Source organism: Anas acuta, chromosome 2 (genome assembly GCF_963932015.1).
Source record: "Anas acuta chromosome 2, bAnaAcu1.1, whole genome shotgun sequence".
Taxonomy (NCBI): Eukaryota; Metazoa; Chordata; class Aves; order Anseriformes; family Anatidae; genus Anas; species Anas acuta.
The window spans coordinates 43,716,371-43,788,459 of NC_088980.1; the positions used below are offsets into that span (position 1 = coordinate 43,716,371).

Here is a 72,089-nt window from a genome sequence, read left to right on the forward strand (position 1 = left end):
TACATTTAGAGCGAATGTACCATTCTGGTAGGCGCTACATTAGTTTAGGGTGTCACTGCCTGTTTTGATTTGAAGGAATAATACACAGATTTGCTTGCTGAATGCAGTCCTTGGACAAGTCAGAGCCGTTCCCCTGTCATCCTAGCAGCAGTAGGACAGGGCTGTTACAATTCATTGCAGAGCTCACCCCGTGGTACCTCACACATCCTGGCTTAGAGGCTGGGAGACTGGGGTCTAGTGCCTCAAAAAACAACTATTGAGGAGTATTGAACTGCATTTGTCTGAGAAAACAACCACCAACACCATTATGTTTTAGGAAACCGATTTACACAACAGGGAACAGCGCTTCAAAACAGAAGGTGGGGCTGGTATTATTTGCCCCCAGCACCGACACGACGTCCACACCAGCATCACGCTGTCGGAGCAGGCAGCAGCGTGGTCCTTGCTAAATGCTCTGCCGTGGTCTGGCCCCGTGGGGGACACAGGCTGAGAGCTTTTGTTTTGCACTGTTCCTTTTTAATTTGGACAGCTTTTAGCTCCGGAAAAATTAGGTTTGCCTCAAAGGAAACAGATCTCGGATATGCACAAAATGCTTAAGTGCACCCTTTTCTTTCGGAGTACTTAAATAATGCAGCCTCCACTTAGATATAGGCACAATTTTCATAAATAATTGGATACTAACCCCTCAATTTCAGAAACTCTTTGTTGGAAAACACTCACATCTACACGGTAATGAGCTGGCTTTCATCTCGGAAATCTATGGCCCATTACAAGATTGCCTGCTCATTGTTTAGAGGAATTACCAGCAAAACCAAGTGACAAATCACCAGCCTCAGTCTTTCCGCCTCTATTCACCAGCTCCCCGCGTGGCCAGCACCTACCCCAAAAGAGCATTTGGGAAGAGCATTTGTGCACCCTCGCCTCTTGCTCCGTTCTCCCTGCAGCGCTGAGGTGTGGTGGAAGGGCAGGAATTCACCCCGATGCGTGGAGAGCCATCGAGCCCTCATGGGATGAGCAGAAGCTCTCATGCCTGCATTGCTCCTGGGGTGCCTCCTCTCTTGCTCCTCCTGGCTCGAGGGCTTTGCACTGAGAATCCTGGAGGGGAAGCGTAAAGGTTCAGCGATGCATCCAGAAGCATCCCTCCCCTCCCATCTTGTCGCCCGGTGCTGCCGAGCATCTTCCTTGCTGGTGGAGGATGGAGCTGCTCCCCCCTTCTCCTGCTGTGCTCAGCCGCTGGGCTTTAACGGTCCAGGGTGAAAAGAAATCATAATTTCTCCCTTTCTCCCACCCTTTCTCAAAAGATGCTGTTTGTAAACATTGATCACTATAACTGAGGTGCTGGTCAAGTGTTTGATAAGGTGCAGAGAAGACACTGTCCAATACAAGATACAACCACAGTGAGTATTCGACCAAAGCGAAAACGGGGCTGGGCACGGGGTGCTAACCTACACTTTCTCTCTGTTTAAACAGGGGACTTCGAGGCACTTGGCTGGCTTAGCAGCTTTGATGCCTCTCCAATTGCCCTCAGGCTACGAATCTCAGATGATGAGATTTTCCTGTGGCATTTGACTTTCTGGCTGAAACCCAGAAAGCTCAGAGGAGCCAAGAGAATGGAGGTGAAAGTAACCCATTCAAATTGATAATAAACTCGCTGTGCGTTCCTAGTAAAACTTGTGTAGAGCAAAAAAAAAAGAAGGGGATTTTCCTATTTGCATTTCCTCCATATCCTTGTGACCACCACCGGCCTTTGCTCCGATGTGTACTGCTCTCAAGTCTCAAGAAAAGCAAACCACTCTTCAGCCTGCAAGAATTTCTCAACCCTGATGACTGAGAAGAGGCCCCTGCTCCTCATCTCTCTGCCTTCATAAAGCTGCAGACTAATATTAATGTTGGTTTCTCCCTTCTGCCCGCAGCCAAATATCACAGGTACCTTCGGCTCTTGCCCACCGAACCTTTTATGGCCAAATCGTAGCTGGGGACAGGGAGAGCTAACACGACAGCTTAATAACCCAGGGTAACTGGAGATCAAAAGCTGCAGGAACGCGGGATTTTCTGCAGTGCTGTGGTGTGGCAGAAGAACAAGGGAGAGAAACTGAAAACAGATGAATGTGGAGGAGCCAATACTGCATTTAGCTGGGGCTTCGGATACATCGCGTTGTGCTTTCTGATACTGAACTCCATTGGATTTGACGTGCCAAACAGGCTGAAAATCACAAGGTATGTGAAAACACAGACTCTGGCGCTTTACAAACCTGTAGCCAAAATGCCAGCCCTCCAGCCCAGGTGAAGATGCAGCCACTGCGAGGTGGTGCACTGGCTTCTGCCTCCAAAATCCACTCTGCACACCCACTGTGCGGGGACAGGCTTTAAACAATGCGTGCGCAGCACTGCACGTGTGAACTTGAGCATCTCTGGCAAACCCCTGCTGCAAGTGGTTGGCTTGTTTCTTCAGGCTCCCACACAAACGCTGCTACAATGGCATTTGGTGCCTCTCCCAAGGGAAGGCTCTGCATCAGCCCTCGGTGGATGGGAAGGATTCACCCGGAGCAGGACAGGACCTCGGAGGTCGGGATGCAGGCTCACCCGGCAGTGACTTGCCAATTAAAATACACTGAGATCAGAAATAAAGCAAAATTGGCCAGGGTTTGATAGCACTCCTCCTTAGTCAAAAAAAAAAGAAAAAAAAAAAGAAAGAAAAAAAAAAAAAAGAACCAAAACTTCTCCAAATTCTATCTGCTGTCTGTTATGCTTCTTTCACAAGTATATACCCCCCCATCCCCATACGCTGCAGAGGCGTGAGACGTACATTTCTCAAAGCAGGCAGGAAGACAATAAGAATTAACAGAATTATTCAGTTCTGGTGAAGCCAGATAAAAACCACGATCAGAGTAAGAATTCAAAATTATATTCCTAATGAAACATAGGTACACCATTTCTTCCTAAAAAATAAAAACAGAACAAAAACAAAACAAACAAACAAAAACAGAAAATAAAACCAAGATGAAGAAATCAGGAAAAACACGAAAACAAAAGGAAACACACCCCCAAACATACCAAACAAAGAGGAAAACCCATCTCAAAGCAACTCTCGAGTACGCAGGAGCTTTCCTTTACTTTGCAGAGACTGCAGTGCAACCTCTGTTAGTGCAAACCAGCTGCACAAAGCCACCCCCTATTTTGTTAGCAAATCAGCAAAAAAAACATGAATTGAAGCGCAAATACTGTGGAGATTTACCATTAAAGCTGCAAACTTGACAGAGAATCACATATGGTCAGTCATACCACAAACACGAAGCTGCAGTCCTAAATCCAGCTGGTCTCCTTTATCACAACAGGATGCGTCTGTCTAGCAGTAGTCACTGAAAGAACGAAGTAATCTAGTGTCTGGAAGATAACAAGTTGGAAGGAGTCATGTTTGAGGATTTCAGCTGAATTAATAGCCATAGATTTTATTGCCCTCTGCCTCTAGCTTTGCTTTCAGTTCTTATTCAGATTCGCTCTCGTTTAATGAGCAGAATACAATCAGGAAAACTAAGCATAATAGTTCAATTAAGCATTTTTTGGGGGGGAGAAAAGCATGTATTCGGGATTTTTACTGTACAACGTTCACGTCTCCGAGGGGGGATGGGACTATTACGGCACTAATCTGTTTAACAGAAACAAGCACAAGTATTCTGAAAATGAGAACTGCACAGCGTTTCATTTTAATCCCTACCTAAAGACAGAGCTGACAAAACATACTCACATGTGCAAATGGGTTGCTCGGGAATGAAGCTAAGCTCAGGTTATTTGCACAAATAAGGCTTTTTTTTAAATATATTTTTTTATTTTTTATTTTCCCCCAGCAGAGATGACAATAAAAGTACTCCTGTCATCATCACAGCCTCCTGCAATGTTAACATTGAATTTCTTCTCCGTGTGTGCATGTGTGCAGGCAGCTTTTGTTAACGTTTGTCTACCAAATTATAATAGGTGTCTTTCCTTGTGCACTGGCTTGTATGATAGAGGTTTAAAAGACAAAACCAAGCCCCGTCTTTAATATAGTGTTATCAGAGGCATCTCCCTCGGGGAGGTGTTACGGCCATCCAGCAGACACCGAGATGAGATATGCGCTTCTTTGGAGAGATATTGCCACAAAGCCTTTCAGACAGAATGGATGCTCCGCTAATAGATGCGCATAATTACTAATCCACAACGTGCCTTGATGGGGAATTTTGACAGGCAGTTGTGAGAGGTATCACAAATACATGCAGTAGCGCTGCTGAGTTTGCAACTCGTTCGCTCGGAATCCTCCAAGCTGAACTTTTAGCAGGTCTGCAATTTTTTGGGGTTGGTACACTCGCAGATGCGTTGAGACCCCAGCCCATGCCTTCCCTCCCCTCCCAAAAAAGCAGGGCATGGTGATGAGAAATGCACGTCCAGGCTTCCCTCACCCATACACAAGGGGCACAAGCTCCACGCCACAGAAGGATGGAGATGCTTCTGGGGAGGGGAACTTGTCCGTGCTGTAAAAGCTGTTAACATCGGTGGGGTACTGCAGAAATCGAGTTGCCTTCATGGAAGCCCAAAATTTATGAGGAGAGAGGGTGTTGATACAGAAATACATCTACTGGGGCCAGCAACCCTACCTCAGAGTTAAAGTATAGGGGACTCTGTTGGTATCGGAGCTGCAAACACGCATATGAGCTGGGTATGATGGAGAAGACAAACTCATGGGTGAGTAAGGGGCTGTATTTCCCCATTCCTTTCCTCTTCAGCCTTGCACAGCTGAGGGCAAGGTTTCTGATTGCTGCTCCTGCCCTGCAGAGGGATGCTGGCCCCAGTCACTGCTCAGCTGTTTTTGGGGAATGGTCTAGGTGTGCTGCAAGGAGGTAACCCCTCACCCTCCCTTACACACACCCAGTTTTGCTGTGAAATGCAATATCGAAAGGAAACGCTGCGATGGCACATCTTGCTCTGAGAGATCACAGAGTACAAGCTCCACTGGCATATTGCTCTGAGAATTTTAAAGAAGGGTACATCTGGCTTTTGTCACCACCCTTCTGCGCTTCCATCGTAACAGGAGGTGACCGTCCCTGCTCAAATCCCTCATTTGTTTCAGCAAAGCATCTGCCTGGCCCCAAAATGCTTTGAACAAGCATCTCAGGAGCTTCTGTCTCAACCGAGAGTGAAAAAGCTCAGCAAACTGTGTAAGTGTGGGTGACACTTCGACGTGCAAGGGCTTTAAAGAGGAGAGGGAGCCACGGGGATCTGAGAGCAGCAAGCAGTGCTCTCAGCGCCGCAGTTCATTAGGAGAAAGGCCACCGAGTATCTGCGGTGTATCAGGAGCCCTTGTCGTGCACTGCAAACAGATTTGGAAAGGTTTTCTAAACAAATCCTAAGGAGGTTATTAAATTTGCCATTCTGTGTACAGAAGGCATGAAAAAATTATTATAAATGGGGCAAGCAAATAGAAGTCTGACTGCAAATAATCAAACTACATAAATAATACAAGAATGATGACTAGATTGCTGTTTTTTGAGTGGATTCGAGGCAGATGTGAAACAGGTGGTAATTATTTGCTACAGAGTAACTGCAATTTACTTGAATTAACTGCATAATACATTTTGGCCACAAATCATTGTATTAATGTAATGTTTTCTGAACTTCTCTGAAAAAAAAAAATAGCAGCAGATCAAGTTGCATTTTTACCATGGCACTTGCATTTTGTTTTTGTCCTCAGTAAGACACAAACATTCAAGCAAGACCTCTGAGGCCCGGCAACTTGCCAAGGCAGCAGAGACCAGGAGCTCTGGGAAGAAAATGAGCATTGGCTCCACACAAGAGCTTCCTCTTTCCAGCTGGTTTCACCCCAAATACCACCACAGCGTGCTGGGATGCTTCCAGATACTTACTGGAGGTTGCAAGCAGGTCTCAGAGGGGCTTTAAGCTTTGTGTGGGCACACTTTCCACTGAAATACGTCTCACAAGCAACCTGTGAAGGTGTGTGAGGAACACAAGGAGATGGGTTGTATGACCAAAGATGAAGGGAGAGCTAGGAAAGCCAGACACAACCCACCAGAGCCAAGCTGGGGTGGAAGGAAGGTCCTCACCTCGTGCTCAGCCCCAGGACCTGGCTGCAGATGCAGGTAACCCCTACTTGGCACAGGAAAGAGGATGAAGGGCGATGATTGACTATTGAATTAGAGGTGGGCACACAACTCCTGCTTTTTTTTTTTTAGTTATTTATAAAATCTTCATCTGGAAACCCCTGCTTTGGAGAGCGGAGCCACACAATGGGCTCACGCTGCTGCGGCTTGGTTCTCCAGTCTCAGGCATACCTACTCCATCTCTCCTAGTTGCAGGCATGTAAACTAATTACAGCGATGTTCCAGTGGAAGCTTCCTGCTTGATTTGGCATGCCGTTCTTTCAGAGCACAATGATGAAAAATCTTAATTTGCTTCAGAGGAGCCTGTTAGCTGTATTAATAAATTACAATGCCGAAAATAAGAATAGCAGCGCCTGAAATTCCATGAGCATAGAGAAAAAAAAAAAAAAGCACTGAACAAAATGCATTAAAGCTGCTGTGCAGAGCACGTATCTGCTATATTTAGCTTTTTACCCTATAGGATGATAATCCTAAAGTGGAACGGCAAACCTGCTGAATCATACATCTTAAAAATGTAGTCGTCCTCAAGCAAAACACACCAGCCACAGGAAACCAAATCTTTTGCCTTTTGCCCTGCCTTAAAACACTTACCGGACTGGAAGAGATTAAGGAATACACAAAAACTTCCCGAATGCGCAGTTCAGAGGAGCAGGGAGTTAGATCAGAGTTGACGTACTGAGAAGCAGGTACTTGGACTGTTTTGTGGAAGGAGCACTCTCTGTTTTGATAACCCAAAGCACTGAGACAGTTTCAGGATACAAGTACAAGGATAAAGGATCCCGTACCACGTACCTCGTTCAGGAACAAGGGCAAGAGAGCTGGCTTCAGGAATGCCATTCACACACGAAGGACTCGGTCCGGCAAGCCCCTCATCCACTGCTGACACCGATAAAATCGTAGGGGAGAAAAAATGCAGACCCTCACCAGAATTTGCAAAAGGCTTGCGTACAAAGCTTGGCAAAAGCACAGGCAATGTGCACGAGCAGCGCAAGCCTCTAAAACTGCTGACAACAAATGCCACATTTTTGACAACGTATTTTAAAAACGGGAGGCATGTTTTGTCAGGCTGAGAATTCCTTTTAGAGCAACTGAAAGGTACCAAGTTCCTACCTTGCTTGAATGAGCAGTGCCACGGGTTGATATGGCAATTTTCACCAATAATAACTTTTGAAAAATAATATCCTTTTTTTCTCTCAACAAGCTTTACAAATCAATACAGAAAAAAGAACACACTTGAATTAAGCAGATGCTTATGACATTCCTCCTGGCAATTTAATGTGATTTATTGAGTTATACTGCAGTCTTCGTTTTTTTAACCAGATTAAGGTTGAAAAGGAGCCGGCAACTAAAACATTTTTTCCATTTTTATTTATATTATATTTAGTTATGTTATATTTTTAGTTAAATAAACTTGTGGAAGAGTACAGAAGCTACAAGACCTAATGGCCCGGATATGTAATTAATCAGATTTGAAAAGCAAGTACCATTTATCTCCATAAAACAAATAGAATCTATTCTATTAAGAAAACCCATTCAAATCACAAATCTGACTGCTGTTAGTGAGAATATTTTGCTTGGCAAGGGGCCTAAAGGCTCTAAAATTATATATTCTATTTTTATTTCCTCCTTGGATTGGATTAGTTACTAAGGCAACTGAAGAGTTCAGTTCTGCTGGTTAACAGTTATCCTGGATTTCATAAAATCAGTTACTATATAGGGCCTAAGTGCCCAGAAAGAAAAAACAGCACAGTGGTTTTTTGGAGGCTCTTTGCTTATAAGCAGTTTCCTACACCCAACTGTATCTCCTGACATTTTAAAGGCATGTAATTATATCTGGGTCGCAAGTTTGTTCAAGTTTGATTTCTGGGTTCTATTTTTATAAAAAGAGGGATGCAACCTCTCCAAACCGGCGTCCTCCTCGACAAGAGAATTTGATCACTTTTCATTTCCTGAAGATGACACAGCTCCAATTCACTAGTGGCACCAGCGCAACGCGTGCTCTCCGGTGTGCTGAACAGAAATAGGGCACTGTTTAATGGAAAAGTTAAGAAGTGACAGGAAAGATAAAGAAGATTCCCCAAAATAGCTCTCACTCCTGAAAACGCTCAAAAATTTTGGCATAAAGGAAAAAGATCTGTAACACCCCTTAAGTCTCATCTAACGGTCATATTTTTAGCTGATCTATTGCTATCACTTTTAATTACAAATTTTCATATGGCTATACTTTTGTCACCACGGAGGAAAAAAAATAAAGTATTTCGAGCCTCTGAGGAGCGTAAAGTGTTCTGTTTACTGTTGCAAGAAGCCCTCTAAAACCTCCACTGTGCAACCTGACAAGGTATGTGCCAAGCCCACCTTCACCTTACGCAGCACAAAACTGGGAGCAGATGGGCAGCATGATGGTTGATTCCTTTGGTTTGGGTGGTTCTTGCTAACAGAACTTCAGCTCAACCAGTTGGGTCAGCTCAACCCAACCTCCTCCTCTCCTTCAGCAAACCTTGTTTGAAGAAGATGTTATTTTAGACGAGAAGAACATATATTTGAGTGACCAGCTGCCGTGTCAAGCATCTTTCCTGCTCAGATGCAACTAGGTCAGGTAAAGCTCCTTCCTTTCCAGGCTACAAGGAAAACACCGTTAAAGCTGGCAAATCATTTGGATGCACCAAATATCTAACTTTGCTTCACTGAGCTCTGGGGCAAGGAGAAGCCAAGCTGAAGCACAGGGTTGCACAGCTTTCACCAGGCAAACATGCAGGTTAGCAGAGGGATGGAGAGATGCTGGACTGTGCATCAGTCCCAGCGCTGCCCATGTCACCCATTTCTTCTAGACAACGTAATTTAAGCTCCTACCCATAAATAGATGTTACTGGATGATGACAGAGGTAATTGGAAAGGCTTAAAGCAGCTACTCCATAAATCATTTGTATTTGCTGGGTTCCACCTGTGCCCTCGCTGTACTCTCCCCTCTTCTGCAGGCTTTGACAGGCAGTGCACAAAGTGGGTCACTTTCTGCTCCCTTGAATATTTTATCACTAAAACGGGAACAGCGAAAGGTCGGCGTTCAAAGGGATTCCTAGTCCACATCTCTGCGTGGCTTCAACAGCCCAGGTGATCTCGGGAGCAGGCCTGTTGAGAGGCACACAGGACCTCTGGCAGAATCGCTGCCCCAGTATCACCGTGTTTCCTCCCATGCGGCTCCTTGCTGTCTCAGGGCTAATGTCCACACAAAAAACCCTATTGCTAGAGGCTAAAGCTGACCCCCAGCATGGAGCACACTATTCCCGAAACTAGTTCAGGGCTTTCAGCCCCTTCTTTCAACTACGGTCAATTCTTTAAGCAGTGCTCTTCTAACAACTTTTCAATAAAACAACGTTTGAAGAGCCATTAGTGATGCTTAAAGAAAGCCTACAGCAGTACGAGACCGCAAGGCAAGAGCCTACCTTCCCGTCAGCTGCACAGAGCAGCAGGTTTGTGCTCAAACCTGCTCTCTTGAGAGCCTACAACCTCTGCAAGAGCAAAGACGGTTACCTGAAATCCAAAAAAAAATGAGCTATTTCAAAATCAAAGGGAAGGCAAAAAAATTCATCCTTGTGATGCCACCCACCTCTGCTCCCCTGCCAATTGCAGGGAGAGTGACATTTCCATCGCTTCCGTGCTCCCATTTAAGCTGGGAAGGCCCAAAGCAGCCGGGGCTTTATCCGCGAAAGCCAATGCTACAAATGCCATCGGGTACAAATTTAAAATAAAAAATGCTTTGTACCCAATTTTAAATGTTAAGAACTGGAAGAAGTACTGGGGAAGATAGGGAAGGAGGGGGAGCAGCATCTGAGCACCTCCTTAACTGGTATAGTCATTTTAAGTACTGATGCTGAGCAGTGGTACGAACGAAAGGCACTGGAAAATATGGGCATTTAAAAATCAATGGGGAAATGCCGAGATGCTGACCTGCAGCTCCCGTAATGAAAAGTCAGCATTACCAGTGGACATGTTAGACTGTGAAACCTCAGAAGCAAGTCAGCAGCCTAACACAAAGCAGAGCACAAAGCTAGCCCTTCACGTGCTTTTTTGCAGCTTCTCTTGCTTCACCAAAGCCTTGTCCTAACACAGCAATCTATCAATCTGGATAGCAAACTATTCAGAGCATAACAGCCACGGTTAACAGGACTACGGTGACAAGCACTGCTGTGCTCAAAAAATAACATCAGAACCAATGTTTCAACACTAGAATCACCACTTCACAAATTAGCTAACCGTTATCTCTTAAAACTCCACAAGCACACTAAGGAAAAAGTCCTTCAGAGATGTTCACCCTTCTTACTGGGTTCAGTCCTTCCAAATTTCTGAGCAAGGCTGACTAAGGTGGTCTTTACTTTTGGCATATGTGTGGCCCCCCTGGCTTTAGCAAGGCTGCTCATGCTTGGGTCTCCTTGATCCACTGCTGAGCACCCACAGATCTCAAAAATGCTTTTTTTGAAGAAGAAAATGAAGCAAGGAGACCACACGTTTCTGTGTGGCAGCTTTGCTCTTGCAGCGCTAGCTCTAGCTGCCCACAAACAGTATGCCTCGCACCGTGCCACGAAGGCATTCAAATCGCCTTCTTTGATTTTCAAGTTAATCCATTCCCAAAACTATTACCCCATGCGAGCCAGGCTGCTGATTTAAACAGGAGCACTTGCAGGTTTGCAAAATCAGGTCACAGGGAAAAAAAAATAAATCCTTTGTTTTACAATGCCTGGAGAATGTACTTGTGGGAAAGACGGGGTTTCTTTTCGAGGGAAGGAAATACGCGGTGAAACTCAAGGAAAGGAAAATGAATCCTTACTTCTGAACTGAAACAAACTGCTGTCTTAGTGGCACAAGTAAATTAAAGGTGAAGGCTTTGTCAGTGGCTGTGCGCTGTGGAAGACAGCTAGAGTAAAAATGTAAGATTTCTGGGACAGGAGGAGTCACAAGAGATGAACGTTGCATGATTTAATTATCCAACTGGAGGGAGAAATTAAGCTTTTGACTCGGAGCTGCATATAAAGAGAGCAATTAGACTTCTCTTTAAGAAAATTAGCATACGGTTTAAGGAGGGAGTAATAGTTTAAAATGCTACTATGAAATTGTTACTTATGCGCCATGGTAATAGGCAGACACTGCAGCATGCTATGCAGATTGAACTGGATGTTCCCTGGGCTTGTAACAGCATCCCCTCCGCAAAGGGAAGCGGCCTTGTGCTGCCGTGCAGGAGCAGGAGACCTGCCCCCAGTCATTTTTCCAGGCGGACACAGCCTCTGCATTTCACACGCTAGTCGCCGTGTCAAAACCCAAAGTGCTGCTACGTAGCTTGGGTATGTTTTATTCATAGATTATTAATCCCCTCGAAATCTGTGTGTGCTGCGGAACTGTTCTTGAAATCGGCTCTGCATATACATGCACACGCTTAACTCGGGTTCAAGTTTTTTGACAGATTGCCATGTAATAATGTACAGTGAACGCGGAAGAGTAATCTGCTCTTCCTCTTGTAAATGAATATACACACATGCCTTTGCTCTCCAGGTGCCACTGGCACTGCATTAAATAATTCCAGTGAAAAAATGCCAAGTTTCCAAAAAAAACACCCTCAACCAAACTTCAGATTTTCGAACAGGGCAAATCAGTACGAGTCCTTTGACCAAAACAAAACCCTGCCAATCTGTTCTAGGAAAAAAGTCCTAAAGCATTAGGAAAATATTTAGTAATAGATTTAAAACTTAACCTAAGTGACTTTCAGGATCGGATATAAGCCTATTCTCTGTACTGTGCACCAACTTTCTATCAACTCCATCCTCCTATTGGAACGCTACCAAAATTACTGAGCTCTCATCAGCGCAGAGCAGAGCACTTTTGACCCAGTGTACGGTTTTGTTATGGTATCCTTATTTGAACAAGTAACAATTCTGAGGAAGTCAATGTTTGCTCTGCTATTATTTCTATCTAGCAGCACTTTCCAGAGCGAAGAAATTGCTCTATCATGCGTGTAGGAGCACTTGGCTTGCACATCAAGTGTCCCTAGAGGGTTAAAAAAAAAAAAAAAAAGCACTTTTTGAAACCCTATCAACATGCACACAAATTGCACACCAAAGAACTGGCTAGTATAAATTTGAATGCATTTAACACCCAAGCGAGGAGCAAGATGGTAACTCTGAGGTAACAATCTTTCCCTTTTGTGTAACTGGCTGTCCAACAAGACGTTTGAAAGAGTAATCATTTTCCATTCATGATCTTTTACCATCCACTTTTATCATCAGATATTTAACTTCTCTCTTCTAAACTAATGCAAGAAAAAGAAGAAATCAGTGCAGGTCTTAGTGCACCGATGTAAGTACACGTTAGTTTAGTTTCATTTTCCACTGAACAGACTCACAGGGCTCTTTTTGAAGCCCTGGGATCTCAATGGTAAAAACCTAATGTGATTTGACCTCTTTTATACAGAAAATGGGTTGATGGAAAGAAGATAACGTCTGCAGCTTTACAGAACTCTTACATTCACTGAGCTTCTATTACTAACCGTAATGGAGGGGAAAACATTAAGTGTAGATACATACGTGAAGGATATCGTCGGATTAATCACCAGTTAGTTAACTCTTCATCTTGCAGAGTCTCGCTATAATTCAGCACAAAACCGGCCAAAATGAACACCTGGAGTGGTGAACACCTGGTTTGTGACAGCCACCCCAGGGTCAGGCAGACATTTATCCTGCTGCATGGTTTGGGTACCCTCGTCTCTTGTGCTGTAGGGATCATTCTGAGAAATTAATTAGTATTAGCAAACACGGGTTGTAAATACTTAAAGCAGTATTTTTATAATACATTGACAAGTCTTTTCTTGAGTATTACACTACTGGATACCAACCAAGGCATTACAAGGGGACATTTAGAGCGTGTGTCTTGTGCCAGCATGGCACGAAATACACACTAGCCCCCGATAGCAGCACTCTGCAGGAGCTGCTTCTTGATACTGCAACAAGCAGTGCTAGCTTGCGTGCCCGTCTCCCTGCCAATCCTCTAAGTTCCCGTAAGCACTGGTCATAAGCAAGGAACAGTGTGCCTGAATTACTGCTGGCAAAGAGCTGAAACGTATTAATGCAGATCTAATAAAGGCTAGTTTTGGAGGCTTATAAAAACCTATATATTCTTTTGAATAATTAGCGCTGGCAGTAAGCCCTTTAATCCCATAAAGCCCCATTATGTCAATAACAGACCTCACACAACAGGCAAATGGTACGGTGTCAGTACAGCAGCCCACGTTAGGGTGAACGAGCTGTCAAAAACAGGTTGGGGCTGAAATTAACCCCCGGACAAACGATTTACAGCAAGCCAGGTTCCTCCCTCATAGCATCCACAGGCACGTTGCTGACAACAGGGCGAGCACCACGAGCAGAGCATCTTTCAAGCCTCGTGCCACCCGAAGTTAGTCACTATTGCAATGCCTGGTGGAATAGAGCCTCTGCTGTTGTAACAACCATGACGATTACACAGGGAAAGGATGGTGGTCCTTGGAGTTAGTTTCCAACCAAAACGTCCTCAGGCAAGAAGTCTCTTATGTTACAGGGGCTGCCCTCAGTGGGTAACAGGAGTTGTAGCAGCTCTGGTTCTTTATCAGAGCTCTGGTAAGAGAAAAATGAAAGCTAGGAGAACACAAAACACCTACCCCAACACCCTGTGTTTCAGAGGGACGTGCTACCCCCATTAAAATCTGTGCTCGGAAATGAACATAAGGCAAACCCCTGCCATCTCCCAAAATTAATCAACTACCACAGGCATGCAGGGAAACACAAAGCAGGTTGAAAAATAAAAGGATGCTGCTACTGTGCTTTGAAATTTTGTCATCTGCTGACCCTAGAATCAACCCTCTGGCCGGGTCAATGAGACCAGCAGGCTTTGGTCGCAGTGCTGCAGCCACCCTCCGTTGTGCTTCCCAGCATCTCCCCTCCCAACCCATTTCACGAGCCTCTCCCTAATTGCAGGGGATTCAGCCATGCAGAGTTAAGATTCTGGTTTGCTTCACGGAAGCCAGAGCAAGATACAGAAAAAAAAAAAAAGGCACAAAAATGCAAGTTATTAAGAAATTCAGTGTTTTTAACACCACCCTCCCAGCTCCAGGCATCGGCAGCAGTCGATTCCACGCAGACGATAAAGCCGTTCATCACTGGAGGACCCGTGCGGGTTCGATAGCTGATGTAAAGCAGATGATTGCTTCCATCGATTCAGACAAAATGCCCCAGCAGAGCTGCGTGCTGTCGTGGCCAGAGTGCATGCATGATTTTCTGATGGTTTAATAAATAAACCATTGATTACAAAATGGAGCCTGATAAATCCTGACGGGGCAGATTTGCAGCTGTACCTCTCCTCTGACTCCTATAATTAACAGCTCAGTGCTGTGCTACAGCGAAGCAAGGACCGGCTCATACGGCAGCAATAGCGCGTTAGCAACATTTATGAAAATGCGCAAAATTACTGCACCCAGCATAAATGACAAGGTCACTCCTTGTTTTGGCTACAATTTTCTCATCTGGGGCTGTCTTACTACAAAAGAGACCATTTCTGACACCAGGGCTTCAGCCTCCTGATGACACCGTGGCCAGGAGATCAGCCCTCAGGTCAAGCACTCACCAGAAGGTGTGAGAGATGGGGATGACCAGCTGGGCTTCGGACACATGAGGGCTGCTAAGGGAACAATCCCACTCCTCGTCACAGGTTCAAAAGAAAAGACACCTTGAGAAACAGGACCGTGGCAAACCTGGAAGAGAGATCTGGGCAACTACAGCCTCGCATGGTGCCTTTCTGCTAAGCAACAGAACTACAGCCCTCCTGCGCACAGTTCCTCAAATGGCCTATTTTTTTTTTTTTCCTTGAAGTGCTGAATTTAGAAGATCTCAACCAGCGCATGAGCCTTGCTGATGCAAGAGAGAGAAAGCACAAGCTGAATCAAATGGCGTTCACCCGTCCATGCAGATGCCGCTGCTGTAACCGTGATGCACAGAGGCAGAACCCAGCCACGACTCATGGGTCTTCAGTCCCAGTCCCCACCACCGCCAGCTCCTGCAGAAAGAATTATGCTTTCTGTGATCAATGTATACGTTCTCCCAACAATATACTTTGCTATTAAGCCAGGCTACTACATGTCAAATTACCAGAGGAATTGCTTTACTATTTACTACCCTACTAGACTCTCCAGTCAAAGGAAGGTCCCAAATATGACGGCAACTTGCTCAAGACTCATACTTCACTTTACAGTACTTTAACAAGGTTGCAACTTCCTGATGCAACATTCTTTTACAGTTTTAAGGATTTGATTTTTTGCTTTGAAACAAATATATTGCAGAGGAGACTTACAGAGAGAGGAGAGGAAGAAAGGATTTGTCTTGAAATTTTTATTCAACTCCCTCCAGCCTGACTGGAGACAGAAATACACATGATGATTTAAAAAAAAAATGCTCTATTTTATCATGATAAATTCGTGTAATTTAAAAAGGTGACTTTGTACATCTCAATTCAAATGGAAAATGAGCTCTTTGGAAACAGAATGTGCAGATCTACAAAATATGTTAAATAGCATAGGGGATATTACTGAGAAATGTCCGTCGGAGAGTACTCATCTGAGTTAATCCTGTTTCCCAAATGAAATAAAGTGCAACAATAAATAATGGCTAGTGTGTAATTCCATGTAAAGTCAGGACCAATCTTTTCTTTCATCAAACTTGGTACAGTGTATGTGCCATGCAATTTTAATACCCTTAAATAATGTAGGAGAAATAGTGCAGACTAAGACTGACAGGAAATAGTCTAAGTTCCCAATTTTAGGAAACAGCCTATAAATGAAATTTCAGGAAGATATAACTTCTTGATTAAAGGCAAATTTTTGCTGTCATACCCCCAAAGAAGCATTAAATCTTATTACTTTAATTTATTAGATTTATTGCTATAATTTAGGAGAGAACCACAAAGACAACCAAAGAATCAGAGGACCTCACTGTGCTACACTGTCCAGCCACTGCAGAACAACAGCCTAGGAGACGTTCAAGTAAAAAACAAAACAAAACAAAAAAACCCAGCTCCTTTCATAAGCATACATCAGCTTCTGATTTTTGACAGGCAGCATCAGCAAATGCATTTCTGACTCCTTCCATTTTCTTGCTGGATGGTTCTTAAGCGTCTCCCTCTCCTCCCCACCCGTCACTCCTGACCCTAATTTCCTGCACGCCAGATTTCTGTCCTGCTGGTGAATCTGATGTGCCCGATAGACCGGGCATGCAGGATGCTGATTAGCTCCATCGGCTTTAAAGTTTCCCTAGCCCATTTTTCAGGTAATCTTGTCTGAATGCCTATCTAGCACTCACACATGTGGCAGAGACGCAGCAGCTCACCTCGTACTCCAGGAAGACCTGCAATGAATCAGTAAAGCTCTCGGTCCAGATGTCAAAAAGCAGAGGCGTAAAAACCTTGCTGAAGCTGCAGCTTGAAGCCAAACCTGCTGTATGCTTGTATGCCTCCCTGCAAGCTCACGGGAGTGAAGGTTTGCTGCCCTGATGAAAGCTGTGCAAGGCAGGAGCAAATCCACGGAGGGAAAGTCACAGCGCATGAGCTTACGCCGGCAAATAGTAATGCAAATAAGTAACTCTACTCACACGAGCAGCCTCCATAAATCCAGAATCATATTTGTGTTCAAATACTTCCTCCCACAGCTGCAAAGTGCGTGGGGAGGCTGAGAAAGAGTCATCTGCAAGCACAAGAATTCATACGACTTCAAGTCATCCTTATTAGAAACAAATGGTACGTATACACCACAGGAACAGACAAGCAACCAACGCTGTCTCTGTTCCTTCGGTAAATGAATCAAGAAAACGAGCTGCTCCAGAACAGGCCAAAAAGGAATATATTTTTTCAACCCAAAAGGGCCGAAAAGGTGCTGCTCCGAGCCTCCTCCTACCCCTCCCTACCTCACCTCTGCCAAAGCTGGCTCCGGTCTGCTCCTCACCTTCATCACCATGCTGCTCCAACAGCATCCTCAACATCTGCAGTATGGCACACTCAATATTACAGATGGGGGACTCACTGCGGAAGATACCTAGCTGAAAATCACATTTTATAGCTTGTGTTATGCTGACTAAATAATTTAGTAGTCCCTTCTGGTTTTAAAATCTTTCAGGGAGGGAAACCTACCTACTACTCTACCAAGTCCAGTACAAGTAGTAAATCCTTCTACCAAAAGAAAAGTGAACATGGCCTTGAATTTTTTCCTGTTAGACCAAACAAAGCCCCATGTAAGCCAGTGGGTGAAAAGTTTATGTTGTTATGAAAGAGATTGGATGAGTTACAGTAAAACCTTTGAGCCTGGAACTTCTGAACAGTTTGTACCAAACTCTAAAAGACTATAGAAAATAACATATCTTGCCATGAAGTGACAGTATATTTGAAGAAGAAATCATGCACAAGAAGAAACAGATTATAGTGTGAGTCCCATTTAACTCTACCAAAAGCTACAAACACTACTATGTTTCAGAAACTGAACCCTAAACAAGAAAATTGCATCTATTATGCTACATCCCTGGAAAAAAAAGAAAAAAAATAGCTGCTGCAGCATCAGCCCAAAGGGGATGAGGATCTTTAAAATGGTATAGCTGCACTTAAAACTGTTGAGATGGCTTACACAGCAACTTGATATCAATGAAGTCATGAATTTGATGGGTTCCAAATCCATGATGTGCTTAGGAAGGATTACTCACGTGGAGAAAGTTAGGCACTTATTTTTGCATTATTTATTACATGCAAAACCAGTGCTCTATATATTATTATCCCCTCAATCCATGTCTGTGTGTGACACCCTTCCTGAGCAGCAGGCACCTTTTGATGTGAGCCCATTCACGGCTGAACCTTGGCTACATATTTCACAGCAGCACCACACAGAAGCTCTGAAGCCCCCTTGGACTTTCCTGTCAAAACAGAAGCAGCACAATGCAGGTTCCCTGTGCAGAAACACAGCATCTTTAATACTGGCAGCCATTTGGTTGCATGAGCCCTGGTGCAGCTTCGGCCCACAGTGGTGCCAGTGTGAGCAGAGAAGGTGGGCCTCATGGAAGTGGTGCTCTGCTTGCCATGCTGCTGGTGCTTTTCCCACTCATTGTCACACATAGATCAGTTCCCTCCGGCTGAGGGAAGGTCACTGTCCTAGCACAGCTTCCAAGGCACTTGTGTTGTGATAAAGTTTCCTCTGCTCCACTGCCTCCATCCTTAAACAATAAGACAGATCTTGAGTGCAATCACATAACACATGCAAGACAGCCAAGCATGGGTTCATGAAAGGCAAGTGCTGCCTGACCAACCTCATCTCCTTCTATGACTGGGTGACCCACATGGTGGATGAGGGAAAGGCTGCTGACAGTCTACCTAGACTTCAGCAAAGCCTTTGACATGGTCTCCCACAGTATTCTCCTGGAGAAGTTGGCAGCCCATGGCTTGGACAGGCACACTCTGTGCTGGGTTAACAACTGGCTGGACGGCTGGGCCCAGAGAGTGGTGGTGAATGAAGTGAAATCCAGCTGGCGATTGGTCACCAGTGTTATTTGGGCCCATCCTTTTTAATATCTTTACTGATGATTTGGACGACGGAATTGAGTGCATGCTCAGTAAGTCTGCAGACAACACCAAGCTGAGGAGAAGTGTCGACCTGCCACAGGGTAGGATGGCCCTGCAGAGGGACCTGGACAGGTTGGGTCGATGGGCAGAAGCCAATGGGATGAAATTCAACATGGCTCTGTGTTGGGTGCTGCACTCTGGCCTCAACAATGCCATGCTGTGCTACAGACTTGGGGCAGGGTGGCTCAAAAGCTGTGCAGAGGAAGTGATCTGGAGGTGCTGGCTGATGCTCGCCTTAACATGACCCAGCAGTGTGCCCAGGTGGCCCAGAAGGCCAACGGCATCCTGGCTTGTGTCAGGAATATTGTAGCCAGCAGGACCAGGGAGGTGATTGTGCCCCTCTACTCAGCTCTGGTGAGGCCGCACCTCGAGTGCTGTGTTCAGCTTTGGGCCCCTCACTACAAGAAGGGCATCGAGGCCCTGGAGCGTGTCCAGAGAAGGGCTATGAAGCTGGTGAAGGGCCTGGAGCAAAAGTGCTGTGAGGAGCGGCTGAGGGAACTGGGGTTGTTTAGTCTGGAGAAGAGGAGGCTCAGGAAGACCTTAGCACTCACTACAGCTACCTGAATGGAAGGTGTGGGGAGCTGGGGGTCGGTCTCTTCTCGCAGATAACTAGCAATAGGATCAGAGGGACTGGCCTCAAGTTGTTCCAGGGGAGGTTCAGGTTAGAAATCAGGAGACATTTCTTCTCAGAAAGAGCAGTCAGGCATTGGAATGGGTTACCCAGGAAGGTGGTGGAGTCACCGTCCCTGGGGGTGTTTAAGGAAAGGATGGACTTGGTACATGGGACACGGTACTTTGGAACATGGTTTAGCAGGTAATATAAACAGTAGGGGTACGGCTGGATCAGGTGATCTTGAAGGTCTTTTCCAACCTTAATGATTCTGTAATTCTATGACAAGGCAGTAGGAAAGATCTGGTCTTAGGGGAAGAAACAGCAGTGTTTCTCCTTTTAAAAACAAACCAAGGATAGAAAAATCAATAGAGCATAGAGCAACTGAGCTATTTTTTTTTTTCCTACAATGAATACTAATGCACACACCTTTTAGAAATCTTTCCCCCATTTTCAATAAGGTACCACACTTCTTCTTCCTCTGCACATGTAGCTCCTCCTGTCCACCTTGCTCTAATGTTCTGAATTTCTCAGCAATTCCAAACCTAATTAAAAGTCTACTTAGCAGAAAGATGCTTCCCTCCTTTACTGCCAAATCTCTCCACCTCGTTACTAGCCTCAGACACAAAGCTTGCAATACCTAGGGAAGCAGTGACAGATTTAAGGCCTAGCCCCTGATGCCCATGCAGTGTTTCAGACTAGCACTTTGGGACCAATATAACTAACTGGGAGGTTCACAGTTTTCCAAATGAACACAGGGTAACGGTTTCTCTTTTTTGTCTGAACTTAGCAGAAGGTGTCCAACTTCTGGAGAAAAGTAATCTAAGCACTTCCCGCCAGCAACAGCAGAGCTTTCTAAAAAGCTTTTCTCGAAGCAATATACAGCACAGAGCTGAACAACCCCTTTTTTTGGTCCTCACTTGAGGTGACCTGCATAACTTGAAACACAGCTTTATTACCTAATAAAACCTCCCATCACACTAACTCAGCCTGTGCGGCCATGCACAGAGATAAAATGTGTGCACATGGGCGCACACATGCATCCATATCGCATATTCCTGGGTTTCACCATCTGGCATTGTTCTGGGGATTAATAAATGCAAAGTTAGGTTTAAAATACCACAAACGTGCCCAGGGAAGGAGAACTCTCACTGAAGATTTTAACAACCTACACGAAGGCGCTACAAGAAAAACAAAGTCAGCTAAGGCTGCAAGTGAACTTTAGCAAAATAAAACGCACATTGATCAAGTCAGTGGATGCAAAAAGTTACAATGATATGCGTTTTATGTAGCATAAGTAAGTCACAGAACAGTACGATTGATTAAAGGTTCCTCAGGTCTAGAGGAATGGAAATATGATAAATGCTAATGCGACAGAAATGTCAAAATAGATGAGGAATTACACATGCCAGTGACTGAGCGAAAACTAGCTGAGATTAAGTCTGAGACAAAGATGAAACGCCAGATTGCCTAAAGCTAATTATCTGGACAATTAATGGAATGCCTGCGACTCATTCTGATTATTAAGAGCACAGCCTATTTGAGAAAGGACAAAGCTATTTGCAGAAGTCCACACTGATTTCCTCGGAAGAGGATGCTGGCAATGAAGCGGAAGAAATTCTTACCCTGGAGATCACTAAGCCAGCTGCTAAAGCACAGTACGGCCGTGTCACCTGGTACCAAAAACCACACCGATCCCTTCCTTGGGCTGTCACTGGTGTAAAAATTCAACACACGTCTCATTTCCCAAGTTGATAATTTGACAGCGATCCTAGATAAGGAAAAAATACACGTCTTCAACACATGCAAAGCGAGATATATAAAAGTAGTTCTACCTCAGCCTGCCAGGAATTAAAATTAACTTCTTCCCGTTTCTCCTTAATTTTATCATTTATCAGTTTTAAGGAGATTCCTACATTCTTCTATATCTACCCACTCAAGAGCTAAATGTGGTTCCCAGATACATTTTTTTTGATGTGATGACACTTAAAACTATCTACAGGCCAGCCAGATGCAAATATCTGCTCATTCATCAGTTAATAAGTTAACAGGAGGAAATGGTAAAGATGTTTAATAAAAATATTTCACTTGCTTCTTTTCAAGAAGAAAAAGAAAAAAGGCTAATCCCAAATACATAGATGCTAAAGATGCTTTCTGTGTAGAGTTATCGGAACCTTTTGCTACATTTCTGGTACAGGACCATGTTAATATCTGGAATGAGAAATCCCCAGCATGTTTCCCTTTTAAGCACCGCATTTGTGACAGTAGAAAGCATGGGGTCCACATCCTTTTGAAAACAGTGTTACATTTTCACATTTTTTCCCCCTCCAGCGACTTCCCTGGAAATACATACCCGTCCACCACTGCCATGAAGCCTCACATCCATCAGCTACAAGCTGCTTGGGCAGCAGAGTGAGATGGATGTAGCCCACCCCAGTGTTTCTCCAAAGAGTTTCCCCCTTTGAACACCAGAGGGGAATCAGAGCACCCATCTAGGCTGAGCAAAGACCCATAGTGCAAACATCTGAGCACAAGCTCCACGGGACCTAGAAGGGCCAGCAGCAGGCAGAGCAAGCGGCTCCCACCAGCCAGGAAAACTCCCAGGGGCCAAATTTATTCATCCAGGCTCTGTCACAGACCGATGCAGTTATTCTGCTTTCAGCACTTGGCTAACACCTTTGCGCCGTATGTATATTCATTTTGTAGGTTTCTGCATCATTTAACAGCTCAATATGTAGGAATTTCCAGAGTTGTCTTGATCCTCAAATGTGGATGCACTTCAGCGCAGGGATCAAACAGCCGAGCTGTTCCTGCTGCTTATTTAAATTCAGCATTGTTCCCTTAAAAAGCAAGCATCTACAAGACAGCACTTTCTGCAGAGAGCATCGCAAGCTGCCACGCTTCTCGGAATAGACCTTTTGCTGGGCTGGTGTCAGTTTAACACACCGTGCCTAGATTAAAACTGTTTTTACAAACACCATTCCAGAGCAGACACCGGATTTTAGCCGAGAAGGCAGCCAGTTTTACAGGAGGGAAACCAAACAATTGCATGAGGCGACAGCCCGTGTCTTCAAAACATATTTTATCCATCCTTAGATGGCAGAGGTAGGAAGACATACTAAAGAAGCTGTGCTTCCTATTTTATTCTCCACAGAAAGAGGGCTGGGAAAGGGCGAAGAGCAATGTTTGAAGCTGCAGAGCCACTGCACCACCTCAGCAGCAACGTGTTTGGTGAGCACACAAAACTTGGTGGTGAATCTGCACTGGGCACCAGCCCAAGCTCCAAAGTGAAGCTGTGTTAGCAAAGCCCCAGTAAGCTTTAAAAGTATGAGGAATAGGTCGCACATTAAGCCCCAACTCCCACGTGCAGCAGCGACAGCAGCCACGAGAGGGGTCACAAGCAGGACGGATGTCTGTCCCGCTGCTCCTCCTGCAGTTCTTGGACCATGCTCAATTACCACCCGCAGGTAGGGTTATAAGCAGAAAGCATTTGGAATCCATAGGCTTAAAATGTATTTTTTTTTTTTCCACCAGGATGAAAAGCGCCCCCAGAGCCTTTGTTTAATGTTCATATTCCTCACAAAATCTTGCTTACAGTTAAGGGTTTTCCAGGCCCTTAAGGAAAGCACGTTAATATTTCAAACTTCAGAAAGGCCAAATCTCTCCTTTTGGCCTTTTAAACTGATTTTCCATTTCTAAGATGGTGATTAACACCCTGCTGAGAGACACAAGCACACAGTCAAGAACTCTCGGCTTATCAGGCCACCCTGGTATTTGAAAAACACTCTTTTCAGCTTACATTTCGGTTTGCCAAAATACAGAAATCAGCTGTTTCCCAGGGGAGAGTTGACAGACACGCAGAATTTCAGCACACAGATACGATGGAGGCTGGGAAAAATACACAAACACAACGAAGGCACCGGTCTGTGCCGCGCACTGAAGTCAGGGCAAGGAGGTGGTGAGAAGAAGTGCACGGCAGTGCTTCGAGGGGAAAATAGCTGATAGGTCCATCTCAGCTGCCAGAGTAACCTTTTCTGATCTTTGCTTGCAAAAGATGATTTAGGGCTCTAAAAGACTTTTATTTCCCCTCAAAAGCGGCGTGTCAGAATAATGCACACTTCCGCTGACCCCATGGGAGGCACGGGAATTGTGCCAATCCATCACGCCGATGCCACCATCCACCGCTGTCTTCCACGTCCGTGCTTTTAAAGGTTAAGAAGCCCTTGGTTTTGTGAAAGGATATTTTTCCCCTTATCTCAGTCTTAAAAACAGCTGGAAATTCATACAGCTTCTATCTATATTCAGAGAGGTAAGGGGGGGGCGAGCATTATTGCTGGACTCCAAGTTTCTTTCCAGACTTGACAAAAAACAAGCTACTGCTGAACACAAGCAAATGCTGTCCTGTGTTTTGATCCCCTTTTCACTAAAAAGAGGTTAAGTGGCTACTGAAAGATGCATTGTAGCTTTCCCCACTACAATCCATCCATCTCGAGCGCAGGCATGACAGATCTTGCAGGAACTGCAGCTTTGGTAAAGCAACAATTCTGTATTTAAATTATTTGTTTGGACGAGGCTTTCAGACAAAGTCCTGCGTGGCAGCCGCTCCAAGCGTGCAGCACGAGCCAGAGCACTCGCTCCATCCTCCCCTTTCACATTTTCTAAACCCAGCAGCACTCTGACTACTCTTCTCACGTCTCAGGCAGGTTTTTCTGTGACAGAGAATAACCTGTATTCTCCCAAACCTTGCGGATCTTAATCTGAGGAAGAGGCAATACAGAAGGGGAAATTCCACTTTTACCAAAAATTCTGCCAGAGTAGGTTTTGTAGAACAGTTTTAGACAAGGTACCTTTTAAACCTCCAAATAGAGGGAGAGAGAGGTTAGAAAATACGTGCATGCATATATTTGATTTAAATGATAAAATCCTACCCATGAAAATAAATAAGTTGCACACACAAGAGGTGGCCCAAATTATACCCCTGTTGTCCCATTAATCATATTTATTGCAAAAGTCTAATAATGTTATCTTCGGTCCCAGCTTCAGCAGCCTATAATTTAACATAAGCACCTTTTCTTGGCATGCGAATTGGGTACTAACACTGTCTCCTCCAACCTCTTTTGTGCTTTTAAATTAGAAAACCTAAATGTCGCTTTTCTTCAGCTACGAAATACAGTCAAGGTCACCGTAAAATAAAAGAGCAATTAACTTCACAACCAAACTGTTGTACAGGAGCGAAATATAGTACTTCAAAAAGTGGGTAAAACCTAAAAATATTCCTAAAAACGGTACCTCTCACTCAGGCTAAAATGACAAAGCACAGCTCCAGAAATTCCTGTCAAATCACGGAAAATATTCCACCTCCCCACCAATTTGTTCGCTGTGCTTTCATCGCTGGGAGTCAGAAGGGCCTGTGCGATAGCAGTGATGGTGGAAAAGCTGGCTGCCTTCCCCCTGCCTCCAACCCTGTCCCCAGGTGAGCCCTAAGCAGTTAATAAACATTAGCACAGAATTTCTCGTTTTGTCTCCTCTATTAATGAAATGACAGAAGTTGTATGAAATCTCTGCGTAAAATTTTGCAGGAGACAGCAGCGACAATGGATCAGGACGGAGTTGCCCTATCTGAAAAGACAAAGAGAAAAGCTAGCATTAAGGGTTTGGAGTTGATAAGTATTTTAAAATATGAAATTATCTCAGCTCGAACCCTTCTCTAAAATCAGCCAAGATTTTGAAACTCGGTAAAATTAAATGCGTTATCAACACACAACTGACTGTGCAACCCAGCACAGATGAATTATCTCATTATTGCCATAGAAATCAGATGAGGCGTGCATAGTAAGTGACATATTAAATGCAATTATAAAACCCTACTGAAGTGATGTTAGTGACCTGACACATGACAAAAAAAAAAAACACAACGAGGCAATGCAGAATTAAGGCTAGAAGATGTGCTGATATTATTTCTATGCAGTGTACATCAGATAGAAAAATACTGCTTAGACAAAAGTACAAACCCCACAATCAAAAGAGATTAAAAATGTAAGAAATTAACAGATAGGGAAGGAAATATCTTCAAGAGGAGCAGCGCTACCTGCTGATGCTGTAATTTGCAATTGCCCTGATATGTTGAAGGGGCCGGCAGAGCCACCTCCCCACTTCACTCGCCTCCATCCCCTAGCATATAGGAAGAATCACACTCACAGCAGTAATTTTCTCCTATGAAACAACAAAGAATTGGAAACCAACACAGCCCAGAGACCCTGGGAAGCCTCCATCCCCTTCACTTGTCCATCATTTGTGAACTTCCCAGTGCTGGATGGCCCAGGCTGCCACAGGAGGTTCTCTCTATTTTCTGTTGCAAAGTGTTTCCTTCAAACCTAACCTACATTTGCCGTGCTGCGATGCACTGCTCTTTATCCTGCTCACAACAGACAGATTACAGGTTATTCCCTTCTCTTGAGCAGACTTTCATACCTTTCAAGGTCACACAGCCCAGCAAAGAGACCTGGTGACAGCTCGGATTGTTTCAACTTGTCCTACATCCTATTTTCTAAATTCCTCATCGTGCCTGTTGTTAACCTCTCCCACCTCCTTGCATCCTTCTTCAAGTCTTGTGAGCCAAAGCAGGCACGCAAATATTCTCCACGAGTCCTTATTGGTATCAGCCAACTCAAAAGGACTAATTCATGCATCCTATGTGCAATGACTCCTTGCAACAGTCCCTGTTGACTTGCATCTAGTTTGTGCCACTTTCAGGCTACAGAAGACACGCCTTAGAGCTGTCTCCTGCTTGGGCAGCACATTGCCCTGGATAAATACCATCCTCACTTATCCCACGGAGCTGCATCCCACCTGCTGCAGGCTGGTGTCTCCATTTACTTGAGGCCCTTCCTTTCCAGTGAGAGTGGCAGTGAACCACACAAATCATCCTGCAAAGGGTAACAAACTACGAAGACAGAGCAAGTTAGTGAACTAGACCACCACGTGCAGCCATGCAGGACATTACACTAGTGCATCTGCTTCAGGGGTGACACTGTTTAGGAGCCACTTGTTAGGCACCAATGGGCCACTCGTGGGCCCACACCTGAACTCCCAGCATTATTGCAGTTTTATCCCATTTCTGTTACTGTTACACATTTGATCCCAACACACAACTGGGAGTTTTTAACCCTCTGTTTATCATCAGCCTCCAGCTCGACCCTCAGCAGGTTCATCCAGCACACAGCTGGGAGCCAAATGCGAATCCTGGCCCTCAAGCCCGATGTGAAGCCTGTGTGGGAATGCATTGTGCCTCACAACAAAGAGCTTGCTCCCTGCCCCACAGCTCGGCACTGCCCGGGAGCCAGAAAGCAAGACCCCTGCACAATTTGATCTCTGCTGGAGACGGATGCTGTGTGCAGCACACAGGGGTGGCTCTTCCTGAAACCCAGCCTCAACAGTTGGCAAAAATGGTCCTTTTATTTTTTCCCCCTTCTGACTTGCATCTGACTTTCACAGTAAATGTGGAAAGCAAACCCTTGTTCTGGTCTGAACCCAGAATAAAACAGTTGCCTGCTCTCATACCTGCACACAGGTTAGTTGTGAAACACCACTGATAAATTAGATTGAGTTGAAATCTTAGAAAATGCAATCTGAAATTTGTTTAGTTTGATAAAGTCCAGTCAATCAACATACACTTTCACCTGATTCAAACCCAGTTTTTAAATACTTCGGGAATATTTTGGTTAGAGCAGCATATCATGAGGAAGAAAAGCTGCCAGCACTTACACAAGGCAGAGGTCTGAAATGAGATGGGGCATTGCTATGGCACATCTACTGTTGTCCTGCCCTGCTGTATCTGTTCAGGGGGAAATGAGGGGAAAAAACCCTTTTACTCCTATTTCACATCGCTAGCAAAGGAAAAACATGAGCACACGCTTTCTACGTGCCCTTGTCAGAGGATCCTGGGCTTATTGTTCACTTATTGGAATGAGTCAGCTTGAAATGCTTTCCTTCCTTTTAACGCAACTTTCAACTGTCATAAGCACCCTTGTGAGTGGCAGCGGTAGGTGTTAGATGTGGAAACAACCCTGCCAGAAAGAGAGCAGTGATTTTCCGAGCACATTGCTTCATTCCGCAATGAAATAAGTTCTGCTGTTCACAAAGAATTACTCTATCAATTGCTTTATTCAACAAGACAGACCAATATAACTTCTGTTTTTCCTTCCTTCATACAGTTCATTTCATTCCTCCTGGAGGTTAGGACACTTAGGAAGTAAATTACAAGCTGTCTGGTTTGCATTTCCAGCACAGGGGAGCATAACATTGTTATAACTCTAGGTATGTTACTGGGACACTTCTTCCCTTTAATACATTCATTTTAATGTAAAGTTAATTAGTTGGCGGCACTAATGAACAGAAATAGCCAATACAGATATCTGCATTTAAGGGTAGATTAATGTGAAAATGACAAAGCAAAAAGATTGGAGCATGCTCAATTCTACTTGCGGGCAGGGTCTAAGCCCTTCGGTTTTAACTTCTGAAGGTTACAAAGTTTAACTGGATTCATTGGGTGGTTTACTTCCATTATACAGCAGGGTATTTTTGAGCCATTACTCACTGTCCCTTGTGCTGCCCAAGATACAAGCCAATGAAATAAAGATGAGCATTTGTTATTGGCTGGAATCAATTATTTTTTCTGGGAGAAAAGGCTGATTTAGAAAAAGTTAATTTCAGATAAGTGAGAATGAAGTAACAGATAAGAATTTGAGAGGCTTCAACCTTGCAACAAGTTAAAACTTTCCTCTGAAAAGTTTAAATACAGTCTTTATTTTGAATTCTTTTGCCATGTAAAAGAGTGCAAGAAGAAAAAAGATTTTCAATGTCCAGGTTGTTTGTCCTTTTCCAAAGGAAGGAACACACCAACAAATGAATTCTTCCTATTCTGCATACCACACATTTGAATCTCTCCGCACTGAGTATCAGCCATCAGAGCTGCTGCACACTGGCAAAAGCTACTTGCAGCTTATTCATTGATGGGAGGGGAGAACCACCAAAGCGTGCTCATAAAGAAGCCCTGACACAGTGGGGGTATAGCACACCTGCCTGCTTGTCCACACAAACCCCAAATGTCCCTTTCTCAGAGTTCACATGGGGTCTGCCAGGAGCAAGCAGGGCCAGCTCCTGCAGCCACACCACCGTGCCAGTACTTACACCACCACAGTTACCCCAGGGAAACTATCAGCCAGCAGCCAGCATCAGACCTGCACCAGCTCTTCTTCCCCAGGAGCATTCCTACATCAGCTTCTGCTTCACCTGCCTTACATTGTTCCACATAGATGCTTTCCTGTAAGAAAAGATGCTCTAGATGCTCCTTAAGCGACATTTCGAGCTGTTTTTAGCAGAGCCTGCTGATTTCTCAGGTTCACAACCCCCTTGCACTGTGTGATTCCTGCGTGCAAAGGCAGGAAGCGATGCTCAGTTTCACACATCGCACGGCTCCAGCCCTCAAACACACAGGCAGTCTGTTGCTTCCTGTGAGACCCCCACACTCACTCACATCCTTTTACTTCAGCTTCACTCTTGGGTACAGCTCCACCACCAAACCCTGACTGCGGCAAGGATGGGGACGAACCCCACGCTGCCTCACACCATGAGGAGCTGGGGGACATAGCAAAGCTTATGGGTGGCCACAGGGATGAGCTGAGCCCTCACCTCTGCAGCTACAGAGATGCTAATACCAATATCTCAGCACACCATCACAAGGGATATAACAGGAAAAGAGCTGGGTGCAGAGGGGCACTTCATCTCCAGCTGCATTTCGGTTTTGGAGAGCGATGGTGGAGCGGGATACCGCTCGCAATATCCCTGCTGGATTTAAGATAGCGACTTTATTATAATTTAAAAATCTTTTAATTAACAAATCCTTCTGCAAGCCACCGTCGGCGGTTGTTTCCATGGCTTCTGCTATCGGATATTGCAGAGCACAAAGCGCCACCGCAGCGGGAGGGGGAGGCCAGCGCATTGTTCTGCGGGAGATGGGGACCGTGGGGACCACCCCAGGGCAGAGCTAAGGCTGCTTTCATGGCCCTGTGCCCTCGGCAGGGAGCATCTCCCAGGAAAGGGATGTCCACTGCCAGTCCTACACGCTGCTGTCCTGGCCCCACAGCAGCAGGACCCCAGCTGAACCCTGGCTTTCTCCTCGAGAGAGGTTTGGAGTGAGGATGAGCCGTAAGGAGCAGAGCACAAGTAGCAGTGCTTGAGATGATGGCGGGTCATTACTCTTCTTTCACAGCAACCAGAATTTATAGCTTGAGACAGGCTGCAAGAGGGGCTGCTGATTGCTCTAATCGTCATCCCCAGCATCTTGGCCTGAGCAGTACTTCCAACAACCGCTTCCCATCCAGAGACGGGGGACAACGTGGGGCTCACAAAACCTGCAAAGGACCAAATTCTGGGAGCCACCTCTGCCAGCACCCCCCTCTCACCTCCCTCGGGTGCAAGGCCACGTCTGCATCTCCCATGCAGAGGACGGGCGTGTTCAGCTCTGCACCGCAGCTCAGGAGCATCCCTGCAGCTCCTTCACACCACAACGGGCACGGGCTTTAATTCGTTGATCTCCAAAGTTTAATCAAACAATCTGCAATGGGTTGACTTTCAGATGGGAGCTAAAAGCGATTCCTTAATTAGATTTAAGAACTGCAACACTTGAAGTTAAATCATGCTTAGAAACATGGAAATTGAAAAATGATAACTAATGGGATTTACAGATGATTTCCTTTAAAAGCCAAAAATTATTATTGTACACGTGTACCCCAAGGACCTTTCTGTAGCTGTTAAAAATATCCCTCTTCACAGCAGACAATGAGAATATATCCACTTATACGGAAAGATGAACAACAAAGCTTCTGCCCAGACATTTTTAATAAGATAAAGATTCCCGGTTGTAGAGCAGAGCCTGCAGTCCCTTCCGCCTCCTCCTCCATTTAACACTGAAGTTCTTTTGCCACTGAAATGTCACGGCCAGGCAACACAGGGGCCACACGCCTTGGCTCTGACCTTTGTGACATTGATGAGGTCAGCTCTAAGAAGGGACATCAAATCTGATCGCAGTTAGTGATGGGTAAGTAAAGCACAACCATATTTCCAAATACCCGTCCTGTCTTACAGTAGTGTAAGGCTATTTCAATCCAAATTTAGTGCAGTTTAAAAGGTTTAGGAGCTTAACACAAATTACAGAAGAGCCAGGTATCAATCTTGACTAATCTTCACATTGTTGTGGATTTCCTGAACGATGCTAATGATTCACAGAAATTACCATTTGCTGTTTTAACACGCCAAAGGGGTAAAAATGATAATTTCAGGGCTTTTCTGAAAAGCCCAAGCACTTCTTTCCACATCTTTTATCATCTTTTCTGACACAGTCAGAACCAAAAGCAACTGAAAATACCCTACCAATTTCAACAAGGGCAGATAGACTCCAAATCTACTTTATGAAAGATCAATTTCCTCAATTAGTGTATAAAAAACAAACCCTTGCTCCAGTGCAAACACACTTATCCCTCCATGCGGTGTCGTGTGCTCACATTTTGCATGGGCTCAGTTCACAAGCTCTGTGTGCTTCATCTCTTCACTCAAAGGTCAATCACAGCAACATCTTATTCTTTTCCCATTTCTGGTTTATGGAAGGCCACTGCTACTGCAAGGGCTAAAATACATGGCCAAACCAAAGCAAAGTGTCAGCATCTATACCAGTGCTCCAAACACACCGCTTGCTCTGTGCCTTGCTTAACCTCAGAGACCTTCCTTTTGCAAGCCTCACATGGAAGCTGCTATGGATGTGATGAAAGCAGGACACAAATCCCACACTATGTATTCTATCCAACATCAATAATTTGAGTTACGTACTATATCTAAAGTTACTGCATCTCACAGGGGACCCTACAGTGTCCTGAAGGCAAGTATTTTAAGTTTTCCTGCAATTATTCATTGATAACATTTACCATATTTTGTCTTGCTCAATAGAAGAATTAGCAATAAACCTAAAATGAGACAGAATTGTATTCTGAATCTACAGGTCAAAATACAAACAATGAGCATGTTTTATGACATGGAGATAGCATGGTACAAGATAATAGATACACTGGGACAAGACAGAAGGGACAGAAATAGCTGCTGCTTTTCACATAGATCGTGTTAAGAACTGGTAGAGAAGATGCTAAGTTGTCATCACACTTTTACCTAGCAAGGTGCAATTCTTGCACTTTGCTAGAAACTGGAAGCCATCAATGCGCAGCAACTTCTTTTATGGACCAGGATGATTGCTGCTCTTGTAGGGGATGGGTACCCCCTGCACCTTACACCTCTGGCAACCTCAGCAGGCAAGCCAAGGACTGCCATTTCAAGAAGCCCTCATTCCTTGAGTTTCTTTAGAGCATGACAGACTAGGAGGAGCCAGCACAGCCACCCTGCACCTGTGGCAGAGGAAGATACCCAAACCTCCACGCTGCTTTCCAGCGGGTACCTTCTTCCGGTGCTAACTGTATTTCCAAGAGGAAGCCAGAAGTTTGACACTGCAGCACCAGAACAAGTGTTGCTGTAGTCTGCCAGGCAGGAAAGGTCAAGTATTTCACCAGCTCAACGTCCCTGGTCAACCACTAGAGGAAAAACCACCTGCTCAGGAGCCACAAAGCCCTGGAACAGCTTTCCTTTTACACATGAGCGTGCTGAGACATTAGGAAAACCTCTTGCTTGATTAGGTAAGACAGTATGAAGGCTCTGGAGAAGAGATTACTTGGAAGTTACAATACAGATAATAATTAGAGGTTGTGTTCTGATGCACAATGCCATTTACAAACTGATCTTATGCCAAGGTAATTTTGGTCTCAGGAAGAATGCCTTTGTAGCTATCTAGCTATAAAAAAGCTAACCAATTCGCTCCCTTTAAAACCGAACCTGCTCCTTGTCAGGGACTCTGGGTGCATTCTCTTCAGTCATAGGCAGTCCTCCATCAATATTTCATTTACCCCAAATTATGAATGCTTTCAAATCATGAACTGCATTAGAAGCTTTCTAGCTTTTTCTGGCAGCCTCCATTACAAAATGTAAACTCGGGAGTTTATTCTGCAATGGATTATAAATTACATTCCGTGACATGATGGAAACATCTTGGCCTTGCAGTATTCTGAGATCATCTTTGTACAAGTCTTATTCCTTGTTTTAACTAATTTGTTGGACATGGATCAGAATTGTCAGCAGTCTGTCTTCAGCATTATGATTGATAATAGTAATGTACTTTTCTAAAATAAGTTATTGTTCACGTTTCCAAGTGTATTTTTAAAAAAAATTTAAGGTACTAGCTTGTGACCAACAGTCATGGTCTTATAGATTAAGAAGTCTTGTGTCCAAGGCCAATCTGACATTTAACTGCCAAAGAAGCCCTAAGAAGAACATGGTAGCAGTGCCTCTATGAAAGCAGAGAAACTTAAGTATCCTCTGAGCTACACCACAAGCAGATATAAACTAGGGCTCCTCAAGAAGCCCCTTCACAGCTCTTCATATCTCATCTCCCCCTCACAAGAGGCAGTAGGATACCACTTGAGCTTAAACTCAGGTCTTCCTAAATATGGGGGACATTTTGCAAGTTGTGGCAGAACATCAGTGCGAGGGATGGAAAACCTACATGTTTATGGGGCCAGATCCCTTTTGAGCCCATTTTTTAGACTGGTAGTGTAGACACAAAGCATCGGCTAAGCCGCCTGCAGTGCCAAGCCATGAACAGGAGCACAGTCATAATATTTATTACCTTATCAACTCTTCATGACCAACATTGAAAATAGCTCATTTTAAGCGAGATCTATTACTGGATAAGGCTAGCCAGATGGCGTGGTCTTTTAGGTCTCATGACATCAGACTGCAGTCTTTGTATGGTCACGGCGAGGGCAATAATTACCTTTTGTGCTCCCTAATTTCCGAAATTGCTCTCCAGCTTCAGACACCCATCGTGCATGATTCATACCATCGGCAGGAAGTAACGGGGCTGTGCAGCAGGAGGAAGGGTGATGCAAAGTCTCAGAGTAAGAGGAATGGGGGCCACGGGGGATGGCTCGACCACGAGGCTCTGGCACATCAAAGGCGAGCCATGCTTTTATACATGCACACAGGAAAAGGAAGTTCCAGCTCTCACCAGCAAACACCTACAATTATTGATCGTTTCAGCTGTTTAATTAAGAAGAATGTATTTTGGAGCAGATTTTAATTAACAGTTTTGCAAACCTATGGCTTTACTTCTATCGTCCAAAAGAACAGCACGGAACAACCTTTCTGGAAGGCTGCAGACCCAGGATGAACATGTGTGGAAAACCTGACACTTTTCCTCAAAAAAAGAACATAGAAAATGTATGAAGTACAGTTCTACTTTCTTCTCCCACTGAGCAGCAACCAACCACTCAAATCACTAAAGAAAATGATCTGCAATTTTCTTCCAGATAAAGAATGTAGTGGTTTTTTGATACACATGCACCTAACTGTGGCTTTCCATGAGTATAATTAATATCTCTAATGCAGCTAACAAAAGAAAATCTGTTTTAAAGTATAAATTTGGAAAAAAGGGATCTGAGGCTGAGCAAGCGGAGAGAAGAACAAAACAGAAAAAGCAGCTCCAACACTTATGGCAACCTACACGCAACGAACCCATAGATGAGCCTCTTGCTAGGAAACGCATTTATATGGATCATTATCTTCACATGATACCTATGCATTCGAGAAGCATTCAAGTGACCACATTATGCATGGCTCAGTAAACCACTTACATACGCATGTGGGTGGCGTTAAAGAATCCTGAAATTATGTAAACAAGATGGGGAAATCAGGGCTTCCTGTCTAGGGAGCGAAAGAATAGAAGAGTGTATGCAGAGAGCTGGGCCCTTCCCATCTATTGTGTTTTATATAAAAAGCAAGAAGCGAGACTTGCAGATGAAGTTAAAAATATCATTTTGACTTAATAGAGGACAGATGTAGAAAACATCAACCCTGTCGGTATGCAAAAGATTTCATAACCACCTTCGCTGTGTGGCTTAGTTCATATAGAGAGAAGCTGGGAGAAGGCAATAAGAAAACAATAAAAAGACTTCTGCGTAGGTGTGGGAAGTGGGAGATGGATGTACGAGCAAATTGCTTTGAAGAATTGGCCAGCTGAAACAGGCCTTTCAGTGTGAGCTTTGCGGAGATGCAAACTTAGGAACCACAGCAGGTCCCAGAAGACAAACACAGATGGACTCCCTCCCCTAACAGGCACCCAGATGCGCCTCTGTGCAGCTCCCTGATCTTTGCTGTGAGAGATGCAACGTGCCTGAGCTCACCACCCACCAGGACCACCTGGATGATAGTGCTATCACTGCCTCCTGGGCCACCCCTCATTACTGAACAACTGCCTGGAGGACAGGGCTATGAACGCCAGCTCTGGGGTGGGCTCCAAGCACCCTCTGATAGCCCTGCTGCAGCACCCAGGCACTGTGCCATGGTCAGACAGGGGTACTTTGCCACTAAGTAAGGAAATCCTGGAAATAAGCCTCCAAAGTACTCATGGCTTCTATGTTACCAAGCTCTGCTTCTCCACTGTTTTTAAATTCTAGTTAATGGAGGCCCTTTTGACGGGCTCCTCAAGCCCACATGAATGCCTACACAGCACACGTCCAGGGACATGGACGGACTTTACATTATCGCAGGGAACTAATTCCTGCTTCCTGATAAGGAAACACTACACATTTATCTCCTTTTACCATATCCCATAAAACCTTAATTACAGCCTCATACCTCCACAACAAATGCATCACACAATTCAGGCACGAATGTCAGCCCTCCACATTTTTTGATGTGGCAGAGTTTGTAATTAAGGGTTCGCATTATTTGGCGAGTAAAGTGTTAGGGTATGACCCAACTGTATAGTTATTTCCTGCAGGATTTTCTCAGATAAGCAAAACTGGGACAACCGATCAGCTACATGAAGGAGATCATGTGCATAGTCAGAGGTTTTTACAGAAGTACAGCAGGAACAGACAACCCCCCCGTGAGCTCTAGTCAACGGGTACAACTAGAAAAGCACTTCACTTGAACACCTAGCAAGTGTTCCAGTCCAGCTGACCATTAATCCATGTCCTTCTCCATCTGTTTCATGTCATTTTAAAGACAGACAGACCCATCTTTCTTCTGTTTGCAGATATTAAGAACATAAACACTTCAGCAGGATCCTTGGTGGTAGGGCATAAAGCTGAGATTTTAAAATCTGTTACAGAGACAGGCAGTATGAGGATTGTACCTGTCAGCCACTTAGCCAGCAGCAGCCCTTCATTATCCAAACAGACCAGTCATGAAAAGTGGAACAAGGAACTTCTTCAAAATTTGCTGAAGCCACTAGGTTGGCAGTCACTCACAGGTGCCCCTTTCCAGACAATCCCACACAACTCTGCTATTTGTCTTTTCTAGAAACACAAAAACATAGCTGCATGCAAAATCTTTTAAGATTTACTAAAAAAATAAATAAATACTACTTTGGAAAAAGACTGCTATCTTTAAGCTCAAATGATGAACATACCATCTCTGCCTAACAGCATACAACTAGAGTAATGGCTGCTTACCCACTATGTTGTTAAACTACACTAAAAATCCCCTGGTTTTGAATATTATGTAGAATTACATTCCATTGACTTCACGACAAACAAGTTTCCAGCCATTACAGGTAAGCCATCCTTCCAACTGTAATGGTAATCCCAAGCTTTCTAGCTATTTGCTTTGATCCAGCTGCAAGGTAAGCTGAATTCACCAAAACACAGATAACACACAGCTATGGACACGTACATGTTTCATAATTCTGAGGTGCAAAACAGAGGGAAGAGTCTGACCTTTGAACATGAACTAAGGTCACTGTGTAGGCAACAAAGAAATTTTCAAGTAACCTACTCTGTGCATCCTACTTTATTCGCTCCTTTTCACCTGAACATTAACATTAAGCATTTTTATATAACAAAGCTGTCATAGTAAGTGGTATTCCAGATCATACAACAATGGATACACTCCACATCACACAAAGGTAAACTGAACATTACTATTGCTCTTAGCTAATTAGCCTCAGAGCTGCAACATATTAGAATGAGCTTATCTAGTGTTATTGGATAGATGTGCAACAAGATGTACTGCCCCTGCTTAATCACATATGATTTCATCCTGTCATATCCACAGCATTAAGTGTGAGGCGGCTTTAGAATATGTTTATACAGAAAATATTAAATTGAGAATAACACACTCTTCCTCTGCCATAAGCAACAGCAATGAGGGAATATTCAGTGTCAGAATTTAAGGCCACGAGAGCCATAAAGCACAGAAGAATGTCCCATTTTCAAAATGAAGTAATTGGATTAGGCAATCTGTGGTAAATATTGCTTCTATAGATTCTACCTCATGTCATTGTGAGAACAGACAAAAATCCCCGATCTTTAGGAATGATAGACTTATCAGACTTAATTTCAGCAAGCCTACTGGAAAGGACGTACAGCAAGAATACACAGGAAAAAAATAGTCTAAATTTTTTTGTGTGCGCACGTGTAAAATGCACCTGCAAAAAAATCCTTGATAGCAAGCTAATTTTCTTGCTTGGTAACATTTAAGATCTGGATACAAAGCTAAGTTGTCACATATATGGTTGTGTACACTGGAACAAATTGGATATGTATAGCAGTATAGGTTCTACACAGCTGCATCTCTTTAAGTTACTTAAAAGATGCTGGATGGAAATCCAATCAATGGCAGAAAGAAGGGAAGCAAAAAGGAAGCATAGGCCAATGCAATCAGGTTCCCACCCAGGCTGTGGTCTCTCCAGCTTACAACATATTACATATTACAGAATTTATCAGCAAAGCTGACCAAGGTTCCACTGCCCAAGGAACAGACAGGGAAAGTGCAAGCTTGTATATCAACAGCCTTCAAAGCTAAAAGACAAGAATTAGCAGGTAAAGAGAACAGAATAGTGAACAGAAGATATGGTTATTTGTAGTCAATCAGGAGAGACAATGACAGTACTCCATCTGCTTAGATACAATCCATTTTGCAGCTCCCACGCAAGAAAAAAGAAATCCTACATTGAATCTTTCGGGAAGCGGTACCCCAATCACAATGATCTGCCAAAATGAGAAGTTGAACCATCTCTTTTATCACCAAAACAATTGCACAAAGATAGATGAAAATAGGATAAGTTTAAAAAAAATAAAGTTTTGATGAAACTAAACAAGCTTTCTTTCAAAAAGAAAATTTGTCTAGAGCTATTAGTTCTTGATTAGTGGACACTTTTGCCCCCTGATGTGGGAGCATTCATTTATATTTAATGCTAAGGTTCATTCTAGTAGGTAGGAAGTTTAGAGAAAACGCTAGCATTGCTAAATAGATCCTTAGAATTTTTAGCCACTGAATTTTTGCTTTAGCAATTACGATTTTGACTACTATAAATTACATAGAGATTATCTCTTACTGATAGCTGAACAAGCAAGCAGTTAGAAATAACTAAAAATATTACTTTTCTTCAAAAGAAAATATTTCTTCAAAAAGAAAATATATTCAAAAGAAAAAGGTATTTTAAGTGTTTATATATTTAGTACAGTTATGTACTGGACAAAGTACAAACAGCTTCCCTTGCAAGAGGTTTTCTAGGACAGTCCCTCAGTTATGAAACCGGCTGAAAGACAGACCACCATGCACCTTGCTCTGAGACCTATGCCCTGTGTGTCTAAGGGGCAGCTCAAGCCTGGTGGTCCTCTAAGACATCCAGACACGAGCTTCTTCTAGGAGTGGACCCAGCCAGCTTGGTACGTTCACATATCAGTAGAGGACTGTGTCGTATGGGTGCTGAAAGACTTGTTGGGTCCCCACTCGATGTGCAGTCATGGCCTTGGTCTAAGCGTTCTTACTGTGCTACAGAGCTTGACTGAAGTCCAGACAGAAGTAAAGGCTTCTGCCCAAACAGCTTGGAAATAAAGCCTGCCAGGGCATGAGCTCAAAGAGCAATATTGGCCTCCATTACCGAGGCTAACACTACGTCCAAGATCTCAAGCAGGGCCTAGCAAATGCTTGCACAGCACTTAGAGAAGGTTGTTCTGTGTATCTTGTATTAGCCTGGGAGTCATCAGGCCACACAGGACCAGGGATCTAGACAATGGTACAAGCTGCCTGTCTCTAGATGCTGAGTGCCTGAAGTTGTAATCCTCTGAAAGCTACGCCAGAATTGAAAACATGGAACCCACCAAGGTGGAGAAAGGAAAGGATGCTGTGCTGACACCATCATCATATGCTTGGACCACTGAAGCCCTTGTTTTGTAGGCTTTGCCATTCACAGTGGCAATTCCCCCTTGCCATTGTAAAGATCACTGATATCTTCAGAAACTACTTCAGAAAATCTCTTTAATTCTGAACAGATTGACAGAAATCCATGGGTTTCTGTTGACACAGATTCCGCGTCTTTGTATTGTCAGCACATGAAACCTACACACAGCAGCAAACCTGAACATCTGCACCTCTGCAGACAGCAGAGACAACATGCCTGCCAGAAATACGTTGGTCTGTGAACATTATTCCACGCTGACAATCAAAGAAGCAGTGATCAACATCCTCCCTAAAAACAAGGCAATTCAGAAATGTCACTTCCGTTGTCACAGTTGATGTCACTGAAGTGTCACTTGGAGTTAATATTAGCCTAATCAAGCCAATTATAGAGTACTTAGGTATTTAAAAGGCTCTTGGATTTGACTTTTGATATGAAAATCTGCATATCCCTAGATGTTTTATGAATTTTAAATGGTTCAAAGTTCAACTTTAAGAGCAAGAGCTTTCACCACACTTAGGAAAAATACCTCTGGCGTTCAAGCAGAAAAGGATGTTTTGCCTTGCCAGCTGGGGTGGGCTGTTAGCACAGCTTTTTACAGAGATTTAGCAATAATTGAAAGCCCAAACCCTCTTATGAAGGGCTTACTTTCAGCCCCTCCACTGGGGGCTATGGTTTCATGAAGGATTGCACTCTGCTTCTTTACTCTGAAGGTAAGAGATAAAGGCTAACACAGAACAACGTGGATACATATGATGCTTGCCTGGAAACTTAAGGGGTGCTCCCAGCCTGGGGATACAACTAGAACAGGGCACAAACCTCTGCATGGTGGCTGTGGTCCCTGTTCACCTAATACTGAGATGAGGTTTGCCTGAAAACCCACATGCTGCTGCTCCAGAATCAGAAGAGGTACTTCAGAACTCCCACTCATCTGCTGCAGCAGCTAAACTGGGCAGAAATTTGTCTGTGACATCTATTTTCTCCTTTCTTTAGCACAGAAGCTAATGAAGAGTTTCACGTACACATAATTGTCATGCACGGCAGTTTAATCTCCCTATGCGATGTTCATGGTCTAAACACACAAAGAAGATACATTGATTCTCACATAAATGAGGAGCTGGGGCATAAAATAAGCAGGAGGGAGGGACAGTGATGTTATTCCATCAAGAAAAAAAACATACCTTTGGGATAACAGATGTCCTTGAGGGAAGGTCAAAGTAGAGCAATTCCAATATCAGAAAAGTGAACTTGCATTTTAATAAATTGGAATTTGTTAAATGCAGAGGCAAGATGGTACATAGTCACATTTTCTTAACTCCTTCACTCAAATGCAGCGCTTCCCCTGCCACTTGCATCTCTGGAGTACTAAGAGGACAGACCTTGAAAAGGAGCAAGACAAGGAGCTCAGAGCTCCACCCAAACATCCTCCCAGCCCTTCCTGGGCACAGCACAGCCCTGCAAACACCACCTCTCATCTCCTAGCTGTGCACCGTGGTGAGCATGCAGGTCCCTGCCCTCCCTTTCAGGCCAACCTGCATGCAACAAGCCAGCTCCCCTCAAACACCTGAGGAGCACCAAAAGGCATGATATGTGGAGGGGAAAATTCATCACTTCAGTGAGGAAAAAAAACACAAAAAACAACACTACCTCGACAGGTTTTGTTTTATTTAAAAAGGGCTGGGCGTTTGCAATATTTACAGCAGTCCTCAGGGAGATGATTGAATGCACTGGCAGCTGATAAAGTGGACAAAGGTGTACAATAAAGACATTAATCACATGTGCATTTAAGCTATGTATGGTTTATAGCATACCTAATCAGTAGTCGTCTCCCATTCTGTACACAAACTCAGTCTCCTGTCTTTCAAGGCACATTCAATAAATAACTAATTTATACCCTTCTGTGATCCAAACAATCCTGTCCCCAGATGGACGAGTCTGGGAGAAGCAATTCAAATTCCTGCATCTTGAAACTCAAAGGGCGTGGAAGTGCTGTCCCATCCATCCCTGGTACCTGCATCCTGAATTCTCACAGGCTTCCTAGCCAGACTCACAGCCACCCTGCCACATATATATTTGTCTGTGCTTACTTTATGTATCTGACTTTAGCAACGCAGACTGGGAAAATTATATCCCCAGAGATTCATTGCTGCTCTTCAGGTCTCTTCAACCAATGCTATACCCTTTTCTTACATTCAAGCGTGAATCTTTTAAAAGCATGAAGCCAGATTAACATCTGGAGAAGGGGACTTTCTTTTGAGGTTGGTTGATCAGAAAACAGGAGACAAATATGGATTTACAAAAAGTGAATACCGTATATAAATTTGAGGATTTTTCCACCTGCAAGAATTCAATTGTGCTATATACATCAAGCTGAGTTTTTCTGTAGGTCCCTTCTTTACAATTACTTGCCACATTCTTCTGATTTCTTACTCTGTATTTACTATTCTGTTTTGCTGCTGTACAGAGTTTCTTCTATTGCAATCAGCGTGGGTGTCTGGAGTGTGAGCTGTTAGATTTCTGCTCCTCCCCTCATATCAACACACTGGAGGTTATCACAAGCAGCTACTGTAAGGAGCCTAGTTAGAGGTTTGTAGGATCTCACGCAAAAACATGAAAGACTAGAAGGAAGAATGTTTTGTCTCTTAGCAGAGAGTTCAAGGAATGGGTACAGACAGGATAAATAGAAAAAGCTGCGCAATTTATGGATTTGTAAATCCTATGTAAGAGCGATACACTAGAATGAAGCGTTCACAGAAACACCCTTTTTAAAAATTCAATTAGTGAAAGACTTACTGGACTTGGAAAAAGCAAAAAGACTGTCACAAGAACTCTACACCTACCCCAAAATAAAAAACATTCCTCACATTTTGTACACATCTTTTACCTGAAGATGTAAACAAAAGAGATCGTGTTAAGAGAAATTTATATTTATGTATTTTCTTTATGCTGCTGTATGCCAGCCCATAATTGATCCCGTTTTGCAGACAATCACTTAAAGGTTAACATTCCAAGAAAATTAAAGCTGCTTAGACAAAGTCACAATGCTATGTTTTCAGAAAAGGTCAAATCATGGCATGTCATAAGGCACCACACCATAATTCCTTCTATTTTGTTCTGTTCTCATAGATGCCTCACAAAGCATTTGTATTTTATAGAAGGATGCACCCAAAGTTCAGATAAAAAGGAATCCTATGATTGTCCCTCTTTATTTAGAAGGCATTAAACACAAAGGATAAAAATACTGCATTTTTAAGGAACATCATGAAGGCACAATGCCTGCAGCTTATGCATTTTTGTATGCATTTTATCTACAAAATACCTGCATATAAGCGTTCTTCAAAGAATCTATGTAAATTTTAAATAAAAAATGCAAAATGCCTCCAACATCTCCTCCCTGCTTTCAGCAACTAATGAGTTAAAGATGATAAATACCATTAACAAAGAAAGAGGATCTTTCCTTTGTTTCCCAAAGAATGCGGAAGCCTGACTTCTAGTAATGTATTTATATACTCGGCAAAGTTCCCTAAGTATACAATTTTGTTTCTAGTTTATTATTACTTAAAAAGCATTTTTATTATCTATAGGGCAATCATAAAAGTAATTAAAATTACTGTTTCCTATTACTGATCGTATCTGTGTGTATTTGCCTCCTTACAGGAAAATAAGGATAAAACACACTCTACAGTCAACACCCCCAAAAGCCATATAGTCTTCCTTCATTCCACAGAGAAACTCACTGATGTCAAGTTTTATTTTATATTTATTACGTATCTAATTCCTGATTATGATTCAAGTTAAAACATCACATATTGTGCATCTGAATTGCATTTTGGATGTAAAATTTGCTCTATCGATAATCCAAAAGGGGCTCAAATAAGCTGCTGATGCCACAAACAAAAAAAGTTAAAGCCAATTCTGAAACCACACAGTAGGAAAACTGCAAAATGCACGGCTTGCTCCTACCACCTACACTTCTGCTGGCTGATGTTTAGGTCTCGCATTGATTCTGACGGGATTACTTTAGAGCCTGGAGAAAAGTATCGTTAAGCATCACCAGCAGCTGTAGCATCATGCACTGATTTCATGAAAAAGGGGCTGACTGCTAGAGGTTTGTACAAATAGGGAACAGCTCTAACCAAACCAATTATAAATTAGCAATATGCTAACAGAAAACAATGACTTCGGTGCTCGATTTAAAACAGCATCTTATTGTTCTTTTGAGCCTGTCAGTTCCAAGCCTTACTGACCTCTTCTGTAAGGAGAGCAGCAAGTGTCCTGGCAATTCTTCCCCAAATAACACAGAAGTAACAGGCAGCAAGTTTTCCCAAGAAAAACAGCCCTATTTAAAAAACAAACTGATTTGCAGATTCAGTAGCTAAAATTACACACTACTTAATTGAGATAGCTTGTAAAATGTGCACATTTCGAGTCTAATATACTAATACTATGCTGAAATATATATGTCAGAAACATAAGATCAGTATATTACAAGACACCTATCTGCAAGAATAGTCTGGATCCAAAAAAAGAAAATAAGTGCCAAACTGCACATTTATATGCAACTCAATATTAATTAGTTTCCCCTCAAAAACGTATATAATCATTTTTACCATTTAATTTTTGACTTGTAAATTTTTCAGGCATTATTAGAGAAAAAAATATGTACCTGAACAAGCATTATATGCTTTTTAGATCTGCCAGGTAGACTGCTGGCATGCCTGTTCCCACCCAACTTTAACCCAGCTCTGGCAGCGACCACGCAGCACCATGCTGAGCGAGGCGCCTGGCGCAGCGCCGTACGCTCACAAGGACAGGCGAGCTGATGCGCAGTACCCCAGTGCATAGGAAGAAGGATGCAATGCAGCAGAAGGGGTTTTGAAAGTCATCGGCAGATTTTATTTTCAGTTTTGAAATGAATTTGGGGAAGAGTAAGGCCCACCCACCCTATTCTGAATGCTGCCTGCTGAAGCCACAGCGTGGCTTACGCAGCGCTTCCAAAAAAAACTGCTCACACCCCTCTTGTTCCTTTCTACCTGATGTGCCTGGCTTTCTGCAAATACTGATGCAACCCAGTTCTGTGGGTATTACGGCAGGGAAAGCAGCAGAAATTATGTTTCCCTATATAATACAGTAGTCTTCAGAGTGCAACACTAGCAGTCGTTTGCATACACAGTAATGGATGAAAAAAAGAGGTGGGGGAAAAAATAACTATTCCGTCTGTTCCTTCCAAAAAGAGGTACACGACCTTCCTCTGTTTCTAAACTTTTAACCATAACACACAGCTGGTGTAAGCAGCTGAAAAGGATCCAGAGCCAGTAGCAGGGTTTTTCCCTTGCATCTGTGACAAGGCAGCAGGAGTGCATACCTCTACATTTAAATGCACACAGCGAGGCTATATTGTAATACAAGCGCACACAAGGACAGACATTCACATCCCTATTTGCTTGGAGGCGATCCTAAGCCTGCACGATGCAAGCGCAATACTGATTATAAAGATTTTTTTTTTTTGCCATGCACTACGAGCACTAATGTTTTATCACCACTTTTGGAGAGCAATCTGCAGGAAGAAAATTACAATAAAATGCAAGATATTTTGAGTTCCCCTGCGTGCAGTTCCCAAGCTGGGCACACAGCTACCGAGAAACCATGCAGCACTATCTATTCAGAGGCCATGAATACGTTCAATTAAAACCAAGAAGCGCGATCTTGGAAGAGGGGATACGGCGATTGCACCCTCCTCCAGTGGCTAGCCCTCCTGTCAAGCGATGCAGTGCATGAAATGCAAGCTGAAATATTTCTCGCTTCCCATGCAAGAAAGGAAAACAGAAAGTGCGGATTTCAGGAGGAGGAAACGCTTACCTTTTTTTTTTTTTTTTTTTTCCTTTCCCCTGCTCATTTGTGAAGCCAACAAAAGCAGCACCTGCGTGGGAAAGGCGTCTGAGACGGAGTGCGAGGAGCAGAGGCAGGGACGCCCGGCGGTGCCCCTGCTCGCAGCAGGCACGGCGAGGCACGAGCACCCCCTCCGCAGCGCGGCGGGCGGCCGTAGCCAGGAGACAGAGGTGCTTAAATTAGAAAACCGCTGCCGGAGGAAATAAACGGGAACCACAGCGACCCCCTCGACCCCAGCAGCTATCAAATCCGGGAAGATATAGTGCACATCTGTTTTACGAGGCCCCCGGGGAGCTCCAACTCCAGCTACTTACCCTGTCTGCATTATTAATAGATGTTAATGGCTCCATTATATCGGAGAGAAGCCTCTTCCTCTTTATAATATGGAAAATCCAAGTTAAAGAAAAAAAACAACAAGAAAACCTGCACTCCGAGAGGCAGCAGTCAGCTTCTCAGTCCCACCAAGTGCAGAACTGCGCCCCTGCCTCCCGCGCCGTCCTCACCGTACTGATTTGGTAGCCAAAATCAATCCAAGGCAGTCAGCAACCGCAATAAAGCAAACAGGCAGACAAAGACTTCCTGCCATAAGGCAACTCCTGAATACACAGTTTTCTTTTTAATCAGGTTCTGTGTATAAGCTCTAGCTGAAATATTTCAATTTTAACGCAAATGACGCACTGCAAAGAACAGAATAGACCCACACAGCTCACGTCTCTCTTCCCCCTGAAAATACATGGCTTTATTTCTGCAGCAGAAGTTATCCATCACCTCACAAAGTATTATTTGGACCGACTTGATGACAAAGTATCCTCTGTCAAGTCTTTGATTCAGTTGATGAATAAAGGAATGTGATCCTAAAGCATCCCTAGGCTGTGTTTTTGTTAATGCACCGATTTCCTCAGGGTCCATTCATCCTCAAGGTAGGTGTACTACAGTCAGGCACCAAAGTGGCAAAAGACCTTCCACAAAAGATATTGACCTATTTTAATCTGATCCATGTATAAATGCTGCAGAGCTACCACTGGGAATAAGTGAACTAGAGGCATTTTTAACCCCTTCGTAGCACCGGGATGAAGGAGCCTGCATCAACAACAAACACAACCTCCAAGACCGTAAGTTTGCCCTAGCATCAGTGGAAGAGATCGAGCTAAGAGCCACGCGAAGTGCTACAGCTTGCTCAAAGAAACAGCCACCTCTTCAGCTCAGTGTTGCCATCAGATAATTCTGACTGGCGGCTATAAAATCGCCAAGTGCCAGAACAGACTTCACCCGGTCCCCTCTCGCCCTGCCGTGCACGGTAGCGACGTGAAACCCAACACAAACCCGCAGAGGAAGCACTCGCTCCCCTTCAGGACAGCGGCACCCCTGAATTAATTGCACGGTGACATTTTTTTGCATACAGGGAGGTGGGGGGGGGGAGCGCGAACGCGTGGAGAATCACCTTCTCGCGTTGCAGATGCACGCTGCAGCTGTTTGCTGGCTTTCGGCAAATGAATGCGAAGTGCCGCTAATTCTTCCAAGACAAATGTAAGCGATTGGCTTTGTTGCCGCTCGCCTCTGCGGCTTTTGAGACCACGCAAGCACGCCGCAGACACGAAATCACAGGGTCTGGCGGTATTAACTGAATTACAGGCAGCGCTGATGTGATCATCTTCATCTCTCTCGCGCGCTCTCTAATTATTTATCCAGATCGAGCCTGACTGCTGGAAAATTAGCTCTCTACAGGAGGTAACAGAGCTGAAAGGTTCTTTTTACCAAGAAATGATGGGCTGGCCCCTAGCAGTACATAAGCCAGTGCACAGTTGTAAGGAAATGTCACGAGATGTAAATTTGCAAGTAGATTTCTCTCCCTCCCAGAAGAAAGAAGACATTCTTAGAAGATATGAAAATACACATGCATTCATACAGAACACAAAATAAAAAAGACACAAAATAAAAAGTCCACCTAAATTCCTGATCCTGAACTTAAAAGAATTTACTTAAATTTGGAAGAGAGATGTATTTTGGCCAGATCCTCTTATTGCTTCGTATATTTGCTCCCACTGGCTTTTCATAAAAAAAGTTGGTAGTTTTCACTTATACAAAAAGATTACACTTCTTGCCATCAACTGCAGAGACCAAGTTTTAGTTCTGATGTTTGGGGGGTTACACATGTGAGTGTGATGACACCAATATTTTATTCACTTGATCAAACCAACTTAGAGAAGAGTGGAGAAAGCAAAAATTTTTTCAGAAATGATTTTTTTAAGCTCAAGATGCTCCTTTAGCATGGAACAATCTAAAAAAAAAAACTAAAAGCTACTGAACCTATTTTTTTAAAAAAGCAATTAAAACTGCCAAACACGGGTGGTTTAAAAGGAACAGCTTTCAAATTATTTTCGATTAGCAAGGCTATCATTATGAGCTGATTTGCTGTACTGCATGCATATATAGACACGTTTTTCATACACTTTAATGTACACTTCGGTCCAATTCTAGTTGCATGTAAGGCCAACATAAATTTTAGTGCTGAAGAGCTTTAACTTATTTGCCCATTTGAAGCATTATGCACACAAAACATTTACATTGAAACAATGCAGCAGCACAATGCAGATACACTGAATTTGGTATCGATGAGCTCTGCAACTTAACTGCTTATTTAAAAAAAAAGATGGAAGCAGATCAGAGGATGAACCTCTTCACTTGCTGCATTTGCAGCCCTTTCCGTAGCATCAAACCTTCCCGAATCTTTTAATTGTGCTGGGTGTTATGCATGCCAGGGATGGAGCGAGAGTAGTTGTCAGCCCACCTGACTGCAGAACAAAGAGCATTTTTTCCTCCCAGCATTTGTTACTGATGCTTGAGCCACACCCTTTGGTCCTTACAAAACGCACTCTCACATTCTCCTTTTTCCTGTTCACACGCAGAGCCATTTTCTCCCCAGTAATAAGACATCAGGGATTCTCATGCTCTGGAATTACTGCACTTGGGTTGCGCAGTTTTTGAACCCCCTACACGTCTGAGGGAGGGATGGGGGCTCTGGGTGATGCTGTGTTTTGGCAGTGCAGGGAGCCTCTTGCTCCCCTCGGGATGCTCGGTTGTGGCCGAGGGCACAGCCTCTGAGGTGGCTTCAGAGCAGACTGGGTGCAAGGACAGAGGAAGAAAAGCCCCAAACCAGATAAATGCCAAAATACAGAAGTCCTACACTCTCCTCCTCTCCCAATCTTCCCCCAGGATCAAAATGCTCAGGGCAGCCCCAATGTGCCAGGCATGGATCCCCACCTCGCCCCCTGCAAATCCCTGCCGTGGAAAGGCTGTTTCTGTGCTGCTCCACTCAGAGGCCCTCCTGCCTCTCGTGTCTCACCCACACACCAGCCAGGACTGCGGATCACAGGCACATGGCCGCTCCAGAAACAGATATAAACCAAAAAACCTTCTCAGTGAGCTGTAGAATACCCCAAGCATCCTGTATTTTTTTTTTCAGATTTATATAATGAGGCATATTCCTGCCTCAATCTATTTATAAGACAAGCAGGCAACACAAGGCAAGATGCAGACAATGCGAGAACAGGTACCCGTGAAACAACCTGTGCCACTTTGCCCGTCACAAACATCTCCTTCACCTCCGCTTCATACTCACAGGCTTCTGGAGGAAATCCAGCAACACTGCCCTGCCAGCCTTTTCACAAGGCAGCGGCAACAACTCGGCTGTGTTTTCAGCAGCTCCATAGCAGCAGGCAAGCTGCAGGCATCCCAACAGCCCTTTTATTTCCTCAGGCACCCAAGTTACACATTCTGACCCACTGAGTTACAAGAAGGGTGTTTCCTCCAAGGTTTCTGGGCAGGCAGGGTTAAGGAACCGCTTGACTTAGCCAGGATTTCTCTTGCAAAACCAGCACTGCTGCGGCCTCTGAGGTTTGGTGTAGGTTTTTTTTTGTTTGTTTGTTTTAAAACAGGTTTTGTTCAGCTGTTCCTTGGTATTTGATATGTTTTGACCCAACATGATGTGTCATGATCCAACAGCCACACACACGCCCCGAAGATAAGCAGTGGTGCTCCTGAGCTGGAGCGTGACACAGCACAAAAAAGACCTGTCGCCACTTCAGTATTAAGCCTCCAGAAAAACTTTAAGTCATACTATTCTTGACTAACCAAATGCAGCTTTAAACATAAAAATAAAATCTGTACCACCCAGGATGTGTTGGACTGCCGACTGCTAAGTGTTCTGGTGACTATTTTGGCTGTGGGTGTGGATGGAGATGCATCCTGGAGCTTCCTACTGCCATTGCCACGGCTGTTCATGGGGTGTGTGTTCTGAGAGATCCCCGCTCCTGAGGACAGCGACCCACCAAAGGAAGTAATCCAGGCTGGGATGTCAGCTGAGGAAGACAAGCAGTGGATTATCTGGCTGAAACCATAAAGCACACTGGCCTAGAAGTTATTTCCATGGTGCTGAAGACATACCTGAAGGAAAGACATGTCTCCAGGACACTGCATGTTGCATGAATGGACAAGCAGCCCTCAAACACACAAAGCAGTACAGGGTACCACAGCTCTTAGCGTGAACAGCAGGCACACGAGTGCTCAGCACTTCTTGGTGCTAACAGTGAGCCCATGCAGTTTATCACCACGAGGTGATTTCCTTCCCACTGAGCAGAGGCACCTGCTGGAACCAAGGACAGAAACCAGGTGGAGTAGCAGGAGCACCATCAAGCCACCAAGCACTGCGACTGGCAGGAGCATTAATCCTGTCGTCCTTTTTTAAAGTAATAATCCTTATCTATTAGCAATCAAGTAGGCACATTTACTTGCACTGCTCTCAGTTCATGCAAATTTCAACCCCCCGTGCAAGGGTAAAGCTGCTGCTGTGGGTGTTTGGGGGACGCTCTCTGCCTCCCTCCCAGCCTCCTTCCTTCCTCTGCACTCGCCTTCTTCCCTCAGGCCCACCAGCCCTGCAAGCTGCTTCTCAGCCATCCCCAGCGCTCCTGTCGCTCTGTCAGGGCCGCCTTTTTCAGTCACAGACGGTGATGACAAATGACAGCCTCCATAACCCAGCCAGCGATGCTGTCCAGGGGCGAAGCCAGACAGCCACGGGGCCTTCCTGCCGAGCACGCATCGCCCACAGCCCTACATCCCATCCACCCGACAGGGCCACAGCCCCTCAGCAGGCTTTGGAGCACACAACACCCCCCCACCACTCCTCCAGCCAGCGGGCATCGCTTTCACTGAAGGAAAAAGCCTTTCTTCCCCCAAAAGAAGGCTGCACGCAGACCCGCACACTGTGTATTCCAATATGCTCTGGTAGTGACAGCCAGCTAGATGCACGCAGACACCCCGGGGATCAACCTCTCTATCAGGAACACCACCCGTGTTTTGGGAAGGAGCCTGCAAGGCTGTGAGGGGCAGGAATTCAAGCCCTGCTTCCCACCTCACCCATATGAATGGGGTAACAAAGCAGGAGCATGATGCCCGTTTCTCCCCAAAGGATCACGAACACCTTCACAAACACCAGACCTGACAGCACGCTCACAGGATCTCCATACACAGCACTCCCTCCACCACACCCAGTTCTTCCACCAGCAAAACCCCCAAGCCCTCACAGGTGACTTGCATTGTCCATCTGCTCCTCTGGTGCCTCTGCAGACCCTCTTCCCCACAGAAGGTTTCTGAGGGTAAATGCACACCGCTACGTAGCTCTGAGGGCTAATGCACACAGTTTTATTGACAGCAGTGCTTTGCCTCACCCTGGTGAACATTTGGTTCAAGAAGCCTGGATGAGACAAGCACTTTGGAATAAAGTCCACAGCATACAGGCAAGCTCAGTGAAAACCCAGAGCTCGTGCTACCAGAGCTGTGTAAGGACAGGTGAAGTGCATGGTGCCTTCCAAAGCGAAAGGCTCCCCACCTGGCCAACTGCAACATGAGCAGGCACCAGCAATGATTTTGGATAAGAGCTCTCACTGCCGGACGCACAGCCGAGATGACTGGAGGCAGCCCTTCCTTGCAAGATGCTCAAGCCACCTACGGTGTCCTTACCTTAACAGCTAAGCAAAAAAGTAATACTTTTCTTTCATTTGTGAAGAAATCTGGACTTGAACTCCCCCCCGCCCCCCAAAAAAAAATTATTCAAATTTAGACTCACACTCCGGTAAATCCTTAAAATAATCCATTTATTATTCACCAACCTCCAAGACAAATGCTGATTTTCACCAGAATAAAGAGCAGCCAAAACCTCAGCCAGACCTATCCGTCACCAGGCTGGAGCCTCCCAGCACAAGGATGCCAGAAGAAGGTGACAACTCATCAGGACACCATGGAGCTTGCACCTTCCTTCTTATTAAACCTGAGTCAGACCCTAAGATTTACCTTTCTTCATGTGCTACCCCTTCGTAGTGAATGGGGAAAAATAACATCCATTCAGCAGGGAAAGTAGTTCTTTGCTAACTGGAAAAAAAAAAATACTATTTTTCCTCTTTTCCGTCTTTCTCATTCGTGTTCTCCCCTCTTTTGCTTTAAAAAAAAATGAAATTCCAAGCATACATGAAATTAACAGCATATTGCTGAATTCCTAAGGACCACATTTGCTATGGAGGTTGAACAACCCAAGTCTCCAAGAGCAACTGCTGATTTACATCAGCTAGATAGGTCAGCATTTATTTTATTTTTTTCAAGTTGATGGGTTTGCTTTTTAAATACAAAAAAATGGGACTTGAGCTGAAGTAGAGCTACCATATCCAAGAAGTTTTTTTGGTTTGTTAGAAAGGCTGAACTACTTCCTCAGAAAAACTCTGGATTGGAATTGACTGGTGTGTGAGACCAGCAGTTAGCAAGAAAAAAAGAGCAGACTCCCAGCTATTTTTCCCCCACAGCCAAACCCGCTGGGCAAACACAACTGTATTCACTATTTACCTTGGGGCAGGACCCAGAGTCCTTAAGCAGGTTAAGGACTCTATTGTGTTAATCTTTACATCAGGCCGGTGTAACACGCATCATATTTAAACAAAATCATGTCAATCCCTCTTTAGCAAGGGGCTGCAGCAGGGGGACGGGACGCCAGCCTCCTCCACCCTACACGCACGTTGCAGTACAATCTGCTGCCTTCCATAAACGCTGCCATTTGTCTTCTCTTTAGATGCATTGCAGGAATATTTCCATATAAGCCCTATTAGAATAAAAATGACAGTGTGACAAACAGCTTCGCAAATAGGTCTGCTGCTCAAACAAAGCACAGATGCAACACGCTGATTTTCAGAAATATGCTGTGTAATTCACAAGTGCTACTAGTTGATCTGAAACCCAGTAAATTTAGGCAGTCGCTTTATATCTTCCCCATCACAATACCTACTTCCTTAAATACACAGCTGAAGTAGAGCATGTGCTCTCCTCCCGCAACAGTTCCCCCAATCCCCTCCTTCTCCTCCCCTCCAATTTAGGCTGATTACAGGTTTCAAAAATCTTAGAGATTCATTTTTAAGTTCCATTTAAAATGCTGATTTTTACTTGTTTCCTTTTCATCTAGATCAATACTGCACAGATGATAAATATGTACCGTTTACCATTTATACTATTTCATCCTACCATTGAATATTCTAGAGTAAGCTTCGGAAAAAAAATATCAGTTCCTGGATAGCACTTTACTTCCCTCCATTGCCTATTCCCTATTTACATTTTATCTATAATCGTAAGTCTGAGTGGGCTCTATTAATGCAGACACCCATTATAACATACAGATATTAAAGCGTAGTAGAAAGGAGCTGCCTCTTGAAACATTCACTGCTCATTTTAAAGTTTGTCTAAATTTATGATGATGCTCCAGCGTATGCATTATTCTTTGCAAAACAGTGCCTCAGCGTTAAGATGTCACCACATTAGTTTTCTATTCAGTCTTCACCGAGAGGAGAAGCCACCATTTTCTTCTCGACACATGCAAATTAAATTGTTTGTCTCTACAGAAAGTATAAGCCTCAGAGAATTCTGCACGTCGGTGGCGAAACTGTCACCTACCATTAAGAACAAGTATTAATTTGTAAATGAAATTCCTCAATCCTGTTTAAAGGAAGCAATTAAGCATTTAATGGGCTAACAAGCCAGCACAAATATTAGTTTTATTATTTCCAAGGTACCTCACAGCCATATAGAATTCCCTTCACACTGATGATCTTCTCTGTCAGAACAGAGAGACCCTCGCACAACACGATTTTTCAGTAGATGCAGGCTTACTCGAGTCTTGTAGGAGCTGTACATTTTATTCCACCGCAAATTTAGCAAAACAAATAGCTGCTCACGCATCTGGGATTATTCGACTTGATGCACCTTGCACGCATCCCGCTTACGAAATGCAACGCATTCTGCAATAATCACGCAGGATGTTCAGCTTTCGGAAAAGCTCAAACATTTTTCCTAGCAAGAAGGCTTAATAATGCTTTATCTCATTAAGCTAAGGTTTTTAAACAATGCCCACATTTAACTGAGATAAAGCGCTAGGTTTTCTGTGATTATCTAGCAATTCCAACTATTCGGTGTTACACAAGTCTTAGAGCGCAGCTTAGGAATTTATTTTCCAGCAGCCCTGTGAAACTCGTGAAGTTAATTCATTGCACTCCCAAGAAAAGAAGCCTTAAAGAGAATGAGACAAGCCAGTTCGGGAGCTGTAGGCAGGCTGTTTTGCTCAAGGCTTTAATAATAATTTCATAAATACTCTCCCGAACTCCAGAATAGCCATGCTGCGACACGAGCCACAGCGGAACGAGCCCTGGCTCTCTGGTAATGCACAAAAATCCCGACATATTGCAGGGCAGCTGAAAGGCACGTTCATTAACTTTGTTGTCGTGTCTTTAAAAAGGTCAGGCAGGATGCTGATTGCCAGACAACCACTTTGGTTCAGGCATTTTTATTAGACAAAAGGCTTACAGTTAGCACTGCATTGTGCCCCACCCATCTGACTCAGGATTGTCATGTTTTCACTCCATTAGGCTGTAGGGCTGTACTACAGTCTTCTAAGTAAGCACCCCCCAACACACCCGTGCATCTTCAACACGCACTTCTTTTCCTCCTCTCCTTCCCTCCCAGATAATATTTTGGCAGGTCAGACGCGAGAAGGAAAGCCCCATGAATGAAACAATGAAGAAAGAGAGCAGCGCTGACCTTTTCCTGTAATAACACCTCCCATCCCTCCCTCCCTCGCTGATTTCCAAAGTAGGAAACCGGTTCTTTACAAATGAAGAATTACCAGAAGAAACAAAAATAACCCTCCTCCAGAGCACCCACTCCCCCACACCAAAAAACAGGCAGGGGAGCCTGTATTAATAATTTTTTCCTGACAATATTTTTAGCGAGGATTTTTCCTCCCTACCTTTTGAACAAGGCAGCCTGCATCGCCCTCGCTCTATCTGCATATGACATACTGCACAAAATGGTTAAAATAAGATGAAGCAAATGTTATTGTTTCCTCTCCCTGCACCATGCATATATATTGGCACTGCTACACACACACACAGTATGTGAAAAGAATGTTAAAAACTTTATGAAATTCCAGTGCTGAAACTTTCGATAAACACATGGATTTAACCATCTAATTCATACGAAGTGCAAGTTTCTCATGAAAGAGCATCACATTTACTTCATCGCCATTTATATGAATGACTTTAGGCAGGTTTGCCTCAACGTTAAATACCAAATACAGGCTATCAGAGAATACTGAAGACACCGTGAAAGTACAGACAACATTTTCTGTTTTCAAAGCAATTTTAAGTAATACCACATTCTCTTTGGACTCACTCGCTGCGTACGCTCAGTTTAATTAAAACCAAAACTTGTAGCCCTTATTTGCCTTCTGAAAGGCGAGCCTGACCGAGAATAGCCAACAACAATATAATGCTAACAGGAGTCAAAATGGAGCATCATTTAGCCGAGGTACTGAAGGGAAAATAATCAGGTAGGGCACGTTTTGCGCAGAAAGGCCCGATCGCCCCCGCCTTCCATTTCTAAAACTGCTCATCTCATGAGCATCCATTATTTTTCCCCTCCACGGCATCTTTTGAAGTGTATTTTGCGTCTCCAGACAGCCATCACGCATCTATGCGGTACCAGGAGTTTTCAGAAACACGGGCGTCTTTTGAAGGTAAAAACGCAGGCAGGGTAAGAAGAATAGTTACTCGTTACACTAATATTTCACAGCATGTATTTGACAGAATCCTATTAACCCACAATTACTTAACCTGTGGTGAAACGTGGCCAACTCTTCCCTCGGAACAGGCATTTAATAGGCAGATGTTTCATGCTGATAAGGCAGTTTGCATTCTTATTCCATTAAAAAACACAATTTTCACGTGAAACAAGTTACATACGTTACCATACCTCAGCTTTGCTCTGCGGTTTTCATCTAGTCATTGAGTGTTGAGTGGCATTAAAGCAATCCTTGGGGTACCTACCTGCCGACATCTCAATGGCTCAAGAAAGGCCATAGCATTGCCGCAAACTAATGGAAAGATCTCATGCTTTCACATGAAAAGGTGAAATGGGTGCTGGTGATGTGAGCACTGGAAATACAGGCAAGTTCTTGGCAAGTTACTCTTTTTTTTCGGTACAAAAAGCGGAGTCTTTCAGCCATTACCCACAATGCCTCCCAACCAAAAAACATCTGCAATATGCTGCCATCCCCGTTTGTCGCAATCAACCCGCCTATTTAAAGAGGGGGGAAGAAAAAAAAATAATCATCTGCCAAAATCCGCACAGACACACAACACGCCTGGTACTTACGCGTCGCACCAAGCCGCGTGCGGGAGGGCAGCCCTGGCGGCGCCAGCCATGGTGGAGACCTGCAAGACCCAGGGATTTGGGAAGACGTTATTCACGTGCCTGGCGGGTTGGAGCCGTAAAACACCCCACCCTTCCCCAGACCTACCACCTAGGATTTCGCCCGTGATGCTCTCGTTTTAAACGCGGTATGCAAGGCGCAGAGAGACGCGTCCCAGGTATTTCAATGTTAGGGCTACACCATCAAGAGGAAAGAGCGCTTAAGAAACACGTAAAGCGCATGGTTACGCATAACCATTTCCTCCCTGTCAAAGCTCAGTGAGGGGAAAAAAGGCTTTAAGCCACCTATTTCACACCTTCAGAAGGTGCTTGGTTAGGGCAAATGGTGGACCCGCACCGCAACGTTTGAAATCAAGGTCTCCTCAAACACTCTTTTTCCCTTTCTCCTCCAAGTTGACGGTCCCTCTCAGCCAATTTCGTGTAATTTATCTAGCTCATTAGAGAGCAGAACCACCCGTCCTGCTGCACCAAGTGCTTTAACATCTATGCTGGGCAGGCAGCTGTTGCTGCAACGCCACAGGAGGAGAGGAAGGGACTTGCTGGAAGGAAGCATCACCAACTCCCATCCTTTTTGGCTTCCTTCACCAACACGGCTGTCTTACAACCTCCCTGGTGCGAGCGGTGTGCCAAAACCACATTTGGGTGGTGTTCAGGTTCTGTGACTGCTCCGACCTACAGCCAGAGCCTGGATGGTGCCCAAGGGGGGCTGAGCACTCGTCACGGCCCCACAGACACCCAGCAATGGGACCACCGCCTCCTGGGTCACCCGGCATCGGGGTTGGATCCTGATGGACCCCTCCCTGGCGCAGCCCCCAGCGGGAGGTGGGCGCATGGGGCGCTCCCACGGCCACACCACGCTTCTGGAACCTTCCCAGATGCCCAATGCGGGCAGACTCCTGGTGGGGGTCTGCGATGGCCCCACAGCCGGGCTCATGGAGCTCTCCGGAGGGAAATAGGGCTGGGAAAGCAACACAGGGCGTGCTTTAGGGTGGTTCCACGCGGGGCACAGCGCAGTTGGGACGCGATGCTGGTGGGACTTCGGGGGATAACAGGACTTGACGGGTGGTGGGGGCGTTGTAACTTCAAGCAAAAAAACCCCAAACCACCAAAATCACAGCGGGGAGCACCCACCCAGCACACACCCTACAGCATGGGCACCGCGGCTGCCCGGGGTGGGGGGGGGGGGGGGAGGCGGCCGCTCCCCTGCACCCTCCGCATCATGAGACGGGACCGCGGTGTCCCCCCGGTACCCGGTACCCCCCGGTACCCCGCGGGGACCCCCTCCCACCCTCCCCTCGCGGCATTTTCGGACTTGCGGAAACTTTTCCACCGGGAGCCGCTGCCAGGGGGCTCCCCACACCCCACCCACTCCACCCCCAGCCCTTAGGGACCCGCATGGTGCAGGGGGGGGGCTCCCCACACCCCCCCACACACCCCCCAAAACCCCACCGGGGGCCGTCCACGCACCAGGTCCGACCCCCCCCACCTCCAACCGCGTTTTAGGGGGGGGTCCCAGCACTCACCCCGGGGGGGGCCCCGCTGCGGAGGGGCGCTGCTCGCCCACCTGCACGGCTGGGGCTGGGGCCGGGCACGGCGGCGGCCTCCCCTGCTGCAGGAGGCAGGCAGGGGCGGGGGCGGCGGGGCCGTATATACCGGGCACCCCCGCCCCCGCGGGAGGGGAGGGGAAGGGAGGGAGGGAGGGGAAGGGGGGGGGGTGATGGAGAACGGGAGGTGGTGGGGGGGGGGCGGCGCGGTGCGCGCACACGCGGCGGTCAGGTGATGGGGGGGGGGGCACTGCGGAGCCGGGCGGCGGCCGCGGGGTGCGCGCACACGCGGCACACACACACCGGGCACGGGGACCCCCCCGGGGGTGCCGCCCTCCTTGCACACGTGGAGTGGTGTTCCTTTAGGGGGGGTATTGGGGAAATGGGGGGGGGTGCAGGTCGGGGAGAAAATGGGGGGAAAAGGGGAAAAAAAAAAAAAAGGGTGAAAATAATGAATGGGAATGAAGCGGAGAAAGGAAATGGGGAAAGGGAAGGGACGGGAATAAAAATGAAACGTACAGAAATGAGAGTAAAATGTTAAAAATAAAATATAATAAAAAATAAAAAAATATAATAAAAATAAAAATAAAATAAAAATAAATTATAAAAATAAAATATAAATAAAATAAATTATAAGAATAAATAAATATAAATAAATAATCAATATCAATACAATAAACTCCATTCCATTCGTTTATATTTTATTTTACATCAAACCCCTCCATCACCACCAGCGGGTCGGGCAGGGGGTCCCCCAGCCATCGCTGCTCCCCCCCCCCCCCCCCAGCGCCTCGCTGGCCATCAGGCCGGCTGCGCTTCATGCCCTGCGAAGGAATGAGTTTAATTAAAAATATTGACCCCGGTGTTATCTCTCTCTTTTTTTTTTTTTTTTTTTTTTTTTCCGAAAAGCGTGAGCGCCGGGGCTGTGAAATCCCATTAAGGCGTATTGGCAGGCTGCTGTAGGGACGAGCCATCACAAAGTCTCATTTTCATAGAGCCCCGTGCTGGCCCGACCTCGGCTCCTGGCGGTCGATACTTGGTGGGGGCTCAGCAGCCACCCAACGAGGGGACAAAGTGTCCCTAAGGGGGCAGTGGGGGCTGTGGGTTGGCACCCCACTGGGATATGGGGTGCCCGAGGCCACCAAATCGCCTATTTTGGGCTCGGTGTCGCTGCTGCAGGTGCTGGGGTCACAGCCCCCCTGGGACCACAGCCCTTTGGGGTGGCATTAAGCACTGCCACATCGCCTTCCCTCAGGAACACTCGGGTTGAAACAAGTTTAATTCCACTACACAGATGTTGTAAATGTTCCTGGAAATATTTCCCTATGGTTCATCCCAGGGCCACAGCCTGTTTTATGGAGGGGTACCCAAGGTGGGCACGGGGCTGGGTTTCCCTCCCTGGGGATATCGGGCCCCCTTCCAGCAGCGCCTTTGCCATTTTTCCCCTGCAGAAACCTCAGAGCTGTGACCTTGTAGCTTACTGCCGTGCCATCCTAAGGCTGCGGTTCCCCTGCTAGAAATTTCTCACAGGAACTTGTCTCCCTGACATGATCCACTTACTGCTTTTCCCTTGTCAAGCGCGAGCTTGTTTTCCAATAAAAAATAAAAGCAAAGAGCTAATTCTGAAAGCCTTCGTCAGACAAAGCTCGCACAGAAATCAAGGGGAGCCTTGTCTCCGTGTAAAGATTGCAGGTTCGGGATCAAAATCATCACAATAAAACATTGTCACAGGAGCAACATCTCCCGCTCTGAAAATAAACATCTTTGCTCCAGTTAGGTATTTCTGCGGCAACAGGAGGCTATTGATTTAGGGAGGTGATGCACAGGCACTCCAAGCCCTCGGCGCTGAGAGGCAGCAGCAGCGGAGCCCCGGAGGAGCTGGCTGCGAGCGGAGCACGACGCCGGCCTCTGCTCTCCTGTTGCTGGCAGGACTCAGGGAAAGACCCCATTTCATGGCCGCATGGACCCCCTTAGCTCCGCTCCTGGTCCCTTGGGTGGATGTGCCCAGTGTGGAGCTGGTGGAGGAGGCCACTGTGCTGGGACAGCGGGGATGGCAAAGACACCGGGGAATAAGGGTTGCGACCCTGCCTGCACGGGACAGCCCTGATGTTCCTGCTTCCTTATCCTCTTACAAGAAGGGAACAGAAGTTTCTGCAATTGTACCAAAATAAGAAGAAATCCACCCATTCATCAGTAGCCCAGATCAATTCATCAGTAGCGTGGAGCGTGCAAGAGGGAGGAAGCACACACGAGCAGCCTGAAGGAAGCAGGGGAAGATTTGTCATCGTATTTATATAAATTTCCAGGATTTCTGTAGTAATGCAATCATCCCATTATACTTATGGCATAAGAATACTTGCGGAGTTATTTCTGAACAAAAGCTTCCAAGTGGTTAAACCACGTAAAACAGAAAACTGAGAGTCTTTAAACAGTGCGAGAAAGTGTTTCCAAAGAATCTGACTCTAATCCCAATAAATACCAAGCTGTAAGTAACATAAGGAGTTGATTACTTTGAGTCTTGTAACTTATGGTACGTAAAGAAGTACTCATTGCCTGACAGAGCATGGAATTAGGTTGGTGACTTCAGTCGGAAAGGATCTGGGCCGAAAATATGAAAAATAAACTTATTTTTATGGGACGTGGGGAAGTCTTTACCACTGCATCTGCCATAAAGGTCTCCTTACAAAACACGGGAAGAGTTAAGGGTTTTAAGAAGTAATGGTCATTGGGAAGCAGCCTGTGCAGCCCCGCACCAGAGGACATCTCTAACAAAAAAATGGCTAAACTTGAGTCCGTGAGCAAATTGTTGTTGTTTTTCCTCTTTTTTATTTTATTTTATTTTATTTTATTTTAATTTAATTTTATTTTATTTTGTTTTGTTTTGTTTTGTTTTGTTTTGTTTTGTTTTTCCCCAAAGGGAATGTGATTATGGTATTTCCTCACTTACACGAACAACTTTTGACGTAAAAGAAGCTGAAGCAACACATCACCCCGAGAAAATCTCAGCCTCTCAGCCTGCGATCTGCTGAGCACAAATAGCTGCCATAGCTGCGCTGAATGGGGCGGTTGATCAGCAGCCCCGCTACGGAGGCTTGGAAGTCCTGGTATGAAATCTATTCATCGTACATCCCACATCCCGAAAAATGGCAATATACGGGGCTGACGTCCTGAGATGTGCCGATAGGGCGTAACTCTGTTCAGTGCCCGTTTGTGTAGGGATCAGCTCCCTGCTCAAGTGTAAAATGCTCCAGTGTAGTTGGAGGGTACAAAAATAAGTCACACGTGCTGGATCCGTGCATCAGTTTTCAATCAGATTTAGTTCCTGTCCCAAACTAAAGAGGTCAAGGCATAACTCAAACTATTTCCCTGTCTATTTCCCTGCAGCTCAAGCCTTTGGAGGACTGCTGGGTGCTTGTGCCCCAGGGAGGACCATTTTTGGACCCCTTGCAGCAGGCATGGGGCAGCAACCCTCCTGGGGAGAGGTGCCAGTCCATGTGTGACTGCAAGGCTGCAGCGTGGACGTCCTCTGCCGTGCCCCTTGCCCGCCATCAGGGAATGATGGAGCCGGAATTGTTGCCTGTACAAAAGGGCCTGCAATAATTTTTGATCTCTGTGGGATTACTGAGGTGAATTGGCTGAGTTTAAGGCATTGATACTCAGCTCTTCCACTGCGACTGTCCATTTAGAAAAGGATGGGAGCGGTTCCACCTCCTCATTACCTTTCAACCTTTGGTCTAAGATCACTCCTCCAGCTTTTCCATCGTGTACAATGCTTCCCATAAGAAAGATCCTTTTGTAAGGTACCCGCCGTCCCAAATGCAAATCGCTCACTTAAAATGGGAGCAGTGGGCAGCCTGCAGGCTGCCGGTGACACGCAGCAGATCTTGAGAGCTCCTGATATCATAAAACGTAGTACAAGCTGGCAATGTTTGCATCCAAATTGAGCCCTCTGAACAAACATTTTGGAATTGTTCATAAACAACAGGTTCCAGTAAAGATGTGACTAATGCCATTAGTCATCACAATCGGACCTTTCACATCGCCACAGACATCGGAGGCAAAGTTCCCATTGACTTCAGAAGGAGCAGGTTATGTTTCTGACAGATTTACTGCCCTTACCTAACACGTCAAAAACTTCAAGGTCCATCAGAAGACCACGTTGTGTGAATTGTTATCGCATTAATAGCAGAAGAAAAGAACGTTTTGGAACACTAGGAAGCTGACATGAGCACGGTAATAAAAGAGTGCATTAAATGATGATGCCTCTTTTGAAAGGAAATTCACAGGCATCTGGGGCCATTACCTTTCATATCCCAGCAATCAGGAAATTAACCTTTAGCCCTTCTCTGTTGACCTTCTCTCCTTTCTCTTTTTCTGTCATTCATTCTTTTTTCCTAATGACTGGAGAAGATGGATATGATCTGTGATTTACGCTTCCGAAGGCTACACTCTGCCTCCTCCTGACACCTTCCCAAGTGCAGCAACGCCTCTGCTCACTCCACTCTTCATACCGTCACAGCATCACTCAGATTTCATTCCACCTCATCCTTTCCAACACCTGAAATGAACAGCTTACACTTCATTTATTCCAAATCCCACGTTATTTAATTGGGTCTGACCTAGGTATAAATCTCACTCCCATCTTCTGCTGTCTGGAGGAAAGCAAAGCACTGGAGATGTTGAAAGCATTGGATGCCTCCTGCTTTAAGGAGATACTGGACCCTGCAGACTTGAATATGAGGTGGAGGTGCACAGGTGGTATATGGAAAAACGAAACCAGGCAAACGAAACCCGAGGGGGAATGGGCTAAAGTTGTGCCAGGGGAGTTTTAGGTTAGATGTTAGGAAGAACTTCTTTACTGAAAGGGTTGTTAGGCACTGGAACAGGCTGCCCAGGGAGGTGTTGGAGTCACCATCACTGGAAGTCTTCAAAAGACGTTTAGATGTAGAGCTTAGGGATATGGTTTAGTGGGGACTGTTAGTGTTAGGTTAGAGGTTGGACTCGATGATCTTGAGGTCTCTTCCAACCTAGAAATTCTGTGATTCTGTGATTCTGTGATTAGGAGCAAGAGATCACCTCTAACACCTGCACCTGATGGAGGTGGATTCAGGAATGGTTGTTTCCCTTGTAGATCCCAGGGAGGTTGGGCAGATACAACATGAGGTCAGTGGATTTCAAAAAGAGTGTGAGAACATCACTTCTAAGCATAGAAAAGTGACTGTAAAGCCAGCAAACAATGATTACAACTCTATTCAGGGCTATGACTATCGTCTGCATAATTTCCAACGTGCCGTGAGTTAGCAATATTAGCTTTATCAGGACAGGACCCAGGAGAGCAAGAAGCAGCCTTTTATCATGAAAAAAAAAAAAATGGAAATTCTGCCTGAGTAAGGTCTGAGCAGCCTTTGCCTGCAGAGAAACCGAAAGTCCTGAGTCATCACACTGAATCGCAAGCTGCCGCCTGCAAACCCAGGCTCTGAGTTCCCACCTATGTTCGCTGCACACATTGCAGATGAAACGGTGCTGACACAGCTGTGTTTCACCGTGTGCCAAAATGTGAGTTTCTGCTACAGTTTTCCTTTCCCTCTCTGCCTTGGTTTGTGCCTCTGGTGTGCACCAAGAGCAAAGATGCATGACTAGTCCTGTGGCCAGCGTGCTCAGGGACACGTGCTGACCTGGTCCTAGCCTAACTGGCTTTTTTGTTTTTTAATAATTATCCTCTTTTTTTTTTCTTCTGCAGAAACCAAACGTGGGTGGGGAAATGTGGTGGAGCTCTAGGTCTCATCCTTTCATGAGATGTGGCTGAGACATGTACTTGGCAACTAAAAAGCATCACTAGGTCCTCCCCTTCACCCTAGTTAGGGTCACACTGGTCCCGCTCAGCACCTCTGCAGACACCCCGAAACTTTGTGCTGTTTTAACCTTGAGTGTTGCCTTTTCCTCCAAAACCACAAAAGTGGTTTCCCAAACAAATAAAGACTGCATAGGCACCACCTGTAGCCCCTGAGGGCTGGTCCAGCTCTGCAGGTAACATCCGCGCTACTAAGAGGTGATTTTTACCGTGTTATTGAACAGGAATGTGCTTGGCTTCGGGTGCCCTGAAGCATTTGGGGAGCTGGGTTTTCACCTGGCGTATGTGCCAGCTGCTCGAGGACTTTGCTTCCTCCCCCAGCTGCCTGGAGATGGAGGGGATTTGCTTCCCGAGCCGTGCTGCCATCCCTCAGCAGGCTGCAGCGGTGCACAGCGGCACACGTGCATGGGACAGTGCGCCTTGTCCCCGGGCTCCTGCGCTCAAGGGACGGCGTGTCAAGGAGCTGGTAGCAGAAATAAACGTGGGCAGAACCCCCTCCTGGTGTCCACAGAGGCTATTTTTGGAGGAGCTATTTTAAGGGTTGTTCTCCCGGCGTTCCACATCCTGACATTTCAGCACATTTCCCTCACCTACCGTCTGCGTTAATGGGTTTTCAGCGACAGATCATCCCTATCAAACCACTGCAGTGATTCTTTACGCCCTATCTGCGCTGTACACACCGTGTCAGCAGCACCTTTTATTTATAAAACAATAACTCCAGGAATAAAAGGGGCGTGCCTGCACTCCCCCTGCCCCCAGCGCTTCCGAGCTACAGCATCCTTTTAGTATTCACTGCGTGATGCCTGAGCAGAGCAAAACATGCTTTGTGCAGAAAACTGTTTAATAAATAAAATAGGAAGGTGCTCCAAAGTGACCCACAAGGCAGGGGTAATTTCGTATGCTGCTCTTCATGCTTTCTCACTTACTTCTGCTGTTTACAGATTTTTTCTTCATCTGTTTGCACAGGGAATAGATGCTGACGTTGCCCTTTTCATGAATAAATCTCTTTTCACCATGTCGGCCAGCACAATAAAAAAATTATCAAACAAATTAGAGCCTGAACCTGCAACCTTTCCTCATGAAAGCAAAACCTATTCCTGGGCCAGCTCCTGACTTGCAAGGGGCTTTCTCCGTAGCAAGAGCTGCTCACGTGGGCTGCACGTACAAGGTCTTGGGATTTTTGTGCCGCAGAACTTGACTGTCAGCCAAGGCTGGATGCGGCTCAGCAAAGGGAATAAAGGTGGATGTCAGGGACCGGTTTCAATTTCCATTTCCCCTGCCACCTGGTGCTGGCATTTGTTGGAGGGGCCAGCGGTTGCTGTAATTTGTGCTGTGGCTCAAGGTCTTGATGGCATGTTTAGCCTCCGAAGCAAGACTTACGGTTGTGGTAGCTCTTCCAGCTTGGGAAATAGGGGAACAGACTGAGCTGCTGAGGAGCAGGCTGAAAGCAAACAGGGAGATGCCTCTCAACCAGCACACAGGTGTGCCAAGGAACCCATTACCACAGGACATGGTGCCACCAAAATCACATGGGTTGCAAAGTAGACAAAAGGGAAGAAATCCCAACTAATCCCCTGTCTATCAAATGCTGAGCTTCTCTCTTCAGTGGGGAAGTGGTTGCGCCCATCCTTGTGCAGATGTTGAGGGAGTTGCACAACGTAGGTGTTTATGGCCTGCATCCTCACCAGCCCAGATGGAAGTGACTGCCCTGGATCCTTCCCCATGCAGGAGAGGTGCCTTCTCCAGAGTTTTTCAGCCCAGAGAGCATCCTTAGGAAATTTTCTCCTTGCTCCCCAGCTCTGGTACACCTTTTGCTAGTTCCCTGCTCAGCGTGGTGAGGAATAGCCTCAGCTTTCTCACACTTTTTAGGAGCAAACTCTGCTCCCAGAGTTGGTTCCTAGTTCAGAGGATTGCAGGCCAAGGCTCTGCAAGGTGTGTTTGCCCTGCTAGAGCTGAAACCAGGCTTGTGGATGCTAAGTGCCCAAAGTTGGAAGTAAAAGGATGGAAAATACATGTACTAAGAACTGTTTTTGTAAATGGCTGAAGTGTATTAGGTGCAATAATAAAGAATTAAAAATTAATAACACTAACCCAGGCTCTCAGCAGCCCTGGCTCCCACTGTGCTGAAAATGGTTTCAATGTAAGTCTTTCATGTGCTGGAGCCTACCAGATAAGCAAAATTCTTCTTGGTATCTTCCTTTACTCAAGCTAGAATAGTCAATAAAGCCTTTGTGTTGTGCCTGGCGAGAAAACGACAAAAACAACTGCATCCCGAGCCAAGAAAAACCTTGTAAGGGTAAAGAAGATAGGATTTCGACTAAACAGCAAAAATGCACTTGGGTATGAATAACTTCATGGGCTCGTGTGTGCAGCAGACATGGTGCTGCCAGCTAGTGTCTGCCGAGTGCATCCAGCAGCAGGGAGCAGCCTGCGGACGCCTGTTTTGACATGGTTTCGTGGTTAGTAGAGTTTAAAAGGATAACCAGGTAAAAGTCCCACAAAATAGTGCTGGTTTTACAGAGCCAGGGGTACAAGGCAAAAATTAAAAACAAACAAACAAACAAACAAACAAACAAAAAAAAAAACGAAACAAAACTAACAAGGTAATAATTTTATCAGTCACAGCTGATGGATGGATGCATGTTAGGAGTGGAGGCTAAGTGAAGAATCATTCGTGTAAATATCCAAAACCTAAACAAAAAGAAGTCTCTTCTGTTACAGACAAGCCAAATACTTTTCACTGCCCTCCCTTTAAAAAGTGGTGAAAGGCTGAAACCCCATGGCTGTCTTCTGCATTGCTGTCAAAGGTCTTGAAGCAGGGGAGTCAGCCCAGGAGCCGGGTCCCCAGAGCCCCCTCTCTAAGAGAGAAACAGGCCCCCAGCTCCAGCTTGCTGTCTGGAAACATCTGCCTCCTTCCTGCAAGGGGCAGCCAGGATGACAGCCCAAGAGGTGTTTGTCTTGGTGGCTGTGTCCAAGGCCAGAAAGCTGCTCCTGTCTCCCCTTGCTTCCCCTGCCCCTCTGCGTAACACACTTATCTTGGTACGAAGCACAGGATGTTCACGTTACCCTGCAGCATATCTTTCAGAAAGACTTTAATAATTCATCGGGATAATTATGGAGGAGGAAATCCATAACTTTCTGCGGCAGTTTGCTCCCAGTGCCCGCCAACCCCTGTGCTAAAAATGTGTGCCACGTTTCCCATTTGAACGGGTCTGAACTCACCATCCAGTCTGTGATACTTGCTGTCCCTTTCCTCCACGAGGTTAAAAGAGCTCTTTAATACCCAACATTTTTCCTCCCTCAGAGTGCTTATCTGCTGTCTATCAAATCATCCCTCAGTTCTCTTTCTGATGAGCTAAACAGATTGAACTCCCAGCCTTCCATCAGAGAGCAGCTCTCTGTTTGTCGCATTGTTTTGTGGCTCCTTCCTTCGTATACTTGCTGATTTTTCAAAATACTTCTGGTAACATGGATGTCAGAAAGTACACTCCGTATTCCCCATTTAGTTCCATCGGTGCTGCATACAGACGAGCTTAGTAACTTTTTTTTTTTAATAGTCTTTCCTTCCTTAACCACTGGGATCTGCGGATTTCCCTGAAGAACCCTTTCCAGGCTGCAGACCTCTATTTTCTAGGTGCAACCAGTGTTTGCTGCTTCTAGTCGTGTTGCAGTTTATTTGAAGAGGCTCTCCAGTTCGAGCCACCTGGACTGACCTGTGCATGTCTTCTGCTTGACTTTTGACCCTCTGAAGCCAAGATATAAATGTGCAAGCCTCAAGGAGGGCCCCCTGTTCAGCCTCCTCACACTTACCCGGAGGATGTCTCTCCCATCACCTATCTGATCTCACTGGAGCTTACTTTGCTCCGCTTGTCCCCATGGTCACGATGTCTTTCTTGTGGTACTGATCCCTCCTCCTCAGATCTTGTGGCTGGCACATCCAGTCTTTGATGTGAGGACAGCTCGGTGACTTGCTTAATCTTGGCCAGTTCTTTTTAGTGTCTGTTATACTGTGGAAGCCAGGCTTTTCTGGGTGGGCATTGGCTAATGTAAGCTTTTTCATTATTCCTTTTTTCCTGCGCATGAGAATAGCTGGTGTACACGAGGTGCATGAATAACCAGAACAGGGTTGAGTACCGAGAACATCGCACCATGTCCGTGTCACCAGGGAAGGCTCTCTTTAAAAAAACCACGGTCTCCTGGGAGTCTAGAGGGACACTGCAAGGCTGGTGGAGTCAGAGCCAGTTTAGGTCTCTGGGTCTCAGGGAAATAACTGGAGTGCAGCTTGGGATCACAGCTGGAGCAGTACTTTTCAGGAAAAGAGGAATACTTCATTTTGTGGAAAACCACTGAAGAGATAATGAGGGAATAAGTTTTTGAAAATTTCTGTACTGAAAGCTTTTCAAATTCCATTAGTTAAACCCAAGATATCTCTTCCAATGTACAGCAGGTGATTTGTGTGAACGTGTTGGTGATTACACAGTCAATGAAAGCCGCACTTGAAGCAAAATCTTTGCTAGTGCCATTAGGGATAATGGCATCAGGGAGAAATCCCAAGCAGGGATAATTACTCAGAGTTTAGTGGGCCTGGTTATGCAAGCTGCAGAAAAGGCAGTGAGCATGAGTACCTTGAAGGAGGGACTTTTCTTAATGATGTTTTTGTTGCTCTATCACCATCATACATTTATTGTTTGTAAAAGAGATGTGTGTGCTGCTTATTTCCCTGAGCTGGTATACAAACGGAATAAATAACGCTTACAGAGCTGAAGTGAGGAAAGACAGACAGGTCAATAAATCACAAAGTCATTAAGACTGGGAAGCAGATTTTGTGCTGGATTGTGAAATGTACAGGAAGCCACTGAAGACTTCTGCATGCAGGGATGAGTCCAGTCAAGTGCATATTAAGAGACGAGCCATCACATTTTAAAGATTAATATTTAGTGAGTGGACATCTTAAAAGAAGGATCTACAGGAGGCAAAACAAAGGCGGTGAAGAGGTAATTGCATGACTTGACCACTTCCTTTGTTACAGAGCAGGCCAGTTTCCATAGGCCGTGCTATTTGCCAGTTCATTCATTTGTTGGGCATGATGCTGTGGGAGGCATGGAGAAGAAAGAGCTCAGGACAGTGCTTTCGGGCAGCTTTGGATGCTTCACTTGCTCCAGCTGAGGTAATGGAGAAGAAGGAGGTGAGAGATGTCCCAGTCCCCAACTCTGGAAAAGGAGAAGGCTCCTTGTGCTACAAAGTCCCTACCAAGTGGACTAAAGTAGGGTAGGTAAAGAAGGTAGGTCCATTTTCAGCCCTGGTGGAGGTGTCCACCAGCTAAAGCATCAACAGAGCCTGTAAAGCATCTGGGTGCTTGAGAGAAACCAATATTCACAGTTCACACAGTTCTTTTCCTTCTTAAAAGGAAACGAAAAGCAACAGCCAAGAGGGTAAAATGCTTGCAGGTGGCGTGGAGGTTAAGACAGACTGCTACAGGGTCACAGTAGAGGTAGTACCAGCTATCAGAAAATATTTTAGAAACAAAGTAAAACAGGCTCAGACTAAGCAGCTGGGAGAAGAGGGCAGTCAAAGAAGTGGTCATTGTGTCCAAGCTCAGAAAATCAGAAGGAGAGTGAGCTCTGCAATCAGATGCAAAGCCATAGTAAAAGAAGCCAAAACAGATTTTGAGGAATAATTTACTAAAAGGCATAAAAACCAATAATAGAGCCTTTCTCAACTACATTGGGCAGAGGCCACTTGCCAGCGAGCACGTAGGGCCAACAGATGACCGCGGCCTAATGGAAGCACTTAGGGATGACAGGACCAGAACAGCAAAGGCAAATGAGCCCTCTGTGCTAGAGAGGAGCTTCGGGAAGCTTCCCACGCCAGAACATTTTGTTACCGGGGCCGAGCGATAAGCTGTCTCAGATTGAACTGTCAGTGGAGGAGGTTTTAGAGCAAGCTGATGAAATGAACTGCAGCAAATAACCAGAGCCAGCTGGGGTTCACCCCAGGCTCCTGAGGAGACTCAATTACCAGACTGCTGGACAACCAAGTGCAATGCGTAACCTGTGCCTTCAGTCAGTCATACAACAGGAAATGGAGGTGGTGAACAGCACACTGATTCTTTAAAAGAGGGATCTGAGAAGCAACAATCTTGTCTTTGCTTTCAATACCAGCAAATTGTCAGATGGTGCAATGAAACAAAGTCCAGGTGTAAAAGTTGGGTGGAAACACGAAGGATGTGCTGCTTTGCAGATACATCAGAAGAGTCAGTAAGGCTGTAGATGGATGTAACCCTCTCCACGAAATTCATTTGGCTCCTCCAAAAGCTGATGACAGGTCTTTCACCAAATGCTCTGCACAGTGTTTAGTAAGGCACAGCACGCACTCTGTTTTGTTCTCACCCTCATGCGTCAGCTGAACCAAGCTCCTCAGGGACTGGAGGAGAGGTGAGTCCCTGCTCCTTGGCTCCTCTGTGCTCCACTCAGGGCTCCACATTTTAGGTCAAACTTCACCATCTCTTGGGTCTTCTGCTGGGGCAGAGTCAGAAAACATCGTTATTATCGTCTCTGACAAAGTGTCTTAGCTTTAACACAGACCACACTTTCTGGTGTATTATTCCTACTGTGTTCTTGTGTTTGTTGGATTGCACCTCCTGCTGGAGGAAGGATCACAGGGTTACCAAGACCATTTTGAATTCTAATCTCATCCTATACATCCCTCTACCTTTGACAGCAACTTCTGAGATTTTGACAGCTACTATTTAAATACATCTTTCTGAACCAGTGTTATGCTCACCATGCAGAAGTCTCCTCATGTTGCTGGCAGTTCCCAGCCGTCTCTGACCAACCTAGTTTCTCTGCTTTGCTCATTTTTACCTGAGGAATTCCCATTTTTGAGCTAAGAGCCTGGCTGTTATGCCCTGAATGGGATATACCACCTGGGAAACTTGGAACCATTCTTCTTTGATGGGGTTTGTTTGTTCCTGTTTGCTAATTAGGGTAAAAGCCTGTTGTTTGAGGTAATAGAATCAGCTGATAGCTTGTTTGCAGGTTTTAAAAAGATGAAATCAAACAGGGAAGCTGGATGCACATTTAGAAGTAAACTTCTGTTTTTGCATTCGAATAGTATCGATATATAATGTGATGATTAATATGGAAGATGAGAAAATACATTGCTTTGAAAAGTTCAATCAGTTATTTCCATAGGAGCATGTCATGGAATCAAGGACACTTGATTTTCCTTCATTGTTCCGCATAACTGAATATATTTGGGTGATTATATCTGAATAATCAGAATAACAGTCTTAAAAACAACAACAACAAAAAAAAAAGAGGAGTAGTGATAGCAGCACATGATTAAGTACGGCTTGTTTCTAATCTTGTGGAAAATCAGATTTAAAAATTTTTGGAGTCCTTTTTCCCATTGATGAACTAAATGCAGATTTACATGACTAATGTCTATTAACAAATGTAAATTCCCTTTGCCTCAATGGGAAACAACAATGGGAAACAACAATGGGAAAACAAATCCTGCCTGTAGCCCATTCTGTCATATGAATCGAGTCTATGAATGGTGCTTTTTTCCTAGTGGGGTATCGGCGTTGGTGGGACACATAGCGAACATTAATACAATAGGTTTTCATCTCTGAAGGCAAATGTCAGCATCAATTTACCTCCGGGCTAAGTGAGACCCCCTGAGGGACGTCGGCTTCACGCAGAGGGTCACAGCACGAAGCCATTGCCCATGTTTTAGGGTTTTAATGGAGGTGAGAGCGGGCTGTCAGACACACAGAAAACGGCCAAGGAGTGCGTGAGAGGGACCTGCTCCAAAGCAGGACATTCTCTACACCTGGAAGAGAGAGGCTGAGCGATTAGAACTGAAGTTTCTGGGTACCTGGGGACACTTGTAAATAAGTTTCAGTAGCTGTTTTCTCTGTTAATAAAGCAAAACATGTAAACACACCCTAGATGGCCATCCATCAGAGAGACATTTTACATCACATACGTTTTTTGAATATTAGATAATGGAGGAATGTAACAAATAGTCATTTTTGTCTTTCTCTTGAATACCAAATAACGGTTATTAGTATCTGTCAAATAAATAATGTGAATAATTTAACAAGGCATCAGTATTGTGGAAGAAATGATACCCTGTTCTATTAAGCCTTGGAACCAGCTATTGTGCAAAGATAATAAATACATGGAGTATCTACAGCAATTATGTCCTAGAAATCTACTTCAAGTGTTAAGAAAAGCAAACCATTCGGACTCTCACCACACCACGCTGATGAAAGGCTAGAATACATAATACAGGCACAATCTCCAGCTCTCGTCAGCTGGCATAACTCCAGCTGTTTCAGCTGTGCTCTGCTCACAAGCACTTTCCGCAGACCTGCCCTGCTGCATGCAGTAGTTATGTGCACACACTTTTCCAGCTCCATTTTCTCAATAAAATTCGATATGACCGTATCGTATCCATTTGCCCTCCCTGCTATATTTTGAACCTTGTTTCCAACAAAATTTGCCTAAGGACTTGTGGACAGGTTCTACTAGTTTTCATGAACGTGGGTGACAAGGAAGGGAAGAGGGATCCTGGCAATGAAGCCAGCATCTGTCCACGCCTCGTATCACATCAGCTAGGCATCTCGGCCCAGAGACACAAACCTACAGGAAATCCAACTTAACACTGTCAATCAGAGAGCCACTTGTAAAAAGAAAAGCAAAAGCTGAAATACGAGATCAAAAGGGTGTCAATTATCACTTTCAGGCAGTGCTCCTGGAAGGTGTTGGCCTCCCACTGCAGAGCAGGGCACACTCACCTGTTGGCAGCTCCAGGGTTGCATATCAAGTCATTAACAGCTACGGGATTGATCTTTCTAGATTCCTGCTTGTGACTCATTATTTAGTTAAATAATATTGCTTGCAAAATGTTACTATTTCAAATGACTCTTTAGGACTGCAGAGTTTATTCTAATTACAGATGACTTTGGGGGGTATTGCTTTTGGCTAAAAAGGCCTGCTATTTTCTGTGACTCCTTTCTGTTTCTAAGAACTTAGGTAAGAGTTAACAATTTGTATTCAGGTTTTCTATGCTGGACGATTACTGCTCACTGATTTCACCTGACACCTTCCCATGGTGACTGCATAAGTGGGGTAGAGTAAGCAACATTTCTCTCCAGTGTACCCAGCAACTTTCCCCTCACTGCTGACCTCAAGAGAGATGGACAAGCCTCTAGAGCCTGCAATGGACTCCCAAATCCATGACT

The 72,089-nt window shown here is 45.0% G+C and overlaps 1 long non-coding RNA gene across 3 annotated transcripts; it reads right to left on the bottom strand.

Annotated features, from left to right (window-relative positions):
- Positions 1–12,263: 12,263 nt before the first annotated feature.
- Positions 12,264–57,097, bottom strand: LOC137852598 (uncharacterized). 3 transcript variants are annotated; one of them, XR_011093953.1, is made up of 5 exons: positions 56,965–57,094; positions 55,385–55,443; positions 21,045–21,190; positions 14,787–15,215; positions 12,264–14,440 (listed from the first exon to the last, which is right to left on the bottom strand). It is a non-coding gene; the product is annotated as an uncharacterized lncRNA (long non-coding RNA). The 3 variants fall into 3 exon arrangements; XR_011093952.1 differs by adding an exon at positions 55,530–55,616 and having other exon boundaries at positions 12,264–15,215; positions 56,965–57,069; XR_011093951.1 differs by having other exon boundaries at positions 12,264–15,215; positions 56,965–57,097.
- Positions 57,098–72,089: the final 14,992 nt, after the last annotated feature.